The following is a 72,089-nucleotide window of genomic DNA, read 5'->3' as shown; positions in this document are numbered from 1 at the left end:
TGTTGTTATCACTGAGTAGAGAATGGTTTGGAATATCAGTTAAACTTTTATATTGCAGATAGCAATTACCTACTGAACCTTGCATCTGTTTAGAATTAGCAGATACTACCATAAAACCTACTTTGATTTATTGGTGTTATTGGCCATTCTTGTAAAAGGATAGTCTTTCTTTTTTTTTACATTACATCCATCCATACTTGTGATGACTGACGTATTGAATGGTGGGGGACAGCTACTACCGAAGGCTTGTGTATTGCCACATTATCATTAGATAGCCTGATACATTTTTGGTTTAAGAAATCTTTCATCAGCGTCATTAGACATTTTCTACTCATGCTCAAAACTGAAGCCACTTACTTAATAAGACAGAATTATATTATCGTATTGCCTCCTACCTCAGCAATATAAAAAGCATGGTAAGTAAATACTTATATAGGTGTATTATATACTATATGAATGCACTCACGAGTAAGACAGTAAGTTTATTTTCACTAAACGCTAGTGACAAATTATTAAAATGATCCCTTAAATCTAATGGGTCTGTAAATTATATAATATTTGCAAACACTATTTCCTTTTTCCATACGTATTTTTCCACCTAGTAAACTTCTTCATGTTTAATGTGTTTCTTGTTTGTCTTACTACACTTTAAGATATAAGGTGGATTGCACGGTAAGGAACTTTATATGTTTCCAATTAAGTACCCCTTTATCATGTTTTCATCACATGCCAATACAAAAAACATATTTTTTTTCTGAATGGATAAAGATAATCTCTGATGTAATAATTCAAAATCAAATTGAACTGTTGTGATGTTAACTGCCTGATTTGAGGATACTTTCTGCTTTTCCTATTCCCAGTGGGGTCATTAATCTATACATTTGTAATCAATAACATAACTCCAGACCTGGCTTTGCAAGAGTAACTGTATAACAGTGTATCTTCTGTGTCAGCGTAAATCCAAGAAGGGGATGGCATTCACCAAAAAAACCCAAGACTGTAAAAGGAACAATAGCAAAGCTATTCCTTTCTGATCGGAGTACAGTGCTGTTTACTTGTGAAACTGATATAAAGGATGTAATAGTAAAAACTTCATGGTGCTGCTTACCCTCGGAATGAGAGAACTTCCCAAGCATTCAATGCACTTTTAGCTGTCATGCTTTTGATTTTCTATTTAATGACTGTGTCTCCGTTTGATTCACATATGTGTACTATTTGGAAAATATTGGAAATTCCAGAACCTGCTTACATAACCCTGGAAATATTTAATTCAAGTTAATACCATGTTACTTACCATGATAGCTCCTCTATCCTAAAAGGTATTAATCAACAGGATTACGCTCCTTAAGCATTCTGCTTTATTAAATCTACAACAGATGTTTAATATTTAATAGCATATTGCTAATTACTCCCTTGTGTACAAAATACTGCCCTGTGACAGTGTATGTTATCAACCTGTCCAGTATTATTTAACAAATTTTACATTTTGTAATTTTGACAGCTTGAAAAGTAAAAAACAAAAAAAACCCATAATTCTATAGTGCTTCTAGAATCATACAAAAGCATGAATGTTAAACTATTCTTATACATTCTAGACCCTATCCACACACAACACTGAAACTATCCATCGTAAACACATTATGCACACACTGTAACTTGGCAATATTATGTTGCCTTAGCTTGGCTTCAAAGTGGGGAGGAGCAACCAATAAAATTGGTTCAAACTCCTCCTCTCACTCAATATGGAAGCTAGTCAGGACTTACATATCCAAATGCCTAATGTAAACAGAGGCACAAAGAAAAACCACAGGGCCCCAGAAAATTGCCCTTGAGCCCCAACTTCATCAAGCAACACGTCTCACAGTGCCACATTTGCCCCCAAACAGATTGCCTGTGCCATCTTTGCTCTAGCTTGTCGGTGCTCCCAAAAAGATTATCTGTGTCATCTTTGCCTGCAAAGAGGTTATCTGTGCCATCACTGTCCTTTGCCCCCCTTCAGTATACACCATAGCACACATATGTAAACACACACACGATAACACACACTTACTAATACTCACTAACACACATGCACAAACTCATTCTAACATACACTCTCCTCACACCAGTCAAGCTAACACATACTTCATCTCACACGACTTACACATCCATGCTTACACATCCACTTACCCATACAAATCCACATCTCTGCTTACACACATTTATACATACAGATCCACATCATGTTCATACACACTTATACATAGACATTCATGACCATATAAACTTATACACAGACATCCATGCCCACATATACTCATGCATAGACATCCATGCTCACATACACTTATACATAGACATTCATGCTTACACACTATTGCAAATCTTTGTGTCACCATCAAAAATACATATCCTACTATCAAGACCTTCTGCAATATCACTAATGAAAATATTAAAGAGAATGGGTCCAAGTACAGATCCGTGAGGTACCCCTACCTTGCTTTGAATATACTCCATTGACTACAGCCCTCTGTTGTCTGTCACCCAGCCACTGCCTAATTCATTCAACAACATTGGAATCTAAACTCAGATATTGCAGTTAACTTATAAATCTTCTATGTGGGATAGAGTCAAAAGCCTTACTAAACTCTAGATTTGCAATCTCTACTGCACAGCCTTGATCAATTATTTGAGTCACCCAAGTAAACAAGTCTATAAGATATTCCTGAACTTGTTTTTGATCTTGAAACCCATGTGACTTTAGATGCTCAACAATCCTAACATTTAACATAGTTTCTATTACTTTTCCCACTACTGACATGAGACTCAAACTCTCATTGTTTCAAACAATGACACTCAAACTCTCATTGTTTTAAACACATTAACCAAGGCACTTGATGGCAAGTGTTTGATTTTTGAAGTGCAGTGTTACCATGTCTGTCTGCATTTTAGGCAGTGTTAATAGGTTGGAGACAATGTGACTGTGACAGAACTACATTGCTGGGCCAGACACATCCCCTTCCTGAGAGTTGCAGTCTCTTCGACACTTGCCCACATTCAGCCTGGGCATTTGGGCCATGGTTCCTCCTGTGGGGGAAGTGTGGGGGGTCACCTAAAAATGCAGGTTGAAATGTACAAAGACCATCTGCTCACGCCATAGGAGGCCCCTTCCATAGTCATTGTTTCCATGCACCTTAAGTTAGTTAATTTTATAATTGTTCTGTTAAGTCTTAATCTTGTGTGGTGTAATTCAATTATGTACTGATGTGATTGAGCCATTTTGTTCTGTTGGATTTTGTTCTGTGGATAAATGTGCTATATTCTGTTCAAAACAATGTTCATTCTTGCTGTACTCAGTTCAAGGTAGTTGTGTCTACTTATTGGGTATACATGGCAGGGTTCCAAGGTGTGCATGCTGACTGGTGCTGGAAGTGATTTCGGGGACAACAAGAGGATACATCTGGGTGATCTCTGGGAGTTACTACAGCTCTCTTGGTGAACCTGTTACAATGAGAACATTTTGTGACAATGAGAAACTCCATGGTTAGCATAGAGGATATATTATTTATTTTGGGACATAAGTTGGACATCCTTTCAAAACCCTTCTACTTCAAAAAGTACAAATTGGAGAGGAAAGCAGAATGATTAATGACAGTGTGATATGACACCAATAGTAAGACACATAGAACTAGGAGTTCAAAGAATTACAATCCCTGCCTTAAACAGGCAAGGACATGAGACATAATTCAGGAGAGATGAAAGAGATATAGAAAGACCAAGAGAGTCATCTCTGCCAATGGCATGATATAAATGGTGACCGTTTTCCCCAGCATTACACTAAACCATCTCTGAAATGACAGCATACTGCACCCTAGTTGCAAATACATTGATAGCCTGGACCTGGAGAACGCAATGGATTAGAAAATGAAACACAAATTGACAGCATGGAAGATAAATCAAAAGCATATTTTTCACCTTTTGTAAAGTATATAAATATATTTAAAGTATAAGAAACTACTCATTTTCACTTGATAAATTATGTCTGTTGTAATATATTGCTTATTAAATTAACATATGATAACAATCATTTCATAATTTTTTTTTTAAGTACAAATACTGCAACTTTTTCTGAATTAATAGGTCAGCATTCAATAGGTCCAGTATCCAATATGACTTATTTTAGTCATCCCTAAATCATTCTGTAATCACAATAATGTGAATTTGATGGAATTTTTTTTTTTAAAAAAACAAGGAATTTATACTATTTCAATGAATCTGAAAAAATGTAGACACAAACTTATTTTGAGTTTTAATATATAAAATACACTCAGAATATGTTCACATATTTATATGTGAACACAAGACACTTGAAGATATGTTCAAATTTGGAAATAATTTAAAGTCTATAATTTAAAGTCTGAGATCATTTATAGTTTCATGCAGTTATGTGGGAACAAAAACTTGCTTTGCATGAATCCCTTAGCATTGTTTGGGCTTCCTGTCATGTTAAATATGACTCCTGAGCTTTCCCATCCTAGGCCCATTTGTGCTCTCGCTGTCTATAGGTAAATAAAAAGTTTCAGAATTGAAGGAAAGGAAAGCCTGTAAACATGGCTGTGGGTCATCTCCGCATATTAGACACAAAGCATAGATAATTAATAATACTTCATTATGACAGCGGACTTCTGCATGTGGGTTATTATGTTAATTCTAGCCATTAACAGTGCATTCCCAATCCCTGCACATTTTAGGATGGTGTCATGTGGATACATAGAAATGCAATGCTGCCTAAAAGAAGTCAGATAGCAGTCAACATGAAAGAAAATGAGCAGTTTGATATGTTGATTGTTTAATGGAAAAAAAGACAAATACAGTTTGCTTTACTAATCCTTAAAAAATAATCATAAATAAATGTTTTACTTTAACCAATGCCAGAAATGTGCACTCTGGCTTGAAATCCCTTTTAAACTGTGAATGGAAGACTATTTTATAGAAGAGACATCTTAAATCTTACTCTAATAGTAAAATGAAGCATTGAAGAATGCAGCACTTTCCTTTGGCTGTGATCCAAACATACCTTTGCTTAATTTTTCCACTAATAAAAATGTGTAATTAGATACATTTCCAAAAAGTCATGCTCTAGCACCTGGAAAATTACTGTTTATATTTTGATTTGTAACATTCCAGTACTTTTTCTTAGCTAAAATAAAATAAAGTAAATATCATAAGAAAATATCCGATGGGAACAGCACTGGATCAACGTGAAAAGCAAAGACAGCATCTTTAATTTATATATATATATATAAAATATATATATATATATATAGTTTCAATGTATTCTGAATTAAAACTAGAACCACACTGTGTCTTTTATGATTTCATAGGCAGATGGAATAGCAGTCAAAGATTTGAAAAAAAGTGAATATTATTTAATGGTTAATTTGTGGAGGTGTGGTGACACTTTTTGACTGAATTGGTATATACAGTATATATGTGTATTACACATACAATAGGTTGGAAAATCCTCGTGTTAGGGCCTTTGAGGCACGGAATCAGTTGAAATACCTTTTGGAATGATATCAAATGAGTTTAGTGAAGCAATTCAAAGATAAGTTGTTCTTTAAGTATTGAGAAACTTTGCCAGTACCAGACTGCAGCTGTTGAATATTTCTAAGTGGCAGTAAAATACACACTAAAGAGATTTTCTGCAAATCATTTCATCCAAAGCAAGACCAGGACATGACCAGTGCCACACCATCAGAAGTCTAGTATATCAAGCTAAAATCATCACAGAATAAAAAGCATGTATAACTTGTATATTGCAACCACATTACCTCTGTATATGTATATAATTTTGTCTACCTTTTCTTACTTGAAAATCTAATAAAAATTATGTTATAAAAAAAGAAAAAAAAGCATCTGTATCTACAATTTAAGCACAACTGAACCAGGAATGTTCAACCCCAGTAAGCAAAATCAGCCCCAATAAACTCTGTGTGACATTTCTAGACATTCTCTGGGATAATTGTGGATTAGCCCAGGGCAGTGCCATCAGTGATGCCCTCCATGCCTCAATCCTTACTGCTGAGCATTTTGTATCCTGACGCTCTACCTTTTAAGGACAGAAGGAAACTAAGCAGGACGGTGCTGACTTGGCGTTGCACTCCATCGTATTAAAGAACTCTTGGTTTATGTCTACCTTTCCATGCTAAAGCAATTAAAATTGTTAAGCAGAGCCAGTGACCCTTGTTTACCATGTAATAGTAAAGGCTTACATTGTTGTAGTGTGAGATAACTACAGAGTTTAGAAGTATATTGGACACACAGGATGCACAGTGAACGTAGGTAGATGCGAGAACAATGCCTTAATCATTCCTTTTATACAAAATTTCCCTACCTTACAGGTTTTTAGTGGAGTTAGGCTCTAATACTCATACCCTTCCACTGTAATGTTGTTGACATTGATATCAGTTAGTGTACTCTAATTCTTCTAAATTTGACAGCCTTTTCCCCCCAATAGGTAGTTTATTTAAATAAACCTTTTTGATTGTATTTAGTTTATTCCTGCCAAGATAGGTTAGCATATATTTTTAGGGTTACCCCTATAGGAAGAAATATTATTACATTTTCAGGGATCTCACAAATTGTAATTAATTTTGCTTAGTAACCTCTGCCTCCAAAACACTTTTCTGAGATGTTATATTGAAAAAACCTGTGCACATCTTTTTTATACGGTTCCATTAATGTGCACTTATTTTAATGCTTTTCAAACCACATACCTTGTACGTAAATTACTGGGACATGGCATCTCCATACGCTACTAGTACATCTCTCAATTTTTCTTAAGCTTCAAATGATATCACATTACCAATTTATCGAGCGCCATCAGGTTTTGTGGCACTGTTACAATAGAAAGTCAGTAAAAATTAACAATAATATCACTACTGACAATATACAATTTAAGAATTACATTAACAAATGTTAAGGAAGTAGGGGTTAGTTCTTGTGTATTGATTGTTAATTGAAATTGAATCACTGGTGTAACTACAGGGGTTTCAGTGGTCGCAACTGTGACAGGGCCCATGCCTCTAGGGGCCTGGTGCGACCCCTGCGACCCCTTGTTCCTGTCTCCTCATACAGACTCAAAATTGTTTAGAAAAAGCTTTCCCCAAACTGTTCCCACTGAGTTGAAAGCTTAGCATTGTCCAAAATGTATTAGTATGCTGAAGGATCAATGTGAAAAAGTAATTATGCCTCCTAAACCTAATAACAGGTAATAACAACTGCAATCAAACATATGCAATAACCGAGAATTAGTCTTTTACATCGCTATGGAAGAATTTTGACCAATTTTGCCTTTTTAAGGTCATGCCACAGCAACTGAATCGGATTCAAGTCAAGACCACTCCAAAACCTTTTTGTTTCTTTTCAGCCATTTAGAGGTGGACTTGCTTGTGTGGTTCGGATCATTGTATTGCTGCATAACTCAACTGCACTTGAGCTTTGGGTCGCAAAACTGATGGCCAGACATTCTCCTTCAGGATTTTCTGGGCGAGAGCAGAATCCATCAATTATGGCAAGTCATCCAGCAAAACAGCCCTAGACCATCACACCACAGCCACCGTATTTGACTGTTGGTATGATGTTCTTATTGTGAAATGCTGTGTTAGCTTTATGCCAGTAATATCAGGACCCATGTCTTCCAAAAAGCTCCACTTTTGACTCATCAGTCCATAGAATAGTATCCTAAAACTATTGTGTGCCATCAAGATGTTTTTTTGGCAAGTGTAAGACAAGACTTTGTGTTCTTTTGGGTTAGCAGTGGTGCCATTTGCAAGTCTCTTTCTTATTTTGGAATTGTGAACATTGACCTTAAGTAAGGCATGCATGTTAGTTTCACAGATCCCTTGGTCTAAACACATTTCAGTGTGATACCTAATGTTAATATTAAATTTAAATTATATCAGTATATTACATATTATATTGGTGTATAAGTAATGGAATGCAGTATAGGCGTATCTTTCCCCTACTAAAATATCCTATTTGTATTTCCTGCAGATTTTAGTCCTATAACACAGACAGTTATTTCTAGCCAAGTGAAACTGTATCATTTGCAGGCGTCAAAAAGAGGCAAAGGTAACAGTGGCACAGAAGTGTTTGGTGAAAGTAGGGAGAAATTTTGAGAGTGAGTAAGGCTGTGTGAGTAAGAGTGAGAGATCATAAGAGAATGTGTAAGAGAGAGCATGAGTGAGAGTATGTGAAAGAATGAAAGTGAGTGATTGAGAGAGTGTGAGTAAAAATGAGTGAGAGTGAAAAAGCAAATGCAAAAGAAAAAGTTGATGGTAGATAGGAGTTATGCTGTGCCACAATCAGTGCCTGGCTCAGTAAATAGTGAAGAATTATAATAAAGAAAAAGTGTGCAGCACTACAAAGTGACAAACACCACCGTGAAAATTTGAAAATTAATTATACCAACCCCTTTGGGAAAAACATGTATAAGTGTTATTGGGAGTTTTGGAAAGAACACCACCATTAGACTCTGGAACATAGGGTGACCACATTTTATTTCTGCCATTCAGTGACATACTATGAAGTGGATGAGATTACACATACAGGCATGTATATATTATATATCACATACATGTAAAATATATGTTATATTATATACATATATATATATATATATATCACATATCCACAGATCCACATTTACTATTTAAGAAGCCTTGGTAACCATGTTGATTTCAGATTTAATAATATACTTATAATATACATACAGTCATTACAGACATGGGCAGATTCAGAGTATTAACCCCTCTATTACCACACATGAGCAGATTCAAGGAATAAACTCCTCTATTACCAGACATTACACACAGTCACACAAACAGACAAACATAGTGACATATACACAATCAAACATGCATACCTGGTGCTGGCTGCAGCTTACACTGAGCTTGGTGTGAAAGTTGAGTAGTCTCTCCTGATTGGCTGAGACCTCGTTCCGTCAGACTTCTCATTCCAGGACAATGCATTGTCCCAGATTGAGGCTGCCCAGGACCTAGGCAGATATAATAAAATATTTACAAAAATGTGAGGGGTGTACTCACTTTTGTGAGATACTGTATATGTAAACGTTTTATAAATGCTTTAGAATTAGACTCAAAGCTATTTTTATTACCTTTTACTATATTTTCTGGCTCGATAATTTCTTGTTATTTCTTTCTGTTTGACAATAAAATTTTACTTTTTTAAATGAGTGGTATCTTTGGTTATTTTCCTGGTGGGAATCAGCCAAAACAGAATATCACATTCCTTGCTTAACAATGTCTTTTTTTGCGCTAGGACATCTTTTTCCCAGATGTCAAGCAAGAATTTGTACCAAGTGTGACCACATCTTTTCCCTAAGGGAAATCCAGATGAACGTAGGACTAAATGAAAATTCAGCATTCTGTTATTTTAGTTATTTACAGTATTTTGACATGGCTTGCTATGTATACGGCATAATTACTCATAGAAGTAACAGTACAATGAAGTATAAGTAAAAATGCAGCATGTCGACACCATATACATACAGTTATAATACTTGATGTTAGGTTGCTTACATCTCACCACATAGGCATTTTATCATAGATGACTACGTGTGTACGTATGTGTATATATACCCTTCCAATTAAACTTAAATAGACCTATATATACTATTTATAAGGTTACCCATTACACAAATTATCGGTTCTATCCTCAGGAGAGATGCATGGTACAAGTACTACATAAAAAATAGTGTATTCCTGATCGCTACATTTTGGAAGCATGAGTGAGATTTACTTTACTCAACCATCTGCTTTATTGTATGTCACACCCAGTAGAATGAAATGGAATGTACCCCTGGGCTCTGCTGTTCAGAGGTTTTAGAAGTTTAGGCATTTTTGACATGTGTGTGGAAAAAAAAAGTTTCATTTTGTCTTATTTATTAATTGCCATTTGTGTTACCGGTGTTATGCAGCCCTTATGTATACTTTTCAAAAAATGTTTATGTGCAGTAGACAAAAGGAAAGCAGAGGAGGCTAATTGATAGATGCTTAAGTAGTCAGAATTATAAAGCAATATCTGAGTGATATCTCACCACATGCCCAGAAAGGCTTTTGAGCACGGTACAACACATAGGATACATTGACATAGTTTTGGAATTAGGTTTGACCTGAGAATCCAGGTTAATTTCTTTGCCACTTCCGCTTAATTTCTACCTATTTCCTGCCCACTAAGATCTAGCTTTGGCTATAACGGTATCCTGTACAAGGCCATACCCCAGAAGAGGATGAGCTCTAGATGACCAACCCTGGGTCAACCCTGAGTCAAGGCATGTTTATCAGCTCCTGGCCTTAGAGTGCCAAGGCTGAGTTTTACATTTTCAACTGAGTACTGGATGACACAATGGTTGTAAAAGAATGTCCCAGAAAATTGCTGGCGTTGCATCTCAACAATACAATTCATTCTCTTCAACATTTGTATTAGCACTATTACAATATTTCTCAAATATAGCACATGACCGTTTGCTCCTAACATAAAGATTTGTATTTGAATTAGATGAACAAGCATGTATGTATCATTAGTGATAAATACTGAAGAGAAAAGAAAAATGTTGGTGCGCTAAGCTGGTACCAGGCTCATATTATACAAATGTGTAAAATACAGTGTATTGGCTGTACAGTGTATACAAAAAAACAAAAACTGTCTGTGCTTCTCATCCTAATAAAGCTCGCAACAAATATATAAACATAATAAAACATAATAAATTAGAGGTTTTGGTTATATGAATTGGCCAAAGCATAATTAAGCTCACCCACCACGTCAAGGCACACTCTCAATTGGGTGAGAACCTACTCTCACCTCCTACATAGTGGGCATACAAGTCAATTTATACTGCTACGAAAACCTTATTAATGTGTTGGGGGAGGTGCATTTAAACCTCCTTCCAATTAACCCCTGATAAATGCAAAATGACTCACTCAAATTAATACAATTTAAACTCAGTGTATAACTTAAAAATATTCTACTAATCACAACTAAAGATGAATGGGTATTTCATCTTCATTTACATTGTATGTAAATTAACTATGCCTTTTTGAGGTTGTTGTGTGAATCATATAATTAAAATATATTGTGTTTATAAAACAACATGTAGTTTAAATCTTACTAAGAAATGTTAGTTTTTAACTATGATGTAAGGGAAATGATGATTCACGGTATAAATATTCCCTTCACAGCATATGAACCACCAAAACATTTTGCTGCAGGCTGTAGGTTAGATAGAGCTCTAGGCCTTTTTCCACATGCCAGAAATATGTGTCATTGTTATCGACTGCACACTTTATACAACAAATATAAACATTAAGTAGTAAAAAGGAGCTTATTTCATACTATGGATATTGGTGTTTTACAATTAACAATTAATTGCAAAGATGCACTCTGAGGTAATTTTGGTCTTGTCCTGTACAAACTTACACAAAACCTATTATTATTACATTGTGTATATTAGTTCATTTTTAAAACAGCTAGTGGTTACTTAAAGCTTTCTGTTAGTATGGCCTACATAGACCTGTGGGGTGGGAAAACAATTTCTTCCATGGGGTCTGAGACAATTTCCATGCTTTTGAAGAAAGAAAATCCATGATACTTCCCCTTTAAGAAAAGTGAGGGAAAAGTCATGCAGTTACTAATATTTACATAAAGTAGTTTTTTTTGTAATACATATGTATTTCACCATTGCATAGGTATTAAGTGTACTGAATTGTAATGTGTAGGATTTGGGAAATGACAAATGGCTTTAATATTGTCTAGTAACCCAGCCTGCTATGGTATGCAGACTCCATTTAAAAAAAGTCCATTGCAGTAGAATTTTAAAATATATGTAAAGATATACTCACTACTGCATGATAAGGTGAGCAGTGGTCTAATAAATAGTTTAGATTTTTATATATATATATTAAACCTTTCTGCATTAACGATTATATCTTTTCAGGGAATTGTTCTTGTTTTCCTGTCTGAGAAAATTGCCAAAATAAAGCAAAGAGAACAAAGTAAAAACATATGTGATGGCATTTATATGACTGAGAAAGCATTAAATTGCATGTGAGCTGCTTTTACTTATCAGCTGAAGCCATATTAGTTCTACTTCCAGATTCCTATAGTGCCTTGAGTGGTCTTTTCATTGTAATACTGCAGAGTAACAGCTGACCTGCATTATTTGTTTTCTGACGAGACGTTCCCAGAAACAAAATTGGAATTTATTCACATAAAACTGAACAATCTACGAGCATGATACTTGAGAGAAACTTAAAATATCCACAAAATTGTTGCTGTGCTATAAATCAAACTTCTTTATTTTAAGTTACACAAAAAGCATTAAGTCCACCATAACCAAAGAACAAATATTTTTTGACAGCTGACTAGGAACAAAAAATTTATAATGTACAATGAGAACACACCTTTTCCCAAAATAAAATAAAAATAAATTGCTTTTGTATGGCCTCACAGTTTTAACGTGAGGAATGGTTGCATTAAAACAGTGGAAAGCTCAGAACATTACAAGTATACAATCCATTACAGGAATACATGGATAATAATTAAAAGTAGAAAACATGGCCCAATATGTATACCACAACCACCAAATAAGTAGAAACATTTAAATAAGTGCTACTACACAACCCAGACGAATTTAAAACATATATAGCATTTGATCCTATGCAGGAGGTCAATGTGGCCTTCTAGAGCATTTAAAAAACACGAAGGTCTTAATAGTAAAGAAGTTAGTCTATCTCACTCATTCAAAACATTTTGGGACTCAGGAATTATGCTAGAGATGCTTAATTTACTCGTGATTTAAAAATGCAAAAGCAAAATTCAGAATATTTTTATTAACTCTATTTATTTCAAAACAAATTACATCAAAAACAAATTATATCACTTTTCTACCTTCCTTTGTGATGCAATTTTCCCAACGTCGTACTAACTTTTTCCCAGAAGACAGTCAACATCAACTTTCCTGCCGACGGTTGTGTCTTGAATATCTTTGCTACAGGACATGATGGATGCTTCCATTACATACTCTGCCGCTAGTTTTCAGGCTCGTAATGGTGAATAGATGTCTCATGATCAGTGACTTCTGCAGAAAATCATCACCTTCTTCATGATAATGGGGCATGTGTTGGGAACAAACATCTAAGCACTTGCGCTTGCGCTCCTCTGTCAGCTGCTTAGGCACCCACCTGACACACACTTTACTGAACTTAAAGCTGTCATGAATCAGGGCTTTGGTAGATCCAACACTCACATTCAGCTTTCCTGCAACCTCTTCAACTGTTATTCTTCTGTTTTCGCGAATCAGTTCCAGGGTTCTTTCTTCAATCCTCATGGTCGTGGCTGTAGCTGGACGTCCGGAGCGCTATGCATCCGTCACACAAATATGGCCATTATCGAACTTTTCAATCCACTCATAGACGACTCTATGATAGAGAACTTTATCCCCATACTGAACACACATGCTCATATTGCTATAGCTCACCTTTCCTAGTCCCTCTCCTGCAATACTTTTACTAGTATGGCTGGTCCATCCCTAACAACGGCACTTTTACCTATTGTGTAATACACCCTAAATCCCTCTAAGCTCGTTTTAAGCAGGGCGTTTGAGCACCTGTTGTCTCTGTTAGTCAATTTGTTATGTTACATACTACTTGTTATGTCCTGTCTACCCATTGTACAGCGCTACGGAATTTGATGGCGCTATATAAAACAAAAAATAATAATACAATAATAACATGCGAAGATTAATTTGTGCTCCTGGCACACCTTCTGCCCACAAAAAGCATATGACAGAACGCTGTTCCTCTTTGGTGCAGTTTACATGTTTCACGTTTCATCTGTGTCTGTGTGGGAAGATCGGTGCATTTTTTTTATCTCGTCAAAGAGATGCCATTTTGTATCTTAGCCACTCACTGTTTCAAAGGACAAAGATGTGATGCAAACTTGTGTTAGTTATAAAACAAATTCAAGATGCTCCATAATCTTCATCGCATTTGGCAGCAAAACACACTCATATTTTACATTTTACTTGTACAAAATAATAACAAAGATTAGCAAGAAAATAGATATTTTGTAGTCTTTGCAGGAGTTCTCAGTGGTACTATATTATAGATGTATTCATATCAAGAGTTACTAGCTGACCAGTGAAAAAAAATAAAATGTATCTTGCATTTTTCCTGATTTAAAGTAATATTTTGTTTGTAGAATAAGAGGGATTTCGTTATATTTAATAGTAACACGCCGCAATGACATCTTTGCTTTTATTTCAAGGTTAAAAGTCAGATTAAAGCAGAGAGCAGCAAGAAGCTTTTATTTAGAGATGAAAGTCACAAATACCATGAGCGTCGGATATCAGTCAGCTAGGAAAAAATGAAAAGTTCTAAACAACTTTGACATCATCTGCTTTGAAGCTGACAACGTAATTGCTAACTAAAACAGTTGACAATGATATATTTATGTTGTTGTCAAAGTACCATTTAATATTAGAGGAATTTACAGCATTCAAGTCTTATTTCACTTATAAAACTTGGTAGGTTGAACTACCAAAATAACTAGTGAAGTCTTTAAATGAACTGCACAGCAATTAACCTGTCAAACAACAGTGCTGACCAGAACTCTTGAAACAGTTATTAAACAATCTTTCAAATTCATGATGTCAAGTTGTAGTTGACCCTAAACTGGCCTGAAATATGACTGATATGAGACAATGCAGAGGAAACTGCATTTGTAAAACATTCTAAAAATTCTAATATTCTTTGGGGAGTTATGTAAAAGTCACAGAAGAACTGAGTTGCTCATTTTCAGGCACTATAAAAATTGAATGCAAAGTAACCCCAGCCTTGGCTCATGAGAATCAGCATAGCTAAATGGACAAGGGGGATGTATGTGTGTGGGTGAGTGCGTGCGTGCTTTTTATAAGGGTATTTTGATTGGGTGTTTTGTATGTAAATGTGAGGGGCGGGAGTCCCTAGGGGATAAAGGGTGCCCTCTGGGTGACCCCGGTCAGTGCCACTTTTTTCAGAACGGCTGACAGACTTACCTGCTTCCCTCCCTATTTTTTATGTACTGACTTTCAGTGTGACCACTGGTACATTATGCCTGACGCATACCAAAAGGACTCAAGAGATGATTATACACCCAGTAGGGTCTATCCAGACCGTGCCAGACTCACTGATCACCACCTCCCACTGGCTGATCACAAGTACTGTGACCTGAATTCAAGGTGATCAGTATAAAAGAGATCAAATGGAAACAAACAAAAATAAATCTTATAGAGACCAATGTGATCCACCAAGATACAAGAGAGATCCCCAAGATGTTATTTTCCAACTGAGAACAGTGCAAAAAAATAACAACACATATATATAATTACATTTTTTAATTAAAAGTAGAAAACATGGCCCAATATGTGTACCACAACCACCAATAAGTAGAAAATTATATTCTAAAAAAGTACTACCCCATAACCCAGAAATATTTAAAACATATGTAGCATTGGATACTATGCGGGGGGGGGGGGGTGTCAACGTGGCCCTCTAGAACATTAAAAAAAACATGAAGGGCTTAGCAGTAAAGCAGTTAGTCTATCACACCCATTCAAAACACTTTGCTAGAGATGCTTGATTTACTATTGATTTAAAAATAACTTTCAAATATCTTGGTTAAATGGCTTTATTCCATTTGCTCCATTTAAAAAACACAGACAATGTCATGTTAAGCCTAGCCAGTATCAATACAAAATATATGAAAGTAACACATTTATTTAGCCATGCGAAGTAGATGTATTTTCCTTTGGTTTTTCCATCTACAGCAATATTGGTAAGTTATCACCACCTGCCAGAAAACAGTGTAATGTGTCAGTAGTAGTTTATCATAAGGAATAGATGGTTTACATAAAAGGTAATTGAAATAAAGACCTTTAAAGATGTTTTTACTGTTTGGCAAAACATGAATTGTTCTCTAGTATTTAAAAAAAACCAGAAGAATCATTTATTCTATGGTAACAAGTTATCAGTGCCATGTCAGATGATTATTATGTGTTTCCAATAAAAAATAACATTGTTTAATAATTATTTCAGGGGGAGGTTTGACATTCAACAGTTTCATGGATAATGCTGAATTTGGAGCCAAGAAGTAGTGCTAACGATTGAAATACAATAACACCTTAATCCTTATTCCTATTTCCATTGGCCAATAGGATGGCATCCTGTAAAGGACACTGTACAAAACATTAACAGCTATGTTTCATAGAAAACACATTTCATCATTTTTATTTGTGAATTGCAGCTTGTCCTTTATTCTTGAGAGAGGACGTCACCAGACGTGCTGCCACATTGCTCTCAGTTCACATTAGGACAAAATGACGGCACTTTAGGTAACGCCCTCACCCGCGATTGGAAGATTGGGGAGAGCAGTTCCATGGGTGCGCCGCCATATTACCTTCAGTTCAAGTGAGGTTCTGGGAGATTACATCACTGCAAGTGCCGCCATTTTGGTGGATGTTCCCACCAGATGATGTCCACAGAGATGCGGAAGAAGAAAGATGATAGCAGCTTGATGATTAAAGAAGAAGGTGCGGAGGAAGATGCGGAAGCAGTCAGCAGAAGCGGAAGTGGTCAGCAGAAAAGGTAGGGAAACATTTAGAGAGTGTGAGAGAGAGTAAACAAAAATGAGAGTGTGAGAAAGTGAGAGTAAATGGCCCACAAATTTCGGCCAAAAATTCTGAGCTTTTTGTTTTGTTTTTGTCCGATTCTTGGGGGGGTCTGGCCTTGTTTTTGGGGCTTTGTATGAATTGCTGATTTACCAAAATTCAGTACATTTGCAAATCGTACAAATTTGAATGACTAAGTCTAAAAAATAGTAAATGGACGTGAGGATAGCAGAATGAGCTTATTTTTTTTTTTTTTAAAAAAACAGTTGCAGAAATTTCTAAACATAATCTGTTATGTTTAGTTGGAAAATTATTTTCTTCATCTGGGAATTCATTTTATGTAGGTCATTACTAAAAGGTCTTGTGAGTGAAATCGTCCAACTACAATGTATGCGGTTTATACTTTTGAGGGTTATATAAGACATATATTTAAAATACATAGAGTGATCTTCTTACATTTCTAGGTAAACAGGTACAAAACCTCTTATTTTATGTTTACTCATCAATCTCATGAAAACATGGAAAATATGGGTCCATAAGGACCATAAAGGTTGCATAGCGCTGTAGCGCATGTAGAGACTGTCTGGTCACAGTGCATCACAATTGAGGCAGATGTATAAAGCCAATTTAAATTAATTCAATGCATTTCATTGCTATGATTGAAAATCAAAGTAAACATAAAATTCCGTATGTATGCATTAAATACATATATTTTAAATACTCTGCTACAGTTAAGGAAATCAAATAATGAAAGGTCCTAACTTCCTATGTGAACCTTATTTATGTGGCTATTGTGTTCTCTAGATCTAGATCATACAAATTGCACGTTTTCCTTTTTCTAACATGAAGCTTTTCTCTTGGCTAAAAAACAGAGTTTGTTTCTATTATTTTTACCTTATGTGACCTTTACTTTAAGTTAACCATATCCTAATGTCATTTGTAACCCTGGAAAGGTGCTCATACAAACAATTAAAGCTAATACAAAAATAAGACCACGTAACATTATTTTTTTGTTGGAAATTCCTGGGTTCTGAATAGGTCTCAGTGTAACGGGCATGGAAATGTACACAAAATCTTCATCCTATGTATTGAGATTAGCCACATTTAAATCCATTTGTCTATACCACCTTTAAAGAAATCTACAGTGCTTTATCCAATACATTACAACAGTGTTAGTCTTTTAGTTAACCTTGCTTATCTGCATCATTAATAGACCATATCAATCTCTACATTATTAGATTCTTGCAATTATACCCTTAATCTCATGTACAGTTTTGATGAATGATTATGGGCATGTGGTGGCGTGCCTTGGTTGCACAGACAGTCTTAACAGTATTGTGAATTGAGGTTGTTGGACTGACATTACAGGGCAGTAATATCCTCCACTCACTGGAAACACATGGCTGCTAATTGCTTTTTAGTTCCAAGAGTACATAGCAAGAGAAAGTACATAGCAAGAGAACGGACAGAGACCAGGCCTGCAACATTGGAGACTATTCTGATTAGTCACTCTCTTTAGTCACTTTGCCAGTGTCTTTTTATTACAATTTATAAGGCAGACTTACTTTTGCTCCAGCTTCGTTTTATAGCAGTACACTGACATTTTTAATATGGCATTAGCTATTATTCAAAAGTCATTGTGTATTGTTTTGTTTTTGTCTGCTTTGATTTTTGTATTTTACAATTGGAGAAAAAGGACATCCACATAAGTACATAGTATAGTACATAGTATAGTTCATCGCTACTGTCAATACCTTTACTACAAATGGACACAAAAAATTATGGACAGTGACATATTTGGAAGATTTACTAGTGTGAAAAATGTGGATATATTTCCAGTAACAAACTTGATCACATTTTATTGAGCATTAATAAAAAATATTAAATTAATACTTTTGTTTATCAAATCAAATCAAATTAAGGTGAGGGAAAGAGGCATCTTAGGGATAATGTTAATTTAGATAGAAAAGAGGGGGTCATAGATGGCTTTGAACCAACCAATGATATTTTTTTATTTTGCTACCCCCTTATCCCACTGACCACAGGAAATGGGGTGAGGGTCCCTATACCCCTGAAGAAAGGCATTTGTCACCTCCATCTAAGTTATTACCACCTCCACTTTTTCCGATATCAATGTAATTTTCAGAATATTATTGTGTGCAGGATTTTAAACACTAAAACAGATGAGGATATGCAGGTTGTCATGCCCTCATTTAAAATTTAAAGTCACAACTGAATGCTGTTGCATTTGTCTCTGAACCAACTTCAAAGGTGATAAAAAAAATATTTTAAAGACATAATTTGTCTATAGCAGTTTTTTAAGGATGGTTGGCAAAATCGGAGATTACACAAATGATTCTACAAATTTACCTTCTCTCATGGTTCATCGCCTGCTAGAACATGTGACATTATGTGCAATGTGTCATACCATGGAAAGCTCTTTCTTTGGCCCAATTAGACTTGTTTATTTTTTTTCTTGTTTCTTTCATTTTACCCATCTTCATTTTCCCTTTTAACTCAACCTCTCTTCATTCACAATTATTCTGCACTCTAACCTTCCCTCTGTTTGCAACTTTTCACCTTTGCATCTCTTACCTTTTTTAAATGCTCACCACTTAATTCATAAGTCTATAGGTCATTCAAAAAGCAATGAAAACAATTTAGATCTGGAAAAATATTCACAACTAATATAATGGGGTGCAATGGCAGAATGACATAATACTTGTGTACCCTCAATCTGAACATAATCATGCATTTACAAAATACACAGAAAATTGTATTTCAGCGTGATGGCATGCTGCAAAGAAGTGCACATTTTCCAATATAGTAAACTATGAACCAATGCTTTGATCTTAAGAATAAAAGAAAACTAAGAAATATAAAAAAGCAGACATAAGTACACAGCTGATTTAGATGAAACACACATTTTAAATTAATTTGTTTTATATTCGCTAAATACATTAGTAGTGCTTAAGAAATAAAGAAAACCTCATCACAAAATCACCAGTTTAGCAATATTTGTTGGATGCATTTACAGTACAACCCAAAAATGATGTATAGTTTTTATTCGTAGATAAATATATAAATCTTGACACAGGCGTATTAAACCCCTTAACGACAATCCACGTACATGGACGGGGTTGCTATGTAACAAGATAACGACAATGCCCGTACATGTACGGGCTGCCGTTAAATAGATGCGATCAGCGGCTTTGCAGCATCCACGGAAGCCTCACAAGTGAGGAAAGCCCTCCCCGGAAGAAAAATGGCCGCCGCCGCACCGATCATCATAAACGTTGTTGCTGACATGCCTCGATACCGACCGCTTCCTTCGCACACTCCCTCTACTCTGATTTGAGGGACGGGTAGAGGCTGTCCCCGTGGTGCACATCGTGGCTCCACCGTTTTGGGGAAGTACTCCAAGAAACAAGAATAATGCAGACGGATCAGAGGAGAAAGAAATACAACGTAATAACAAATAGTTTTACTTCTATGATTGCTTACATAGCAAAATGGGCTGGAGGACCCTTGGAAGACAGTAGATACTGGCCAGGATGTTTGGTCTTTAATGGCTTTGGAGTGTAAACTCTTTTGTAACCTTTACTCTTTTTAAGATTGTATTTCATTGTAAAAATAAACAAGTGATGAATTTTGGAATACTTTCTCACTCTGTATTTATAGATACACAGTTGCTAAATCAACACAGGCGATTGTATGACTGAAAGGATCTGATAAAATATTGCAGATATTAAGGGTTTCGTAAACAATGAAATAGCAAAAATCAGTTCGTATCTAACCCTTTCGTCACCACAGGCTTTTATTTCAATAATTGAAATTATTGTACCCATACAAATTACATATTGTTTTTTCAAGAATAGATTGTTCTTTCTTTTGATACCACTTGTTTTGTATAGTCTGTCATTTATTATAAATATTATGTCAAAAACAGTATGAATATCCCACATATTTTTATTATTTATTTCATTTTTACTTTTGTTTTTAATATTTACTTTGATCATGAGTGATCAGCAAACAGGGCTCCATCAGAGTTCTCAGAAGGGCACGGATAGACCCTCTAGGAACTTTTCGGACATTGTCTGCTATTCTAATGCAGTCAGCACTTGCGTGGAGGGATGTTACTTCAGGTAAACAGTTAAATAAAAGTGACAGCTTTTACAATGGGATTGTAAAACACACATTATATCTGCATTGCATTTAATTTTTTTTAGATCGCCAGCAGATTCCATAGCACTATTACAATAACATTAAATGAGATATAGAGAATTAATAACACCATTCATAAACTTTATGGTACAGAAGGAGAAGTGTTTTCTCTTGAGAGTTTCAGACTATTAGCACTGACACTTTACATATTCTGCATTGGTGTATCGATTGTGTGCTCAGCACTCACAAAGAAGGTAGGGTTAGTAGCTCTGCAGAGTGTTTCACATAGGAGCACTCTGCACTGTGCATTGAGAAATATGGGATTTTATTTTTTCATAAAATAAATTATAGGGTGAAGTTTACTACCCATTTAAAAACATTATGTGACAAAGCTATATCCATCCTAGACACCATTTTATGATAATCCTAACACATCACACATAATCATTCCTAAAAATGTTAACAGTAGATAAATTACCATTTGAATTGTAAAGATATGAAAAGTGTGTCTTTGCATATTCTTTCACATTTCAAATGTAACAAAAAATAATAATTTAAGGAGACAAAATAACCATTTTGATTCACTGAGACCTTTTTAAAAGCCAACCAAGTCTCAGAAACTAAGAGTCTGAATTAATGTTGAAATTGTTTAGACTATTAAGACATTTATAAAGTGCTTGTTTATCTTAAACAATATGTTGCTTATAGGTTGTTTATGCCAAAGCTTCTATTTTTTTACTTGCTAAACAAAAAGGTGATTAAAGTATACATGTTCCAAAAAAAACTTTTGAAGGCAAGATCTAAATGTAGCAAATTCCTCAATTAAAGTGGAAAAACAGTTCACGAAAGCATTATGCTGTTTTTTTTGTTTGTTTTTTTTTTTTTTTTTTTTTTTGCAATGTTATAGATGCATGTATACTAGGCTCAAGACTATATGAGAATGGGCAAAAATAACATTCCTAAAGGTTTGCACTTGGGAGGAATGCATTGTGGACTTCTCATTTAAATTGGTTTTATGTAAAATAGTGATGGTTTTGATATGCAGAGTTGTAGACATCGTCATAGGTTTCGAATTTGTTTAACACGCTACATGTTTTGTCTTTATGAGCTGAATTATCCCCCTTTACTGACAAATAACAATTTGTTATGCAATGTATGGTATAACATAAGCATGATTTTCTAAAACAGTGATTGTGCCCAAAGCCAAAGTTACATTGTAAGTAGGAAAAGTAAAAAAATAGTCCTGGTGTTTACACTGTTTCAAATCTCTTATAAAATAGAATTAATAGGTAGAGCATAAACTGAAATGTTAAGCCCAATTTGATTTTGTGCTCCCCAAACACGTTTCACTCTAGGCAGATGTCTGTGAGTTTCAGTAGATCTGTGAATACTGTGAAATAACAAAACAGGACCCTAAAATAAAAAATAATATACAAATAAGAAATATTTGCAAATGATTACCAAAAACAAAACAAAATAACTAATTATCACTTATACTAAGTAGCATGTTTTATATAGCATCCCAATATTTATCAATTGATATACAAAATATAATAAACCATATTGGAACTAACTAAAGACTTAGGTTTTTTGCAAAGAACCTATACCATTTTTTAAAACCCATTTAGTGAACCAAACGGGTACTCAGGTGTCTGGTGGGTTATCTGCTCTGTCCTGTTTGACCTGCATTTTGTTTTGTTTGTGAGACTTGGATTATACATCTAAATTATTTTACTTAGACTTTGTTGATATGTGGCTCTGACATGGCGCCTGCCATTATTTTCTGCCTCTTGGATATCCCATTCCTTGGATTAGACTGACCCCCATCTAACCTGTTCCTTGATTTCTGGCTTTCATTTCTGCTTTGTCCTTTGGCCTGGTGTTTTGGATTGTACTGATATCTGGCTTTGACCCTGCTTATTTCTGATCCTGTCTGCTCTGGCCTCAAATTTCTGAGCTAACATCAGGACAGATGTGCATTATTTTTTCCTGGTTTAATTTCCTTATATACTGACCAGAACCTAGAAGCCAAGGCTGGCACTTTGCCCTGCGAGTTTCAGTTACTGTCTTCCACACCCACTAGCATTGATATTTGCCAAACAAACTAGACCGTGGGACAATATGTGTATTTATTTATCAACGAGGAACACAATAATTGGTCTACTCTGATTCCTTTGGCTGAACTTCTACAGCAATTATTTCCACTGTTCTTATATGTTTCATCCCTTTTTTCACAGCGGGTACAAACCTCAAACTATTTCTAAGTCTTATAGTGCATTGACTGTAACCACTACATACCCCCCTTAAGATCTCTGTCTCAATGTGAAAAAAAGTAAAGCTGCTTTGCGCTGCTAATGCTCATAAAAGATCTGCAGATAAACAGTGATCTCCTCCTTCATATCCTTCAACTCTGCTGTCCAGAGATATAATATGGTTCTCCACATGGAATCTTCTTTTACACTGTCCTTTCAACAAATGTGGTCCTATATATTTAGGTTCCTTTAGGACCTCCACACAGATAAATCATGAATGTTTTCTCATGATTTACCCAGAATTTCTTATGTTTCCATACATTTTCTCACATTGTCAACGTCCACCTCCTGTGATATATTTTTATATTACTGTATATAATATCCCATTAGAAAAAAAAGAGTGGATCCACGTGGGCTTTATAACAGTATTGAGACATATTGTAGCAGTATGAGATACTTGAATTTTTGAGTCAAGACATTTAAGTTCTTTGCCTGACTATTCTGTTGACACTTCAGTAACCTTAGGTTGTTAACCTTAAGATTTACAGACTAATGCATGAAATTACACTGAATATGATGAATGGCTGTAATGTAATAACTTGTAATAACTTGTTGTTTATACATGAAACCTTTGAGCTCCCAAATGTATCCCAAATGACAACTAATTAATGTTAACCAATTACTCAAGAACATCAGTATCTCAGTGATTTTGTCCCTACAGTCATCTTCAGCAGTAGTGTAAAAAGACCCTGCATCACTACTACTAAGAACTACTAAACAATATGTTGGCGATCTCAATTTGAAGCTTATGTCAAATTTAGGTTATTATATTTAGCATTAATTTCAACTTCTGCTGCATAAAGCATAAACATGAAAATATAATGCAAAAGACAAGAAGAAACGTTTCATCATAAACTGATGTTCATCATAATGTATTGGAGAAGGGCATAACAACAGTCAGATAGTGATGTGGACTATACCAAAATGTTGATACATTTAATATACTCCTAAACCCACAGATACTTTACATTTTACACTACAGTTAGTAAGTAAAGTAATGTAAAAATAAAATCTACATGTTCCCAAGTATGACACTTTAAAAAAAAATAATTGCATGTATGTATATGTATTTATTTTTTTATTATGTTTAGGGGATAGCACCAGTGATGTAACAACCTTTACCAGTACCTTACAATAGAATAACTGGCAGCATGCTTGAACTTTACCACCCTCCTCCCCTTAATAATGTAAGTTGCCATGTTACCAACCAACCATATTATGCTGCCTGCTCCATGGACTGATCGCTGCCTAAATTATCTGGCATTGTCTTGCAACTCTGTTGAGAAATGAATCAGCAGACTTACGGTAGTTGTTCATATGAGCTGTATAAAAACAAATGACCTTTTATTGTAACTAGGATCATGAAATCTAACAATAGTTGCACCAATAATAAAGTGCATGTATTTAATAATATTGTCTGATGTATTTAAGTTTTTCACTATAACATGTTAGGTTAAATAATTTTTTCATGTTTAAATATAGCATTTAATGGTACTTTATAGTTTCTTTTTTGTACATTTTCCAACCTTCAGCACGGTGTTCCCCAATTATGGTGAGACCATAGATAAATAATTTGTTTCTGATATTGTTAAAAAAGGCGCAAACGTAGGTTATTTAAAAAAGTCATCGTTCATTCTTTCAAAAAGGTTCACTACAAGCTAAGATTACATCTGCTTTAAAGGCGCATTTGTTAAGTTCCATAAATTATGTTGCCATGGTTGTAACATGCTAAATATCTCCTATGAAGGTCTCAGTGGTCTCTTTACGTCTACTTTAATTCCAATGAACGAAAGTACAGATGCTAGACCATCCCTAGTTCTGATTCCATTTATTGTTTTCATTGCATGTGTGCTAGAGTGTAACCATAGATGTGAAATGTTCCAGTAACACCTGTCATGAGGTCAGCCAGTAAAAAGTATCCATTAAATAGATCACAGTAGAAATCCCTTGTCATACGTAATACACCAAAACAACAATGTTACACAATTTTTTTACGCATGCAAAAAAAAAACTGATATGGAAACCATGGCAAGATGTTTATATGCACAGTAAAAGCTCTTCAAATAACTCTGAGGCAAATCATAGCTACAATCAAGCCAGATTAAGGAGCTTCTGGCCCTGGAGCTCTTATACAAAAATGTTTCCATGTTTCTTATCTCTATCTATTTTTCCACATCACCAAATAAAACTTGCAGTTATGCCATGTGCCCCTTGGTTAAACCTTAATCTGGCTACAATGTTCATTGCCAACTGTAAAGTGGGAGGTGATTACAGTGTTAATGATTTCATACTTGCTTGCATTAATTTAATTGTGTCAGATTGTTCAGTAACTCTAGGTGCATTCACTTATTTACTAATATTATTTAGTTGTGGAGATATAGGGCCCCATTATATTTTGCCGTTCTACACAATAGGTAAATATGAAATAGCAAGTATTACCGTATTTGCTCAATTACAAGACGACCCTGATTATAAGACGACCCCCCGAAATCTGAATATTAATTTAGGAAAAAAGAAGAAAAAAACTGAATATAAGACGACCCTATAGGAAAATGTTTTACCAGTAAAAGTATGGGTCATGGTTCTGGACATTCTAAGATGTTTTAGACTGGAACAGGATGAAAATATCAGCCCTTTAAAGGCAGGGCGTGACAGATCACAAACATGTAGCCACCTGCTGAATACACTCTACACATTTACATCAGACAGCTTTAACGAAGGTAATCCATGTGCATCCTTTTATATCCAGCTGACAGTCCAGACGGCCTGAAGTGTCTGATGTCAGGCCAGAAGTGTTGTCCAGCACCAGCCAATCAAGCATTTTCCCATTGTGCCTAATGAACAGTTCGATCCTTGTGTTAGAATCAGAGACAGAAACAGAGTCCATTGCTATATACAACACAATAGAAACCGTGCCTTTAGCCAGCCACTTAATTGGAAATTGATATTGAAATTATTGATAACTGTTGCTAAGGTGGCAAAATATTGGCTAGAGAATAAAGACCAACCAATCATGGACAATGCTTGTTGCACAGATTGGTTGCTCAGCAGGTTCAGCTGAAACCATTATTAACAGATTTGTTAATTCGGATTTGTACGGATTTAATTTTAACGCAATTTGCAAATTCTGTCAACCTTCAACAAATCAAGCAAAAATTAAGCTCTGAATTTGTGTTAGAATTTCATTGTTTTTTCATTCTCACTCACTTGCAATCTCTCACACTCTCTTATGCTCTATCTCAAGGTCCCTATGACCCTGCTCTTTTGTGGAAGCTCAGCGAGAGGCCAGAATAATACAGATAGATTTGTGAAGAAACAGAGGTGCAGAAACCGAATGCACTTCGAAGACCGGCTTAGCCTCTGGGCACATCCTCTCCCCTGATTACCCATTTGTGGACAAATAAAGATGACACGGTGAGAAGCAGACAAAGAAAGAAGACAGAAGAAAGAACAGAGAAGACAGGAGAACAAGAAGAGGCAAGAGGAAGAGGCAGAGCTCTTGGAAAAGCGATAGGGACATGGAAGCAGTCTGCAATAAAGATAGTAAGACATTGAGAGAGAGTGTGAGAAAGTGTGAATGAAAGTGTGAATGACAGTGCAAGGCAGCATGAGAAAATGAATGAAGGTGACAACAAATTTTGTTTCCGAATGGCAGAGCCCTCCGTCTAGTTGGTAAGGATCTGCAGCTGCATCCACCTCAAGGAGGATGGTATTGCCGAAAGACAAAAAACAAGTAAGTGTGTTACAATAAATTTGAATAATATTCATAACATTATGCATGGTCTCTTTTCATATGAGTAAGCCATGAGTAACATGAGTGAGCTCTACTTAATTCCACTTAAATAGGTGAGGATGCCATTCAGTTTTTATCTGAACAAACCACAAATGACCTTATCATAAGGAAGTAACCCAGTCCAGATAACTACACACAGATAGTTTTGGTGTAGCAATAATAATAGCAGTAACCTCAAATCTTAATGAGGCAATTGATACTGATTGGTTCTGTACAACTAAATTCAAGCTGAGATTACTATTATTAGCTACATAAAACGATTTAGTTATCACTACTCCAGCTATGAGCAACAGGCTTAACTTTGCCACACCCACAGAGTTACATTCAATGTCCTCAATGTCCATTTGGTTATTCATTCATGTTGACTAATGCATTCCAACCATTTTAAGGAACATGTATTGCTATGAGGAAAATTAACAAATACATTTTTGTATATATATATATATATATATATATATATATATATATATATATATATATAATCACGTCACTATAAATCATTTTCATACTTAGCCCAATCACAAAATGGTGATGTGTAAGCAGAGGCAGACATAACATACATTCTAATTAGTCAGTCAGAAATTATAGGTAGGGACAAATCCTGTAATTATTGGTTAATACACCGTATGACATAATCATATGGTGAATCAAGCAGAGTTATTTATAGATGTTACTAATTGTTTTAAAGCAAATATCATTCAAAATATAACTAGATGGCATTTACTGGACATATAAAACACATGCTGACATGCTCAAAATATCTAACAAAGGTGATTTGGCCAACAAAACATTTTAATATGAAAGCACACAACAAAGCTGAATCATTTAAACCAGTAAAAAAAAGACCAAAAATAAGTAGCTATGAAGCTCATGCCCAGAACTGAAAGCTAGCAAATATCACATTTTTCCCTTCCAGGAGTTAGGGTACATTTTCCCTGCTAGCTGACAATCTTATAAATAGCTTACATTTTATGAAGGGGGAAACTATATACTTTTTTCAGGGTAAGTTAAGCTATTCATAGTTTAGTGCAAACTGTGCATCACATATCAAGATAGTGTGGTAAACAGACACAAAACAGTAAGTAAGTAAGTAAAAATATTTTTCTTAAAATTGCTCACTTAGTACATTTAGTCAATAAATATGGTTGCCCATGCATGTTAATTGCACTGTACAAAAGTAACAAAATATAGGTAGAAAAACAAGCCTACAAGTATGCTAACCTTTTGATATCTCTGTTACACCTGCTTTTGGGGGCTACAACTTCCATCACCCTTGTAATCATTCTTACTCAGGGTGATGGAATTTGTAGTCTACAAAAGCTCTTCATCTCATTTTTCTATGTAAGAGAAAAAAAAACATGTAGATATATAAATGTCTCATGGTGTGTCCATGGCAGCAGGCATTAGGTTTTTTTTACCAGCATGCCAGGCAGCTCATGTCATAACTGATCAGCTGGCAGCATGTTGGCCCTTTTTATTTATGTTTTCCTAATGTTTGTTACTATGATAGCAAGTAGACATATTGAGCCAGATATTTACTGCGGTACAGCACAACTCCAATCTCTATACACTGAAGCAGACATTGACGGTGGTACAACATAACTCATATCACTCTATACTGAGGCTTTGATGTGGTAGAGGCCTACCATGTCAATCTCAGTAAATGTTGTTCAGTTAAGATTATTTAATTTATTTATAAGTTAATAATTTTTTTTACATTTCTATTTTTTTCCGGTTGGCATACAGTTCACAAATGGGGGTTGCCACCCCGAGTGCCAAATACTCTAGGTATACCCCTGCTTAAACTGTAAATGTTTAGTTATCAGTCTAACCTGGCCTTATATTTCATATCATTTTGGATAAAATAGTGTGTCTCATAGTCTGATAGCATTATTGCTTCATCTTTTGGGGAGGGAGAATTGCATGACATTTCAAATAGTGCATGCCAAATATGAGGTTGTCACTATAGAAATATGACTTAGAGCTGTGATGCTATTAAACAAATTGTGAATATTGAATAGTTCAAGAAATATCTTCAGAACCAGAAAAATCATCTGCCCTACTTAATGAATATGGCACTGGTGAATTATCTGATTCAATATAAAAGGAATCCCTTGGGTGGGTACAAAAATAAGTAATAAGAATGACAATGAGGTAATGTCTGCTTCAACTGAGCAGTTTGAGAGTCATTTGCAAATATTTCTGGATGTGCTAAAAAAGCAACATTATACTACCAACTTCATTGAATTTTGTTCCGATTCAAGTAGCCATTTATATTACCACAGACTGTACTTTACAGGTGTCCTCTAAAGGTCTATTACATTTAAAAAAGAGAGAGGGAGGGAGAGACAAAGTGTGTGTGTATATATACTGTACATATGAATATGCATATATATAAATATATATATATATATATATATATATATATATATATAATGTGTTTAAAATGTTTCATGTGCCCTGTAGCCTCATCTTTCGTTTAACAAAATCATGATGTGTACAGTGTAAATATGGTAATTGAACAAAAAGTGTGTGTGCAAGATAAAATGAGTTGGATATGGACTACAGGCAGCAAGAGGACAAATCATGTACAAAATCTGTTGAATTTTCAACTAATGGGGGAACTTTAATTAAACCTCATAAGTAAAGTACCAGTATTAGCAATTTCTTATATTATTTCAGTGGTTTAGAAACTTGGCCCTTTTTAACCAATGACATATTTTGTATAGCATTCAGTAATGATTTATGGTAATAAATATCATTGATGACATAAAGAAAATAAAAAATGATAGCAATGTATTATCACAAAACAAATTCAGTCACAATCTGTAAAGTAAAAGTAAAGATGCACATACAATTAAATAAGTTCCAATGCTTCATAATGTTCTTTGGTAAATAACACAGCTTAAGTGTATAGTTGTAGTTCATACATGAGTACTGAAAAACCCTGAAAAAACTACTGGGACAAAAAATGCTGGGCGGACTGGATTAACATGGATTAAAATGCACTTGTTCAAAGTCATGTGAATGTATAGTATGGCTCTTAGCACTGATACTGAGATATAGAGGAACATTCAGGAAACTCAGTTTTACTGTGTATGAATAGCCCAAACACTTTGACATCTTGAGAACAATAGCCCCAGTGGTGCAACATTTTTTTCATATATGTGTGTTATGTACATCTGTTTATTAAGTGTATTGGATTTGATTTAAGAAATGTGTATTGTTTTAAAAATTCTATACTACGGCCTGCCCTGCTTTATTTGGGTCCACACTGTGAGTACCCTATTCTTTTCAAGTGTGTAGCCTGTTGATGGCCAGTATTAAATTTGTCTGTCTCCATAATTACCGCTGTTGATCATATCTAGGAAACCATATACATCACCTATTTTGTAGAGAGAACTACATGTCAAAGAGTGAATGATAAAGTTTTAGCATTTTTCTACATACCTAATGTATAGCTGCCTGGGAACTGTTGAATGATATTGTTGTCTCATTGTGTAATCCTTATTCACTGTCAATTACATTTTATTGAGCATATCTTTCTTTATCATCGCCATCACTCATCACCTCAGAATAGTATCACCATTAACTGTGAGAAATACAGGAAATAATAAAGAAAAAATTATAACCATTTGTATTACTAGGCAGAAAGTATATTTAAAGTGTAAACATATTGTATAGCAATGAAAAAGTGGTTACAAGCTCATTGTATCTCTTCATGCACAGCAAAGCCAAAATCAAAAAGATGACTCCATTGCTGGAGTTATAATGGGAACTTTTTACATTTCCCTCCCCCAAAGAACAAGGGATAGGGGGCAGGTTTATTGACAATTTTTTCCTCCCTCCAATAGGCTGGTTCTTGGGGTCACAGAGGGATACAATGCATCTCGTGTGACCAGACAACATCTGCTGTCATCAGATTCTTTTTTTTGTTTGGTTCACGAAAATGAGGACCTGATGTCTTTGGTACTGCAGACTCACCTCATACTGCAACTAACATTTTTTACTTAACTTTTGGTAAATACACCCAAGAGTACGACCTTGGATCAAATAAAACACAAAATATATTCTTCTAAATAACAATCTTTATAGGTTCTGCAGCTACTGACGAATGCATTGGTATATATAGTTGCATCTATTGGGATATATCACAGACATCAACAATCCATATAAGTAGCATAATGCATGTAGTACCATTGTGCAAACCCCTCCCATCATGTCAGATGCCCAACAAACAATGAGTTAGTATCCAATATCCAACTAAGGGAACACAGAAACAGTGATCACAACATAGTCTGAGGATTGCCTATACATTCCCTACTGGATGTTATTCTATGGAATATCACTACTACAAGTCAACATGGTTTTATGATTAAACAAACTAACTAGCCTGCTTTTTATCAAACTCTAAGCCAGAATGTAGGCCACGGAGACTTTTGATACAGTACCACTCAATTGGATACTTTATAAATTAAAGTATATATGATTGATAGTATTTGTACTTGGATAGATAAATGGTTGAAATACAGAATATAAAGGGTTCCTGATGATATTTCCATGTTTTCGGTGGAGTGCCCTGAGTACCCTAAATAGGTCCTCTGTCTCATTAACTTGCACTTATTTATCAATGATCTGGAGCAGGGCACCAAAATCAATATCTCTGTTTTTGCAGACCACACATTTGCAAATTACATAAGGTAATTCAATCTAAGATAAATGCTAACTCCCTAGAGAGGTATTTGAAGAAAACAGGAGATGCATTTCCACATAGAAAAATGTGAAAAACTGCATCAGCGGAAGAAAAACAAGCATGCAAATTATAAATTGATTGGCTGCTTATTGAAGAAGTGCAATATGCAGAAGATCTGGGAGTACTTTTTGATACTAATACTATAATATTGAGATATCAGTGGTAAGATCACACCTTGAATATGCCTTATTATTAATGTGCTTGATACATTTCCTCGTTGGAATGGCTAGTGATGATAGCATCTTTCCTATTTGGGATGGTCAGAGAATATATAAATGTTTGATTATATCTATTTGCAAATAACTATATATCTCTAAAATTATCTCCACATAAAATTTTAGGCACACAATAAGAACATTTTTTATGTAACATGGTACACTAATATTGTCTAATTATGATGAGTATTAATTAATTGCAAGTAAAATTAATTGGAACTGTAGACAGTAGTATTGTACTATATTGTTGGTTGCAGTTTATGAGAAATATATAAAATGAATATTTTTTAATCTGGGAGTGTGTACGTTATTATTTTTATTAATGCTGACCAACAAGTGCAAACATCTAGCTTAAAGGTGTACGTTATAGCGTACGTTACGGAACATTTTCAAAGATGGAATGTAGTTAATTTGCATTAACTCAAACTCTGACCTGCCACTATGTAAAGGAATGGTTCTCAAGTTCCATTGCATGATGAACACAATCCTCATATGGAGGAGATTAATTCTGTCCTACGGAGGATGACTAACTGAGGCCCCTCAGTATGAAGGGCCAGGGATAAGGTCTAACAGACACTCCACAGGGACCTGTGAGTTATATTCCCTTCAAGTTCTTGTAAACATAACTCAAATAATATATTTTATTAGATTGAATAGTTTCATCATGGCAAAATGGAAACAACATACCTTTCTAATTGTCTTTTACAAATTTAATAACAGTTTCCAAAAATGAAAATATGCCAGTTGTAGAGGGTTAACAAGTAACACACCAGGCAGGGTGTGTTAGAAATGTTTGAAACCTGACAGATGTCTTCTACAGGTCTGAAAGTTGTAATAACATTTCCAGTCAGGAATGCTGTTAACTGCCTTTAGGATATTTATCAAGAGGAAGGATTTTATAGACACTTGCTAATCTTGCTTACTAGCACAGCATAGGAAATCTGGCTAGAAGTCTAGACTGATATGGGATTTTGGACTAGTATTATGATACCTTCCATTTGTATGTAATTTCCATTCAAATGTAGCATTAATGGTCTTAGTTTGTAAGTTTTGTTAGTTTATTCTTCTTTCCTTGAATCGTCTTTGAAAAATAAAACACTCAAAAAGCATAGAAATCTCTATTCAACACAGTACTGGAAATTATTACTTGCTGCCATAGAACCTGGCAGTAAACAGATAGGAACAGAGTCTTTAGCTATTCCCAGACATTTTTTATGGCTGAGACTCAGAAGGAACACAGCCAGCTCTTGAAGTTATGTGTACCATTTATCTCCAAATCTAGATTTTTTTTCCACTCGCTTTTGTTTTGGACACTTTTCAGAGAGCACAAGAATAAGAATTTAGGCTCTGAAGAAGAGAAAATGTCTGCTTTCACAAGAAAAGCTGTTGTCAAAGCAAAAACCTTCCGCTCACTTGACAGTTCCGTAGCTAGCACGTATACAGGATAAACAGCTTTCATTTCCTCAGTATGGGCTGCCCTTTCAGGGTAATGAATATTTAGTTGCAACATGTGCACTGGCATAGAAAAGCTTTGGCAAAATAGTCCTGGATTTAGTCTGGAAAGAAAATGAATGCATGCAGAAATCAACTGTTTACATATTTATAGGTCCATTTATAATAAGTATAAATAATTTCAATAAAATGATGACTCATAATAAATGTTAATATATCAGATTTTTCTGGAAGTAAAGCATAACATGGTGAGGGGTTCCAAATATCAACTACAAGTAGAAATTCTTCAGTTGCTTAGTAATTTCATATTGTAATTTAATTATTGTTATTATTATTATTGTCAGTTTATGAAATTATGCTAAAATGTGAAATCACCCTTCCGCATTATCAAGGTTAGGCACATAAGTATACCATCCCCATAGACAAACATAGGCAGCGCAGCAGGGGATCTGAATTTTAGTCTTATAGCCAGACCTCTATTTGAGGTCCGATTATAAGCCGACCTCAAAAGTAAGACGAGTGGTATTTTTCGGAGTATTTTCTCATAAAACACACAAAAAATACCACCACAAATTTTGACAAAAGCTGGTAGTAGAATTAGTGTGTCTGAAGAGGGTTAAACTACCAGTATATGAAATACCCCGGGGTGTCTAATTTTCAAACATGCATGGTTGCATGAGGTGAATTGAATTGGTCGGCTTGGTCCCAAATAGGACATGGGGCAGAATTTTCAACATGTCAAAATTCCAAGTTGAAAAACTGAATTGCGCATGCCCCTAATGTGGTCTATTACCCCTCAAACAATCTGACAAACAAATATTGGGGGGTTGTTTGGCAGTGACATATATATGAAGCTGTACGTTCATACCTGAAGTAAAATGTAAGTGAAAAAAAAAACAATAAAAATAGTACCCCGAGGTTTGACAAAGACTGGTGGTAGAATTAGTGAATTGAAAGAGTTTGTAAATTGCATTGGCCGGCTCAAAGATTTTCCAAATAGCACATGGGGGCAGGATTACCAGATTGGTTTTGAAATAGCAAAATGCTACTTGTACTTATTGCCCTATAACTTGAAAAAAAAAGCCACAAAAACATAAAAACACTGGGTATTTCTAACCCTTTTTTTCTAAATTTTTCACCGTACTTTATACTTTTTTAAAGTAAATTATATGATGCAATCACAATATAAAAACAAACTAGTAAATGAAGAAAATTACAACTAAACATGAACACTACAGAAATGTTAAAACAGCCATTGTCACAAAGGGTACAAAAAATAAAATCAGCCATTGTCACTGGGGGATTAAAATTATTTATTTTATAACTAACCTTCTGGAATCTTTTGTAAATTGTAACTAAGATACAACTTTCAACTGAATTTATTTGCACATTACTTGTTTTTTTTTAATTTGCAGAAACTCATTACTTCTGCATGCAAATGTATGTGAGTTTAGATTTTTTTGAGTTCATAAGCAAGATGGCTTTAGAGAATTAGTGAGTTGGACTTTTGTCTAACTCAGGCATGTTTACATCTGCAAACTATATTTTTTTTGCTAACTGGAAAGTACTTACAATTTAGTAAATAGAAGCTTTCTGTGTTCCATGACATTTTCGTTGAATGAGACAATATAATAAGGTCAGTTAGTAATTAAATTACTTAGAAAGTGATACAAATATTGTTTTAATAAATAAGAAAATCTTTAACTGCAAGTTTATAGCCTGTTAACACATGGCACGGGCAGATTTCCTATTAGATTAAATAAGTGCATGCTTCCAAACCTCAGAGAGGTAAATGATTTCCACTACAGGTAGAAACACTGCCTAGAGTTATAACAAGGCTTCATGACAAGTGCCAGAAGATGCAGGGCTTATAGAGGTAACATTATGTATCTGGGTTTTATTGTGTGAGGGGCTAAGTTGGTCAGACTTTCTCTGAGATCCATACATTTTCAGATTTATTTTAAACAATATATAAAAAATGTACTGTTTATAGGGAGCCTGAAAAAAACTTATGGAAATAAGGATTCTATTTCTTTACAACTGGTTTGAAACTTTTAATTATTGTGCCCCATCTATTATTTATTATTATACTTCATTTAGAAAGTGCTGACAGATACCGCAGCGCTGTACAAGATGAACATTTTACAGATAATGACAAATACAATACAGCAATTGACATACAGATACAACAGGAATGAAGGGTCCTGTTCCCACAGAAACTTACAATCTAGGTGGATAAGGGGTGAGAAACAGGAGGTGAGGACTGGGTGGTAGTGAATGATGTTAATGTAGGGCGAGATAAGAGTTGCAAGTGGGTGAGAGAGAAGTTTTGACGTTTAAGTCAGTGGTAGGCTTCCCTGAAGAGAATAGTTTTGAGGGAGCGTTTGAAGGAGGGTAGAGTTGGTGAGAGTAGGACAGAGCACAAGAGAGGTCCTGTAGGTGGGCATGGGAGGAGGTGATAAGTGAAGATGCAAAGAGCAGGTCATTGTTGGATCTTAGAGGGTGGCCTGGAGTATATTTGCTGATGGGGGAGGATAAGTAAAAGGGAGTGGCGTTAGTGAGAGCTTTTTAGGATAGAGTTAGTATTTTGGATCTAATTCTGCTATGGATGGGGAGCCAGTGGAGGGACTCGCAGAGAGGTGCGGCAGATGCAGAGCGTCGGATTGGAAAGATTAGTCTGGCAGAGGCATTGAGGACAGACTGGAGGGGGGATAGTTGGGAGAGAGGGAGGCCGGTAAGTAGGTTTTTGCAGTAGTCTAGACGGGAGATTACGTGGAAGTGGATTAGTTGTTTTGCGGTGCTGGCAGTCAGGAATGGACACATTTTGGAAATGTTGCGTAGTTGGTTGTGGCAGGATTTAGAGAATGATTTGATGTGAGGGATAAAAGATAAGTTTGAGTCTAGAGTCACTCCGAGGCAGCGGACTTGTGGTGAAGGAGACATATTGGTACCGTCAACAGTGATAGAAAGGTCAGAAAGGGGAATAGAGTTAGAGGGAGGGATTAGAAGGAGCTCAGTCTTAGACATATTTATCTTGAGGTGGTGAGAGGCCCTCCAGGAAGAGATGCCAGATAGGCAGCTGCTGATCTGAGAGAGGACAGATGCAGAGAGATTGGGGTGGAGAGACAGATTTCTATGTAATCTGCATAGAGGTGGTATTTGAAGCCAAAGCTGTCGATAAGTTTTCCAAGTGAGGAAGTATAGATGGAGAACAGAACCCTGAGGTACTCCAACAGACAGAAGCATTGAAGAGGAGGAGTCGACAGCAAAAGACACAAAGAAGGATCTGTTGGAAAGATAATCCAGGAGAGAGCAGTGTCACAGAGACCAAGAGAGCTGAAAGTCTGTAGGAGGAGGGGGTGGTCGACTGTGTCGAAGGCAGCAGAGAGGTCAAGTCAGATTAGGATAGAGTAGTGGCCATTGTTTCTAGCAGATAGAAGCAGTTTCAGTTGAGTGCTGTGGGTGGAAACCAGATTGCAGGGGGTCAAGCAGGGAGTTTGAGAAAGTGGGTTAGACGGTCATAGATTAGTTTTTATTGGAAGTAGTAATAGTGATTTGGATCAAGGCAGGGTTTCTTGAGGATGGGAATATGCCAGTTGAGAGTGAGGAGTTGAAGATGTGAATGAGGGCAGGAGTAAGGCTAGAGGAGAGTGATGGAATTAGGTATGAAAGGATGGGGTCAAGAGGTCATGTAGTTAGGTGTGAGGAAGACAGTAGAGCGTTAATTTCGTTCACTGTGGTTGAGGGGGAAGAAGTTTAGAAAGGCAGAGGGGTTGATTGCGGAAGGAAGAGGAATGTGTAGACCATGCACTGGAATGTTGTTGTGGATGGATTGTGGGGAAATAGGAAATAGTCTGCAAGATCTTGGGCACAAAAGGAAGATGAGGGAGGTAGTGTGGGTGGGGTGAGGAGAGAGTTGAAGGTGGAGAAAAATCGTTTGGGGATTGAAGATGAAATGAGGGAAGAAAAGTATGTTTGTTTAGGTAGCTGAAGGGCAGATGTGTAAGCGTGGAGGATGAACTTGTAGTGGTTGTAGTCCGCTTCGGAACGAGATTTCCTCCAGACGCGCTCAGCAGTACGGGAGCATTTTTGTAAATAGCGCTTCTGCCTTGAGTGCCAGGGCTGAAGCTGACGACGTGGAGCTTTGCGAAGTTGAGGGGGGGCAAGTGAGTCAAATGTAGTTGATAGAGTGTTGTTAAAGTGTGCTGTGGCAAGGTCAGGGCAGGTTATAGTAGAGGTCTGGGAAATGCCAAATTGACTTAGATTAGAAAATTGGAGAGGATTAACACTGCACAGATTTCTACAGGTGCAGAGGCGAGGAGGAGGGGAAGTAGGTTTAGGTGTTAGTGTGAGATTGTAGATGAGGAGATGGTGATCGGCAATGGGGAAGAGGCGACAGGTGAACTCTGATATGGCGCAGAGGTTAGAAAATACCAGGTCAATACAGTGTCCCTCACGGTGAGTAGGGGAAAGAGAAGATTGTTGGAGACCAAAGGAGGATGTGAGAGAAAGAAGTTTAGAGGCAGCAGGGAAGGGTGGGTTATCGATGGGGATATTGAAATCACAGAGGATTATGGTTGGGAAAACAGGTGCATGGAGTGAACTTTGAAGGAGAAGAATGAAAGAGAGGGGAGGGGAGGCAGGTGTTGATAGAAGCAGGAGGGGAAGTGCAGGATTCCAACACCGCCCCCATGTATCTTGCCTGGCCTAGGAGTGTGGCTAAAGTGGAGGCCACCATATGTGAGAGCAGCAATGGAAGCGGTGACAGAAGAGGAAAGCCAGGTTTTAGTATTGGCTAGGAGGTTGAAAGTGTTTGCGACAAATAGGTCATGCACGGCTGTGAGTTTGTTACAGACCGACCAAGCGTCTCAGAGGCCACAGGGAAAGAATAGGGACGAGAGCTGTGGTTTAATGGTGGTGAGATACTTGGTAGTGCGGAAACTGTGGTGTTTTCTGTGGGAAGGTGAGTAAGAAAGGATGGGGATTGTTAGGGGACCGGGGTTCGGATTGATGTCACAGACAGCAAGCAGTAGTAGGAGTGAGAGAATGTGGGAGTAGGACTTAAAAGAGCAGGTGGATTTGGTAGCGGCAGAAGTAAAAGGAGAAAGGTTTCTAAGGAAACATAGCAGATCATGCAAAGCAAGCATAGGTGATGGGAGGGTGAGGGGGCTCGGTGCAATAGGATATGGTGATTAGCTTCATGTCTAGCGATGCTGGAGGTCGCACTGGCTATCACTATAGCAACAGTATAGCAACTGTGAGACTATAAGCTTTCCAGACCCACCCAATTCCGGTTTCTTTTCTCAAAACTATTTCAGTAAATTAAAATCTGTTCTCTCCTTATCCCATCACAATCCCATCTGTCTTTCCCTTTGTCTTTCTTGGGCACATGGGCAAGTCCTGTGGGTCCTTTCGAATGATTGGGCAATGCAGTAGTTTTAATACAGTGGCAATAAAAAGTTACTGAACCCTTTTGAATGAACTGGTTTTCTGCATTAATTGTTCATAAAATGTGATCTAATCTTCATCTAAGTCACATGGAAAACAAATGCAAGGTGCTTAAACTAATAACACACAAATAGTGAGAATCTTTCATATTGAGCATACCTATTAAACATTCACAGTGCTGGCGGAATAAATAAGTAAACCCTTGTATTTAATAACTGTTTAAAACTCTTTTGGTAACAACAACCTCAAACAAGCACTTTCGGTACCTGTGTGTCATACCTGCACAATGCCCAGATTTTAGACCATTCTTCCTTACAGAACTGATTAAGCTCAGCCACAGCATCTCTAATGAGTTTGGGTCTGATCTATGACTAGGCGGGCGACTCCAAAAGGTGGAGTTTGGAAACCATTCTGTAGTAGATTTACTTTGATGTTTAGGGTCATAGTCCCGCTGCATTACACAACTTCTAATGTTTCCTTCAAGCCTTTAGCTGTTACTCTAGGGTTCTATTTTACCTCACTAAGCATTCTGCATTGCGCCCTTGCAGCCATCTTGGCTGGACTCCCACTTTTAGGGAGAATAGCCACAGTACTAAATTGTGTCCACTCATAAACAATTTGTAAACAAGTGTGGACTGATGAATATGTAAACTATTTGAGATTACTTTGTAACATTTCCAGCTTCATGCAAATCAACAATTCATGATTGTAGGTTTTTTAAGATGTTCTTTTTTTGTAAGGCATGGTTCACAACAGCACATGCTTCTTGAGAATGACAAACGCAAAATGTTTTCTATATAAAAGTAGCTCTAAAACACACCTCCTATTCCGCTTCATTGATTGGACTCCAGGTTTGCTGGACTTTTGACTCCAATTATTTTTTTGTTAAAGTGGTTAGTCTAGGTTCACATACTTTTTCCCACACTGTGAATTTTTGAATGATGTATTCAATATGGAAAAGAGTAATACAATGTAGTATTGTTAGTTAACCCCTTAATGACAAAGCCCGTACATGTACGGGCTCAAAATGCATTGTTTTCAATGGGTTTAGGGACCGCCCATTGTCCTTAAGGGGTTAAAAAAGATTGTGTCTGTTCATTATTGTAAATTAGATGGAGATCATATTATATTTTAAGATAAATGTATACATAAATGCTGGTAATTGCAAATGGTCCCCTTTACTTTTTCTTCCCACTGTATGTAATCTGCACTTTTGACATCTGAAGTAGGATGCAAAAATGGTGGGTATTTAGGTTTGAATATAAAAACATTTTACCCAAGTAAAGCCCTGTGCTCTCTCTCTCTAACATTTGGTTCTGCAGTATTAGTCATCATTTTTATTGTTTTACTCTAACTCTACTCCAAATTATATTTCCACACATTTGGAAGGAATTATTAGTGTCCATGACTTAAAATATGTTGTCCTAGCTCAGAACTAGACTGGCTGTTAAAATGTACATTAACTCAGAGTTTCCTTCATAGATACTGAAGTTATACAACAAACATTGCTAAGTACACAATAGAAAATTGGACTTTGTGAGCATTGTGGTACAGAAATACAAAGAAATAAGCAAAATGACATGTAGTTTCATTATCCACTTGTATTTCATTAATTTACAGTTATATTTAAGCTACAAGAAACCAATAAATTAGTGCGCCTTGCATTTGCTAAAAGACATTTAAGATTACTCCGCATTTATGGTTTATCTGTTGACCTCTTGACCGCGGGTTTAATTTTCATTTTATGTACCTCCTTATTGTCTAGGCTAACCCCACCACTGAAAAAATAGTTACCTGCGTACTATCCCAAATCCCTCTGCTTATTTAGACAAATGGAGGTCTTCAGTTTCACTCCAATGGCCATTTAAAGTGGAAGCTCGCCTGCCACGTCACGGCAAACCTCTTAGGCGAGACCTACACTGAACAATTCACCTAGCTGCTGTGAGCTAAAGGTAAAAATCTCTAATGAGACAGAAAGGGGTGTTCTCTGAACCCCTACACACCTATTAGCCCTTAATAAAGACCACATAGGATGGGCGGCAGCACTCGTAACCTGGCTGTGAAATACAAAATTGAAATACAAACACAGAAGAAAGCCCTGTGCTCAAACTCCCATCACTCTTGGCCGGCAGCAACGGCTCAAAGCAGCAAGGTGAATTGTTACTGCAGCTCCCTTGTCATCCCTCCTGTAGAATCTGTAGGTGACTGCACAATCGTCCCAGTGCTCCAACCCCCCCCCGAAACACAAGCACATTCATGCTTACCCTTACACATAAACATCCTGACTTACACTTGCCCTTGCATTCATACACTTGTTTGCCATTATACATTCAAAACACACACTCTCTCCCTTCTTTCTCATAATTTCTCATTATCTTTCCGCTTTTCTTTGAATTTACCCTTTCTCATGATCTTTCCTATTTCTCTTTATCTCAACCCTCCATTTTCTCTTTATCCCTCATATTTCTCTGTATCTCTCCTTGCTATATTTACTATTTTCTCCCTACCTCTTCTCTTCTTATTATCTATCTCCTTCTCTTTGATTCTCCTCTTTCTATTTCTGTTTATCCTTTTTTCCTCATCTCTTCCCTTTCTCTTTATCTCGTCACCTTATCGTTATCTATCTTTCTCTTTCCTCTTTCTCTTTACCTAACCTTTACCCTATCTTCCTGTATACCCCATCCTTTTTATCTCCTCTTTAGATTTCTGTTTATCCTTCTTTTTCCTTATCTTTCCCTTTCTTTTTATCTCGTCACCTTATCGTTATCTATCTTTTTCTTTATCTCTCCTCTTTCTCTTTATCTAAACTTTTACCCTATCTTCCTGTATACCCCATCCTTTGTATCTCTTCTTTTTCTCTTTTTATCTCTTTCTTTTCTCACAATCTGCCCCTTTTCTCTCCCACTTCTCATTATCCCTCCCGTTTTTTCAGGTGCTCAGATCAATAACTGACACGCTTTGTTCAATTATTTTGGACTGATTAGACAGAGATCTATGATTTCCCCAACTGGCCCTGGTTCTCCAGCCATTTGCAGTGGCCAATAGTGTTTTAGTTGAGGGGCACAATATTATGTGGGGGTCATGGTGCACTCTGCCCCCCCCAGGATGCCACTAAAGGGTAGGCACATTAACATATACAATCACACTTGCAAACACATACACACTCACTCTAAAACACATACTAAAACATACCTACACCATTACACCTCGCACATTACTCAAGGTATATCATACCTTGCTATTCACACACCGCACACTTACCTTACCTTGCCTGGAGCTCTAACATAAAGCTGTTTGCACACTAAACAAGCAGTTGCTCTGTAACCATAGAGTCATGTAAGTTTGTGTTAATTGACCTCACTGATCTCCTGCCAGTGGGTCGCCCCTGCTTCCAAACCATTCATGTGCTTCAATCTCTAAAGTTTCTAAATGTCTTGTTGCATTTTTTGGTGATACAAACACAATGAAAGAAGAAATTAAGCTATCCTAAATCAAGTAATGAGAGCTTAACCACATCCCTCAAGGGGAGATATATTTTTATAACTGCAGTTTTAGGAACCACATCTTAATCAAGGATACTTTACTAGTTGGGTGGAACAAGGAGGATGTTAAATAAAGTTTAAAAAACCCCGATGTTTTAATCTCAACCCTGTGCGGCCGCAGACCCGTAAGGCCGGCCTTGATGGGGACTTTCCGGCCCCTTAGAGCAGGGCCGACCTTTGGGGTGTGCGACCGCACAGGGCGCCACACTCCAGGGGGCGGCGGCGGGGGGCGGTCCGCACCGGGTGCCGCTCATCAGAGGGTGCCAACTTGCGGCACCCGACCGGGTCGGTCGCAGTTGCGGCGGGCTTAAGGGGCAGGTGCCCCTTATGCCCTGCGTTAACGCGGCCGTAGGTAGGGTAGGGGCCTGGAGCTGCAGCTCCATCAGCCCCTAAGTCAATGCGGCCCTGCCGTGGCCCGGCCCACCGGGCAAATGCCCGGTGTGCCCGATGGCCAGTCCGGGCCTGCTGACATAAGATTACAAAATTGGACAGGTTCATAAATAAATAAAGCCAACGGGCTCAATTCAATGACATATTCAAAGTTTAAACCATAGAATGTGACATCGTATAAAAGCTATGCTGAAATTAATTAGAAAACAATATCTACTAAGCAATCCAATGCACACAGCAGCAATGCAAGTTAAATTGTTACACTTTTACACATACATTCAAGACCATACAACTTTGTATTTAGACATGTTAATAGAGACACAATAAAAAGTTGAAATAAACATCATCCATGTGCACAAAGTGGCAAACACACAGTGTATCAGTGTAACAATTTCATTGTCACCACATCAACTGTAACAAAGCCACTCCTGAATTGTCATTAAAAAATGCCACTGCTTCTTACGATTCCAATTTTCTGAAAATATATTTTGCTTTCAAAAATCAAAAACAAAAAAGGTAACATATTTATTATAAGTGTGACTATTAGTGTACTTACAAATCTAATAAAATCTGAGCATGTAATACTATATCCAAATCAAATAAGGTAACCTTTTAGATTCCAGAAAGGCCTGATAGCATAAAACCAACTTTGGTATTTTAGATGCCAATATTTGACAAATAATATAATTATGTTTTTTTAAGTGGTGTTTACATATTTTTAGCTGCAAAAGCAAAGCAACTACTAATTTAACACAGAAACAGTAATAAAAACAAGCATCAGTACTCCCACTACTTGTTGTACGACACTGGGTGTAATGAGCTTCTGTGGTGGTTTAAACATTGAATCAGAACACACACTGATCTTTGATTTTCAGATATGCTTGCTAAATGTGTTGGTCTATTTGTGTAGTTGTCAACCATTGTTTCAATTTGTGGCCCAGGATTTGATTCACTTATTTGTAAGTATGATTTTAGCATGCTATCTTTAATTTCACCAAAAGTCAAGAACAAAAAGATTTAAATGTGCCATACAGCTAGGGGTATATCATTTGCGCTGCACTAGGTCTGACCATCTCTTCTATGCTATAGTGAGTTCAGAGAGGGGCTACTAAAATGGTGAATGGTCTGCAGGATAAAATTTATGAGGAAAGACTAAAGGATGACAACATATCTAGATTAGCATAGAAAATACAGGTTATGTAATAAAAACATTTAAATGCATAAAGGGATTCAACAAAGTAGCCAAGATCAGGATTGGAGGCTTAATGCAATAGATGGAACATAATTCCAACAGGAGAGGTATATGTTTATACAGTAAAGGGATTAAATGATGCATGCGGTAGGTATAAGGCTATCCTGAATATATTATAAGACCAAGGACTGGAAAAGGTTTAGGGTCTTTTCTTGTTTTCCATAAGATAAATAAGTATACACTACATACAAATGTATGCTTTATTTTAGTCTTATAAACAACTGACACAGGGGTATCTTACATCGAACATAAACTACAGATAAACATACATACATTGTAGAAAATGGAAATCAAAATATTAGAACAACTATTCCCTTTTACCAAAAATATACCCTCTGTTGCGTTGAAATATTTGGATATTATAATCATATCCAGTTACTCTTAGGGTAGCTGTAAATACAAACACAGCTGGAATATGATATATGTATGTCTATAAAGAATGCATGAAGAAATGATATGATTTATTCACAGGCCTGCAGATGTTCATATGCTGTTGCATTTAGGATTCCAGGGTCCAAAGAAGATGTGTTTTAGGGAACATCTCAAAACAATCCATGATTTTGATAAAGCACAACATGATGGATATTTCTACACTATAAATACATTTATAGTGACACATAGGTTAGCCTGCATCATACTTTTCTAGCCCTTCTTATTGGAGTGCTAATTTTATTTCTGCGGTAGTACTACGTACAGTATGTGTGTATTGGGACACCATGATGAAGTGGTTATAAAAATGATATATTGATGAAAGTGTTACATACCTTTAAGTGTATTGTGTTCAATGCAGCCCTGCCAATGAAGAATGCATATTAAGGTACTTTAAAATGCATTTTGAAACTGTAGCATGCACTCTCCCTTTCTGATTTTACAGCCAGGGCCAATGAGTTGTCTACTCTTGTGAATCCTATGTCCTTTCCACACCCAAATCGTAAAACCACCCATCATACTCTTAACTGATTGTTCTGATAACAACCCAAAGGAACTGAGTGACCTAAGGACGTATTATTATTACGTACTATAAAACAGGCCTTAGATGACGTAATAGTGCTTCCTATGTTCCGACCAATGCATAGGATATCAGTGTGTCATTCGACAGCCTGGGGTCTCTTCAGCAGGTGCACCTAATGTGTAGAAGAAATTCTTAGCAAATTGCTTTTTGATATACTAGCACAGTTAGAAATGTTTGAATGTTTCTATAGTTTCAATTGAAAGCCCTATTTGTTCTGAAAAAAAAGAATGTACAATTTATCCGGGTACATCAAACATGGAAAAGGGGTCTTAGACTCTTAAGTAATGGCATAAAATGCTATTTGGGGTACTAAAAACCCCAGGCAGTGAAGGGGTTAAGCATCAGAGCTACTCCTATCCAATTCATATGGAAATCTGAAAAAAATATGCACACATAAGATATAAGAGGTAAAAAAAATGCCATTCTTCATCATTGCCGTTATGAAATGCCAACCCAGGTAAGTTTCTCTTGCAAGAGGGACACAGTAAACTCTTTAAATGTTTACATTTTTAAATGTATAGTTAATGCAGTGAAATCATGTTTTTGACTAAAACTCATTGTTTAGAAAAAGAAACTCCACTGCCTAATATTAAATTAATAAATATGCATGGTGCCTTTTTAACCATGCATGTACATTTATCAAACTCAGGACTGATTTAACCAAGGAGTACATGAAGCAATTATTTTAGGGCCACGCTTATACTTGACTTGTCGGTGTACCACTGTTACCATAACAAGCACGCAAGAATGAAGAGTGGGAGGGCTTTAAGGTACAGAGTGTGCTTTGATTGGCTGTTCAGCCTTCTTCTTCCCTTGCTTCACTGCCATTAATTTCATTTCCCTCCATTTCCCTCCATTTCCCTCCATTTCCCTCCATTTCCCTTCGGCTTGTGCTCCCAGTCACAGGCTGTGTATGAACTGGTACCTTGCTGGTGAGAGGACTGCAGCCCCCCCGACCACAAGGAAGTGTCTTCAAGTGTAATGGCTAATAGCCAGCTCTATGGTGGTTTAGAGAAGCTTAAGTGCCTAGTTTTGCCCACCCCTGTGTTTTTTGGTATATGTAATATTATGCTGCTACCCCACATTATACTTTTGTCAATTGTCCTTATACGAATGGCATAGACTTAACCAGGAGTTATATGTCACTTGCCAGCAGCCCTGTCCAATTTCACAGATTACCACTTCGTTAGCTGCACATGTGCAGTGCATAGTTTAGAGTGAAACATGGTTTGCATCTGTGCATTGGCCAGGGCATAAATTAGGTGGGAAATAATGTGATGCCAATGCTTAATATGGACAGGGTGGGGCATCCCAAAAGAATGTAGAGGAATCTGCGATAAACTTTTTTTTTTCTTAATGTAATTATGTTTTATTTGTTTTGACATGGAAAAGTAGTTGGACACAACATGTATAAGTGCTCCAGACCCACACGTGGCCTTGATCCAGCTGGTATTTTAAGTGCCAATTGTACCACTTTGCAAGTCTTTCCTTTGGGTATACTACCAAGCGTTTGGAGTAATCGTTTGTGTCTAAAATGAAGTGATATTCCTTCACTAGTATTTATCACATATAACTACAATTTAAGAATGAATAATTAAGAAAAAATAATTTTATCAGTGTAGTAATATAAATTAATAACACTACTATAAGGAGAAATGAATGATGCATTGTGTCACATATACGACACAAAAACTACAGTATAAAAACTTACTTAATTGAAATGCAAAATTATAGCTCCCAGTTAGTGGAAGCATTTTTAGAGGGTATGGTAAATATATTGTTACAGGATTATGTTAATACATTGATAATAAATTCTTCTTGATTGATTCTATATTGTATATATATATTAATATTCGGTGTACTCACACTTTCATTCATATACTAATACATATTATACAACTATATAAGTACAATGCAAGTACAAGTATTTGCTCGTTGTGCTTAGGTTTTTTTTTTTTTTACATAAGCTATATGACAGGGGGAGAACCAAGTCCGGCATCCTCCTAATGCTTAATAAAAACACACAAAATTGGAATTAACAAGGCCGATGTGTTTATTAAAAATGCAATGACAAATATTTTTCTTTATTGTAATTATTACTATTCATCTAGAATAACGTCTAGATGACCATAAAGCATATTGTAATAGCATTACACCAAATGCGAAAAAGTACCGTACATAAAACCTAGTACAACATTGTGTAACATTAGGTAAAACATTGGAATAATGTTCTCCTTCTGGGACCTCTCCCCAGGGCAGAAAATCTTCTGCTCCTTGTATCCTCATATGCCAGCGTGCCCGCACAGCAGTGTCGGACCAGAATAACCGTAGGGACGCCACCAACTAGGTTACCCCTTAGCACCAAGCCCCCAATATGGGCTGGTGCAGCCCAGGCTGATTGACCACCTACAAGCAGCCCCCGCAAAAGAGCAGAGCAACCTGGGACTCAGCAGTTGAAAAGAGAACAACATACATGCAGGCAGGAAAAGGTGTGACGCTGTAAAAGCTGACATATTAAAACCTAAACCCTGCACAACCTGCCTTACAAAGGCTCCAATTGGCCCAGCTCTGACTCCACCTAAAACCCCACAAACCCATATCCCCCAGAAACAGCTCAACCTATCAAACCAAGATGGGGTATGCTCTGGTCCCCCTTTCATGTTGGCCTATGTCACTAAAGCTGTTGGCCATTACAGTACGTGTCTTCAAGACAAGATTTGTAGTAAACAACTTTGACATGTTCAAGGTCTTGCAGATGTCCATTTGTAGTAAACAACTTTGAGTGATGTAGTCAAGAGGTCATCACATGTGACGATGCCAACTTTTACCCAAGACAATGGATAAATAAGATAGCGAAATAGTGAGTTGGGGGGAGGGGACACCACACTTACTAAGAGACTGTATGCCACAGGTATGTTGCAAATTATTATCTTTATTGGCAAGTATTATACAGATTTTTATGTACTCTGTTTTATAGATAAACTTTGGATTTAATTTAATTATTGTTATATCATAAATACTCAATAAATGTATTAAGTTTGGCTTACAATTCTTAAGTCCCTTTTTTATTATACCCTCAATTATTCGTTATATTAAGTGCCTGTATGATAAGCTCTGCTAAACCCTGAGAAATAAGATGTTAAAAACGGGAATAAAGGTATGGACCGCATAATAATATTATGGTATGAAAGTACAATATTACATAACCGACATTCCCAGCATTCTTTGCAAATGGCATCAAGTGTTACCATGATATCAGAGATTCATGCCACATGAACATAGAGTAGGTTTGCACCAAAAGTATTAAAAGTGGTTTGTTAACTTTACATAGTGCGTAACAGATGTGTCTCAGATGTGTTCACATACTTTTTCCAATTATTCGTCGACAGTATAGCTTTTTTTAAAAAATTTATTTCATTTGAATTTTAACTTTATTTTGCAAAATAAAAATGATGTAGTCCAAGATGTCTAGCCGAATTTGCTGGAGAGCGTATAAACTTAGCTCTAACTATCCAAATAAATTCACTCATTAGTATCTGATTTAAGTAACTGTTTATAGTTTCAAATTATATCTGTATCTTATTAGGTTCTCAAGCTTAATTTGAGTCTGTCTGGGTTGCAGCCAAGGGAAACATTTTTTTCACCAGACCTCTCTGTAGACAAAGCTTTTAGGAATAGCATGTGTTGTAGAACTGTTTCCTGAGAATTTCTAAAAACTCTATTAAGACCATGGAGACCAGGGATTTATTTTTAGACATATGCTGGATTCTTGTAATTATTTACCATGATAATAACAAATTATTCACTTTGACTCATAGTTCAGATTTGTTTTCTAATATATAGGTCAGCCACTGATGTTGATTGAGAAGGCCTAGCCCAAACTCTGAAAAACAGTCCCAGGCCATTATCCATCACTACATTTTAGCCACTGTGCATTTTGGTAGATAGCTCACTGGTAACCATGTATGTACAAGCCTAGATATCATTGTCAAATCTCCTTAGCTGTGTCTGGTGAGGTGCCTGCCCTCTGCCTATAAAAGCCACTTCCAAGCCTGCTACTGTTTTCTAGACTTTGCTGCCCTCTTGTATTTACTGACCTCAGCTTGCCTGAGTATGCTTACTACCTTTCTATTCCACTCTGCTCTGATGTCATACCTAAGACGGGACATCCATGCTCAACCCCCTGGGTAACCAGTGGCTACTTCTGGCAGAAGATCTTTCTTGTTTAAATGTTGCTGATTATGAAGTAGCCTCTCAGACTCCAGCTACAGTGCTTTTACACATTTATTAACAGAACATCTTATGTCCATGTGACTGCGTTACTCTGCAACTAGCTATATCCTCTGGAACTGCGGTATAACATGCAGTATATTAAACTACCCCTAGAACCAAACATTCTCTTTTTTGGTTCTATACAGATTGATACATTCTTGATTCGACTGCTTGATTGGACATGAAAACCCATTTGTCACACTGAGGCTGGTGTGACAAGGCACACAGCAGGGTTGAGTAATGTGCATTACGTGACCCTTTGTTAGTAGAGGGGTAACTGTGCAATAGCTTGCGCAGGGGTTTTTCTGGCTGCTGGCGGCGTGCTGAGGCTGGTGTGACAAGGCACACATCAGGGTCATATAACATGCATTAAATGAACCTTTGGTAGTAGAGAGGCAACTGTGTGATAGCACACAAGCTGCCATGGAGACAGGTCTTTGTGAGGTTATGGGAGTGGGTAGTGTACATAAGTTAATGTGTGTATATTAGTATGTAAATGTGTGTATTTTTAAGTATTTGTGTTAATAACATTGAAAATAATTAACCCCTTAATGACACTGAAAAACTTAATGACCAATGATGTGCGAGGCAGATTATGGCATTAAATAAGCTTAGAAAGCAATTTACATGTTTTTTTCATTAGCTTTTGTAGATGAGTAAAAGATGTTTCAAATAAAAGTCAGAAAGGGTGCTTTTGTTTGAATTTTTCATCATATTTTATTTTATTTTTTTATATGAAAATTACAGCTAAACACGAACACTGCAAAAGTGTTAAAACAGCCTTTGTCACGAAGGGTACAAAAAATATAAAACAGCCTGGTCCTTAAGGGGTTAATGTCAACCCCTGCTCTAAGGCATAATCTGCAGAGGCATTGCCACCAGCCGCATATCAGTAAATGTACTGTGCAGGCTACTTTAGCAAGAAGGTGGGCACTAAATGTAACAATATGTGAACAAGTGTGCCATCTCTCATCGGATCAGGGCAGAAGAGGCACCATGATGTACGTAGTTTTATGTAGAATATTTGTTCACTTATAAATGGCTAATATGGCAACCTAAAATCTGCTGGACAATATGTCTATTGTTTTAAAGTCTTTAGTTTTCTTTAGGCGACGGTTACAGTTTAGAATAGATGACAAGCGGCTGTCTTTCACACTTAAACAAGTCAGGCAAAATATATTTTTTAATAGCCAAAGGCAAGTTATATTTTCAAAGGAGTATTCATTCGGTTTCTTAGCCAGAAAAAAAATCATCTGTGCTCCAGCTGCACTTTTAAATAGTTATTTTAAAATGTACAGTAAATCATGTTCCTCTTTTATAACTGGTTATAGTCTGGAATTCAATAACATCAAACAGATTATTCATAACAATCTCTCAATACTAAAGGAAGATAAGAAATTTAGGGAGATTCTGAATTAAATGTATTTCACATAAAACTAAGTTGTTAGGTAACATTTTATCACCCATTATGCTCCCTTGTCTGAGGAGACAGGAACATTCTGATGTAAATGCTGCTCCCATGTAAGTGTATCTTACACTGTGCATTCTATTTCCAAAGGCACCTACGTAAATTGTAATACCAAGAATGCGGTTTATTTAGTTCCATGCTGTGTTATATGCAATATGTGGACTGCACTAATAGACACTTTAAGGATAGAATAAGAGAACATTTGTTAGGCATCCTTAACACTAAAAAAACAAACCCTACTGGAATGGTTTTTAATGTCAAGAAACCACATAGTAATTCCCATATAGGGAAACACTTCCCAATAATAGAGGCACAGCATGTTTCTCGTGGATGGGTGTAGAATGTTGTTTCCTGGGAGCCAGAGGGGGTGATATGAAAGCTTTATTAAAAAGGAGATAAGTGCTTTGGATCCAGAGCCGGCCTTAGGTGTTCCGGCGCCCTGTGCGAACTACTCCTCTGGCACCCCCCCTCACTACCCCCCTCTGCCCCTTCAAACTACCCCCCTGCCCCTTCAAACTACTCCCCTCTGCCCCTTCAAACTACTCCCCTCTGCCCCTTCAAACTACCCCCCCCTCTGCCCCTTCAAACTACCCCCCCTCTGCCCCTTCAAACTACACCCCCTCTGCCCCTTCAAACTACACCCCCTCTGCCCCTTCAAACTACACCCCCTCTGCCCCTTCAAACTACCCCCCCCTCTGCCCCTTCAAACTACCCCCCCCTCTGCCCCTTCAAACTACCCCCCTCTGCCTCTTCCTTCAAACTATCCCCCCGCTCTCCCTACTTCTCCTTATCCTAACTTACCTTGAGGAGTCCTGCCAGCATTTCATGTTGAGCGCCGGCACCGCGACGGAGTCACGGAGAGTAAGGGGCGTCGATCGGTTGCTGAGAACTTCACGAGCAACCGCTCGGCGCCCCTGCCCGGGACATAAATGAAAACATTGTTGTTTTTTTTGTTGTTGGTTTTTTTTAACTTTATTTAACATCCTCCATGTTAAATAAAGTTAAAAAAACTTTATTTAACATGGAGGTTGTTAAATAAAGTTAAAAAAACCAACAACAAAAAAAACCAACAATGTTTTCATTTAGGTGCAGGGGGGGCGGCGGCGGAGGAGGACCCCGCGGCGGCAGTGGAGCAGGACCCCGCGGCGGCGGCGGAGGAGGACCCCGTGTCGGCGGCGGCAGCGGGGGAGGACCCGGCGGCGGCGCCCCCTGGAGTGTGGCGCCCTGTGCGGTCGCACAGGTCGCACACCCCAAAGGCCGGCCCTGTTTGGATCTACAGACTGGTTACACGTTTACCATTGGGCATAAATAGAGAATGGGAGCTCAATTGTTAAACTGAATAATTGTGTTTATAGTGTAATGTAGATAGGAACACCATTAATACTGTGATTTACCAATATTATGTACATATATGTATGAATTAGCTAACAGTTTTTCTATTATTTGTGTTAACGTTTATTTTTATTTTTTTTACCAATGTAGCATGCGTTCTCTCTATATGTGGTATACATGTTAGGGCTGGGATCTCAAATGTCATTCAGAATTAAATTGATTAATTATTTAGGAAAACAACATTATAAATGTTTTTATATAATTTACTGAGTTACTTAGAGTTATTTATAGGGGTTCCTCTAGCTGACAATATTCTATTATTGTCACGCTACCGGCAGGGAGATCCGCTGGGTCCCCCGGCCGGCAACGGCAACCGCCGCGAGGTAGGGGGAGACCCCCCGCTTCGGTCCGGCAGCCGCAGCTGCCGCGAAGAAGAGGGAGACCTCCCGCTTCTGAACGGCAGCAGCAGCCGCCGCGAGGTAGGGGAACACCCCCTGCTCCCGCACGGCAACCTCAGTCCCCGCGCAGAAGGGGGAGACCCCCCGCTTCTGCACAGCAGACGCGGCCGTCGCGGAGAAGGGGGAGACCCCCCGCTTCTGCACGACAGACGCAGCCACCGCGGAGAAGGGGGAGACCCCCCCGCTTCTGCACAGCGGAGGCAGCCGCTGCAGCTTGAGGGAGGACTTACCTCATCCACGTCGTGTTCCCAGCAGCTTCAGCCGGAGCACAGGTCCAGCTCTGGTGTCTGGACGCGTTCTTCTTCACGCCACCTAGTGGCGCCCGCGGAAACTACATCAACTTAAATGGGAAGACTACGTAATCGCCAACCACAAGATGGCCGCGCAGGAAGTGATGTAACGGCACTTTGAATTTTGGCGGGAAATCTCCAATTAGTGCCTAACTTCCTGTGCCTACTTAAGAGACTTCAGAACTCTGAGACCTTGCCTTCTGATGGTCGTGCCTATCTCGGTAGTGCCTTCCCAGTACGCGTATTTCCTGCTTGTTCCTGTTATTGACCTCGGCTAGTTCCTTGACCATCCTGATCTCCGGTATCCTGACCTCAGTTTGTTCCTTGACTATCCTGATCTCCGGTATCCTGACCTCGGCTTGTTCCACGATTATCCTGCTCTCCGGTATCCTGACCTCGGCTCTCTGGACCATCCTTTGCCAGTCCTACCTGACCTCGGTGTCTCCTCTGTACGCTGTGTCGTGACAGAATCAGAAGGCCATCATGAGACCCGCTTCGGTAGGACAAGGGTCCACTGAGGCTCGACTTGACGAGATGGATCACCGTCTGGATCAATTTGCTCAAGCTCTTCAGACCTTGCTTCAGCGTACTGATCCTGCGCAGCAAGCACCTCAACCTGTGGCGGCTCCTACTCCACCACCGTTACCAGTAGCCACGGTTCCTGCTCACTTGCCTCCACCCCAACGCTACAATGGTGATCCTGCAACCTGTCGAGGTTTTTTGAATCAGTGTGAGATACACTTCGAACTGTCTCCTTATGCCTTTCCCACTGAGCGTGCCAAGGTGGGATACATTATTTCACTCCTTACGGATAAAGCCTTGGCATGGGCTTCACCGCTTTGGGAAAGGAACGTCTCTACGGTGCGCTCCTATGCTGAATTTGTTTCCAGTCTACGTGCCGCATTTGATACTCCGGGTAGAAGGGCCACTGCTTCTAATTCGCTCTTCACCATTCGTCAGGGTTCCCGTCCGCTTCTGGAGTACGCTATAGAGTTCCGGACCCTGATGGGAGAGGTAAACTGGACCAATGAGGCATTAGTGGCTGCCTTCCTGAATGGACTTTCTGAGACCCTCAAGGACGAGACTGCTGCCAGAGACTTGCCCACGGACCTAGACTCCGTGATTTCGTATATTTCCCAGATTGATCTGCGTCTCCGCCAGAGGCAAGCCCAACGTGAGAGTTTGAAGTTACATGACAAGGGTGGGAGATCTACTACACGCTTCTTGCCACAGTTTTCTTCTGCCGATCCCTCGAACGAACCATCTGAGGAACCCATGCAGTTGGGAGCCACTCGGGTCTCCGAACGTGAGAGGAACAGGCGGAGACGAGAGGGATTATGCTTTTACTGCGGACTCTCGGGTCACTTCATCGGACACTGTCCTAGTAGGCCGGGAAACGCCCGCACCTAGGTAGGCCAGGGGAACCTACCATAGGTGTGGTGAACTATTCCCCGGACACGTTCACTACCCGCATGACTGTTCCGGTCCGTCTGGTCTGGGATTCTGGATCCGTTGACACTGAGGCTTTCCTGGATTCCGGCGCTGCCGGTAACTTCATTGATTCAGTGTTTTGTGAGCAGCAACACATTCCCACCCTATCCCTGCCCGTACCGTTAGCTGTTGAGGCTATTGATGGCAGACCGCTTCGTCCTGATCAAATTTCTCGCTCTACAGCACCACTCAACCTCGCCGTCGGGATTGTACACAATGAACGTTTACAACTACTCGTCATCCGCTCACCCTCCATTCCCGTTATATTGGGATTTCCGTGGTTACAGGTACATAATCCTGCTATTGATTGGACTACGACTCAGATCACGGCCTGGAGTGCGTCCTGTAAGACACATTGCCTCACCCCTCTAAAGCATGCCGCGGTTACAGCTTCTTCAAGGGAGACCTCTTCTCTGCCTGAACAGTACCAGGACTTCGCGGACGTATTCGATAAGAAGGAGGCTGAGAAGCTACCACCACACAGGCCGTACGATTGCCCGATTGACTTGCTTCCTGGGACCATGCCACCCCGGGGGCGGGTTTACCCACTCTCCATCCCGGAGACCCAAGCTATGGAATCTTATATAGAGGAGAATCTTCGCCGAGGATTTATCCGCCGGTCTGTATCACCCGCTGGCGCAGGCTTCTTCTTCGTGAAAAAGAAGAACGGGGAGCTTCGTCCTTGCATTGATTATCGTGGTCTGAACAAGATTACCAGGCGCAACACATACCCCATTCCTCTAATCTCTGAACTTTTCGATAGGCTACATGGGGCCACTATTTACACCAAGCTGGATCTCCGGGGTGCGTACAATCTCGTCCGGATCCGTGCGGACGACGAATGGAAGACTGCCTTCAATACTCGTTCGGGACATTACGAATATACCGTTATGCCGTTTGGGCTGTGCAACGCCCCGGCAGTCTTTCAAGAATTCATTAATGATTGCCTTCGGGACTTTCTCCAACAGTTTGTAGTGGTGTACCTGGATGATATTCTGATATACTCTTCCGATTTGCAGTCACACCGCACCCATGTTACGCGCGTTTTGTCCCGATTACGGCTCCATGGACTATACGCAAAACTCGAGAAATGCGAATTTGAGATCCAGAGGGTGACATTTCTAGGATACGTTATTACGCCCTCAGGCTTTGAGATGGACCCATCCAAAGTACAGGCCATCAGAGACTGGCCTCAACCACTGGGCCTAAAACCCCTGCAGCGTTTTTTGGGGTTTGCTAATTATTATAGACGTTTCATCCGTGACTACTCCAAGGTCGCTGCTCCCCTGACGGCCCTTACTAAAAAAGGGGCCAATACCCTGGAGTGGTCTCCTGAAGCCATTTCCGCTTTTTCCCGACTCAAGACCAAGTTCACCACCGCTCCTGTGTTACGTCATCCTGATCCTCGGTTACCGTTTGTTCTGGAGGTCGATGCGTCTGAGTCTGGAGTCGGGGCTGTTCTTTCACAGAGGGCTTCCTATAGTGGTCCTCTCCATCCTTGCGGGTACTTCTCCAGGAGATTCTCCCCGGCGGAGAGGAACTATGATGTCGGAAACAAGGAACTTCTGGCTGTCATCCTTGCGCTGGAGGAGTGGCGTCATCTTCTGGAGGGTGTTCCTATTCCCACGCTGATTCTGACAGATCATAAGAATCTACAGTATATAGAGACTGCCAAGTGCCTGAATCCCCGGCAGGCCAGATGGGCCTTGTTTCTTTCCCGCTTCTCGTTTGTACTGACTTATCGTCCAGGCTCCAAGAACGTCAAGGCGGACGCTCTCTCCCGTATGCATGTGCCCCCCGAGGAGGAGGGTCGTGCGCCTGAGCCCATCATACCTGCTACCAAGGCCCTGGCTGCTCTACATACTTGTTGCCGAACTCCCTTGCTTGACCGGATCGCTGGTTTTCAAGCCCGAGCTCCAGCCTCCTTGCCAGCTGTGAGACTGTTTGTTCCCGCGCACCTCCGTACCCGCGTGCTTCGCCTGTCCCATGGGTCCAGAACTGCCGGCCACCCTGGGCTAGCACGTACCAAGGACCTTGTTTCGAGGACATTTTGGTGGCCAGAATGGACTAAGGATACTGCCCTGTTCGTCCGCTCCTGTCTCAAGTGCGCCGCCAATAAGTCCTCCAGGAGACACCCTGCCGGGTTGCTTCACCCATTTCCCCGTCCTTCAAGGCCCTGGACTCACCTTGCCATGGACTTTATAGTGGACCTGCCCAACTCTAAGGGGCATACCGTGATTCTGATGATCATTGATCGTTTTTCTAAGATGGCGCACATGATACCTTTGAGGAAAGTTCCCACGGCATCAGTATTGGCGGACATATTCTTGCGGGAGATAGTCTGTCTTCATGGAGTACCCACCGAGATCGTCTCCGACCGCGGCACCCAATTTATTGCACGTTTTTGGTGCGAGTTCACGAGGGCATTGGGTGTTACACTAGCGTTTTCTTCGGCCTATCACCCACAGTCTAACGGCGCTGCAGAGAGGGCTAACCAGCACCTTGAACAATATCTGCGCATTTTCATCAACCAACATCAGGATGATTGGGTTGACCTGCTTCCTTTGGCGGAGTTTGCTCGGAACAATGCGGTCTACGGGAGAGTCCGCCTTCTATTGTCTTTACGGTCTTCATCCGCAACCCTTCCCTGGAGCCTTTCCGAATTCTACTGATCCTGCTTTGGAGGAACGACTGACTAATATCCAATCCACCTGGGCTTCGGTGCAGAGGGCTCTGGAACTGGCTGGTAGACGACAGGAACTCCAAGCCAACAGGAGACGTTCCGGTACTCCTGCGTATTCTCCTGGGGACCGCGTTTGGTTGTCTACGAGATACCTGCGACTCCGCGTGCCCAGCATGAAGCTGGCACCGCGTTTCATCGGCCCCTTTTCGATCGTCCGTCGGGTAAATCCTGTTGCCTATGAACTTTCTCTGCCTAGGACACTCCGTATCCCTCGAGTCTTTCATGTCTCCCTATTGAAGCCACTGGTCTGCAACCGTTTTTCTACTGTCGCGGGGACTTCAGGGCGTATTCCTCAAGCCATCCTGGACTGTCGCAGACAACAAGGGAGTCTTCAGTAACTTGTTCATTGGAGAGGACTTGGCCCAGAGGATCGTTCCTGGGTTCCTGAAGCTCGTTTCCACGCCCCTCATCTCGTGCGTGCATTCCATGCTAAAAGGCAGCGTGGTTCGGGCAGGGGTCGCCCTGAGGTCGCCCCTTTGAGGAGGGGTACTGTCACGCTACCGGCAGGGAGATCCGCTGGGTCCCCCGGCCGGCAACGGCAACCGCCGCGAGGTAGGGGGAGAGCCCCCGCTTCGGTCCGGCAGCCGCAGCTGCCGCGAAGAAGAGGGAGACCCCCCGCTTCTGAACGGCAGCAGCAGCCGCCGCGAGGTAGGGGAAGACCCCCTGCTCCCGCACGGCAACCTCAGTCCCCGCGCAGAAGGGGGAGACCCCCCGCTTCTGCACAGCAGACGCGGCCGTCGCGGAGAAGGGGGAGACCCCCCGCTTCTGCACGACAGACGCAGCCACCGCGGAGAAGGGGGAGACCCCCCGCTTCTGCACAGAGGAGGCAGCCGCTGCAGCTTGAGGGAGGACTTACCTCATCCACGTCGCGTTCCCAGCAGCTTCAGCCGGAGCACAGGTCCAGCTCTGGTGTCCGGACGCGTTCTTCTTCACGCCACCTAATGGCGCCCGCGGAAACTACATCAACTTATATGGGAAGACTACGTAATCGCCAACCACAAGATGGCCGCGCAGGAAGTGACGTAACGGCACTTTGAATTTTGGCGGGAAATCTCCAATTAGTGCCTAACTTCCTGTGCCTACTTAAGAGACTTCAGAACTCTGAGACCTTGCCTTCTGATGGTCGTGCCTATCTCGGTAGTGCCTTCCCAGTACGCGTATTTCCTGCTTGTTCCTGTTATTGACCTCGGCTAGTTCCTTGACCATCCTGATATCCGGTATTCTGACCTCGGTTTGTTCCTTGACTATCCTGATCTCCGGTATCCTGACCTCGGCTTGTTCCACGATTATCCTGCTCTCCGGTATCCTGACCTCGGCTCTCTGGACCATCCTTTGCCAGTCCTACCTGACCTCGGTGTCTCCTCTGTACGCTGTGTTGTGACAATTATTGTTTTATTTATTTTTTACTTTTTATTGGGGAGCGGTTATTATTGCTTTTTTGAGGCAAAAACTTTTAATGATTTTGTTATCTTCTGAACGGTCATTCATGACTTCTTTATATGGCATTTTCATAAAACCTTTTGGAATTTGTTTTTTAAGATAGGTTTGATACAATGTTGGTGCATTTGAATATACTGCATTTTATACACTTTTCTTATGGGGTAGTGAGTGTTCTAATTGGTCACATGTGGGAAACGCCTACTTAATGCAGTTGGTGTTTCCATTTCAGTATCTATGATTAAGATGTATATACGTGATATACGTGCTTGTTATGTCTGTTATTTTGGGACCCGCATAAACACTGAAGTTTTAAATCACTATCCAGAGTTATTTGAACTTTGTTGTGCCCAGATCGTGATGTGCACTGAATTATAAGCACCACTTTGTTTGTTTCTATAATATCTTGGATTATTAGGTATCATTTACATATTTTTTTTATAAATGAATTGCAGAAGTTGGTGAAACAGTACATGGAAAAAAACTTGATTTTTGCCTGTTAACTACTACTATACTACTATTACTATTAATGAAGAAAAGGGAATCATGGTTGAATGAGCACCTGGTAACAATGCTAAAAAGGCTAAAATGCTAAAAGTTTAGGGAACACTATACCTCTAGTAAAATGGGTTAAAAAAGCTCAGCATGGTTTTACAATTTCTTCCTGTCCTCTGGAAGATTTATGGTTTGCAGGGCAACCGCAAATTGGATAGTTTGCCTGTAAATGTTTTATTTGCATTGTCAGACTTCTCTAACTTATTTTTTTATTGTTTTGTTATTGGGCTGTCGTCGGAATATTCTGAATAATTGATTTTGATTTACTTCACCTGGCTCTTCACTTTTAAGTCTATTAAAGCACATGGCATTCCATTCTGTAACTCCTCCCCCTCATACATTTTTCTCTGAGAGGCTGTGCCTCAAAGGTCTGTGAACAAGGTCTTCCAATTTCCTTAAGCCTTTTCTCTGTAATCAATCTTAATGCATTCTTCAGCTTCAAAAATCACCTTCAGGCAGCAATACAAAAAACTGCCCCAGATCCTTATATTACATCGAAAGTTGTAACCAAAATGTAGCATGACAAAATATGGTTAATGTACACGTTTAAGGCTAGTGGTATTTTAGATCTCAAGTAGAGGCCTGTTTTTGAGAGGCACACAAACTATTTCCATTATTTGAAATCGTTCTATTCTTTTCTGCCAGCCATGTCTAATCATTCAAACTATGTGTACATGTACGTTAAAACGCCTTACTGCAATGCAATCACTCTCAACATGTGCAGTCCGATAGATGGGGTAGAATTACCACATTAAGAAGATTACTTGATGCATTGCAATAATAGAGAACAGTGTCCCTTTCTAAAACATCCTGTTTTAACTCAAAGCCAAAATACATGTCTGAATGTCGGTCGAGTAAAACTAAATTTTTATTTCCACCTTTAGAGGTTGTCTAACAAAAGAACAGACGCGTTAGCCCTAATTACTGCTACGTAGATATAAAAAGTGTACACACCCCTGTTAAAATGCCAGGTTCTTGTGATGTTAAAGAATGAGACAAAGATAAATCATGTCACAACCTTTTCCACCTTTAATGTGACCTATGATGTGAACAATTCAATTGCAAAACAAGCTGAAATCTTTGGGGGGGGGGGCTCACATTAACCTGGTTGCATAAGTGTGCACATCCTCTTATAACTGGGGCTGTGGCTGTGTTCAGAATTAACAAATCACATTCAAACTCATGTTAAATAGAAGTCATTACACACCTGCCATCATTTAAATTGATGATTAATCACAAATAAAGTTCAGCTGTTCTAGTAGATTTTACCTGACATTTGCTTAGTTGCATCTCAGAACAAAAGCCATGGTCCACAGAGAGCTTCCAAAGCATCAGAGGGATCTCATTGTTGAAAGATATCAATCAGGGGAAGGGTACAAAAGAATTTCCAAAGCATTAGATATACCATGGAACACAGTGAAGACAGTCATCATCAAGTGGAGATAAAATGTAGACATGTGAATGGGCTATGGGATAGGGTGGCAAAATGGAAGCCTTTTCTTACAAAAAAAAAACATCCAAGCCTGGCTGAAGTTTGCAAAAACAAACATCAAGTCCCCCAAAAGCATGTGGGAAAATGTGTTATGGTCTGATGAAACCAAGGTTGAACGTTTTGGCCATAGTTCCAAAAAGTATGTTTGGCGCAAGAACACCACTGCACATCACCCAAAGAACACCATACCCACAGTGAAGCATGGTGATGGCAGCATCATGCTTTGGGGCTATTTTTCTTCAGCCTTAGTCAGGGTGGAGGGAATTATGAACAGTTCCAAATACCAGGCCATTTTGGCGTCCGTTATGAAGCTGAAAATGAAGAGGAAGTTCACCTTTCAGCACGACAAAAACCCAAAGCACACATCCCCAAAAGCATGGCTTCACCAGAAGAAGATTAACATTTTGGAATGGCCCAGCGAGAGCCCAGACCTGAATCCCATTGAACATCTGTGGGGCTGAAGAGGGCTGTGCACAGGAGATGTTCTCCCAATCTGACAGATTTGGAGCACTTTTACAAAGAAGAGTGGGCATATATTGCCACGTCAAGATGTGCCATGCTAAAAGATTCCTACCCAAAAAGACTGATTGCTGTAATAAAATGGAAATGTGCTTCAACAAAGTATTAGGTGTGCACATTTATGCAACCAGGTTATTGTGAGGTTTTTTTTTTCCCCCTCAAAGATATCAGCTTGTTTTGCAATTGAATTGTTCAAGTTATAGGTCTTATTAAAGGTTCTGACATGATTTATCTCTGTCTCATTCTTTAAAATCACAAGAACCTGGCATTTTAACAGGGGTGTGTAGACTTTTTATATCCACTGTACATGAGTTCTACTATTCCATTTTTCACTCCTCCCTTTGTTTCAATTACCCATAATATAGATTGTAAGCTCACGAGCGGGGCCCTCAAAAGCCCACCATTCCTGCTAGGAACTTTGTAAAAATGTACCATAGAGTTAAATGACAAGGGCGGGGTTCTCATCTCCTGATGTGTCTGTGTGTATTAATGTATATTTGTTATGTGTGTTAACTACCCCATTTTAATTTTCTAGTGCTGTGTAATTTGATGACACTTAATAAATAAAAGGTAGAAATAATAATACATACCCAGACACACACAAGCAACTCACGTACGAGCTGCCACCCTACTCCCACTGGGTCACACAACGTTATGTGACGTTACATGACACAGCTCAATCCTGCCTTGAAATAAGGGAGAAAAAAAAAAGGCATACATGTTGCTCTCAGGACTTCCCTCTTTATCCCTACTTCCAAAGCATGCTGCTGTGGATATTGCAAGGGTGGACAATTGCCCACATTGTCCCCCCTGGATCCGCCAATAGCCTATATGAGTTTGTTGGACATCTTGTTTCAATTCAGCTATAACTGCCTTCACTCTTCTGAGAAGGCTTTCCATAAGATTTTGGCGTAAGTATCTGGGAATTCGTGCCTGCTCAGCCATAAGAGCATTTGTGAGGTCAGGCATTGATGTTGGACAAGAAAGGATTGGCTCAAAAAAAGCACCCAAATTCATTCCAAAGTTGTTCAGTGGGGTTAAGGTCAGGGCTTTGTGCAGGACACTCCAGTTCCCACGCAAACCGTCTATTTATGCACGTTGCTTTGTACACAGTGGCATAGTCATGCTGGGACAGGAAAAGGCCTACCCCAAATTTGTGCCACAAAGCTGGAGGCCTTGTATATGTATGTTGTAGCATTAACACTGGAACTAAGGGGCCTAGTCCAAACCCTGCAAAACATCCCCCAGGGAGAGGTCCATGGTCAGGTCCCTGTGTGGGGCAAACAGTTTCAGGCATCTCTGGTTCAGCTTTAGACTTCTTCTTAGGCTCCGTCTACAGGCACAGAGCTGACAGGAGATGGAGTCTAAAAAAAGTTTGGTGAACTGGCAAACGGCACAGAGTCTGGGGAACTTGCAGGTGGCATGGAGTCTATGGAACTGGCAGACAACACAGTGTCTGGGAAACTGGCAGCAGAATAGGGAACTGGCAGACGGCAGCAGACTGAGGAACTGGCAGATGTACTAGACCAACACAGAGCCCTGACCTTAACTCCACTGAACACCTTTGAGATTAATTGGAATGCTCTAGACTTGCCCCCCAGGCCTTAGGCTGCCAGCCCTCCCCAGGTCTCAGACCGAGTCTTCAATAACACCCTATATACAAATCAAATGTAAAAAGTTTAAACCAAGACAAGGATAAAATTGGTGCATACTAAACAAATAAGCCAGCAAAACAGGAAAATCGAGTATCTTTAGATGCAGACTATTATTATTGAGTATCATATTGTCAGAATAAATATCACATTATTATCATAAAATATGGTTTCAGAAAAAAAAATATTTTTTCCTTATGTATCAGGACAAACCAGAAATGCAGGTATAAATGATATATAAATATAAATACATGTAAAAGCAAAGTTAGGCAAGAAGGGATTGTACTGAAGAATTAACTCAGTGTTAGTAAACTGATAGTTATCCAATCATCTGTCAGCTTATCCTCATTAGTACTGGCATTGTCATCTTCCATCATGAAGATGTCTCTCCCCTTCCCCCCGCATGCTGTCAAGATAATCTCCCTCATGCATGGAGAGTGTGCCATGCTAATCCTACTTTACTATCAAAGTTACTGGGAAGGACATCGCAATTAACAGCTGCCATTCAAAACATGTTTGCTAGTACTAAACAATACAGGTGAAAATGTTAATACTTCATAATGACAGAACTATTTAACTCAAGTACTCCTTGTGATTTTAGCAGATTTCCAAAAGTATTTCTTGGTTACATGTTTACTGCGTATTAGCATTTTACACTTTGTGTGTCAGTAGAGAATGCAGTGCATAGAACATTACATCTAAAAATTTTATACATTTTCTTTTTTTTATACAAGCGTAAAGAGCCAACATGTAGCTAATATTCTCAAAGCTAACAGTGGTCTTCATAGTTGCATACATTTTTGGACAACAAAAAAGTATATCTGATTAATTACTATATACTATAGTGTTACAATAATTACCAGTTTATTTTTCCTAAATTGGTGCACGCAGTTAAAAGAAGGAAATACTGTCCTGTTATATGCGTAACTCTATTTAAAATAACATAACTGAAAATCTAATACAAACTAACTAAAGTAATTGAACAGGGAACAGAATTTTAAAAGAAACACACAGAATCTATCAAAAATCTACAATTACTGATGTGAGTCATCATTGTTGACCTCATTTGCATGCACCTACCCAGAATCCTTGTGGTTGTGGCAGCACCATGAGATTTTTGAGGGAAAAACAAGCCTTCTGGCTTGTCTGGTGTCTGTAGATGAGTGTTTAATAATGCTTCTACTACCCCCTTAATTTTAAGTGGAAGGGTTTTCCATCACCTTTACCCACCATAACGTTTGTTATTAGTCAGCATTCAGCCAGTGTCAGATGTACACATACATTTTAGGTGGGGATCAATTCAAGGAATTAGAACTTTCAAAAAACTAACAAAAATGAACAAGCGAGTCAACTCCCAGTGTGCATGTCCAAGTCACAAGCAATACCTAGTCAAACTCACTTAGAAAATGATACTCTGAGTATCCTGATAGAAAATGCTATTTTGACAATCTATGCTTGTTTAAGCAGATCAACCCAACCCTCTGGGCAACCATTTAAGATTAAAGATCAAGTATTGGAAACTGATTTTTTAATAAGACAAACTAGCTATTAGTTTACGTCTCGATCCCCAGGGGATGTCATCATTAATAAAGTTCACTTATCTAGGCTTCATGCCAGAAGGCTGTCAATCTTCATCGTGAAAAAATACTTTATTGAGGTTTGTTACAAAGTAGCAAGGTGTGTAAGACAGATGGTTAGTTCAATTGATTTATGTTATATTTTCTGGCAAAATTCCTAGAAACCTTTTATAACACTGTTTAAACATATGAAAGGGAAAAAAAGTAAAACGGTGTAAGACTAACCCTTTCAATCAGACTAGAAAGGTTTACATTTTAAGACTTTTGACTCTTATATGTGTTGAATCCCTTTCCTGGTACCTTTTATAGTGGATATGATTAGTTTAGATCTGTCTAGATATTTCTAGACCTACTCTTTACCATTTCGAAAATCTAAAAAGTATCAATTTAAAACATGTTACATTTTCCAAAACGTTTTAAATAATTGAGATGGTGTTGTTTCCTAATTATCCCCATATAGCCTTTATTTGCGCTGAAAGTCTAAATTCAAATGTAAGCGTAAATTTGATTTTAGACAGGTAGTCTCAAACTATGCACAATTTTACCACTGTGAACACAGATTAATGTTGTAGGATTCTTTCATGCTGCGCAGTAGTGTGTGTCCAGTTCTCTGTGTATTTGTGTTTTATTTTGTATTTCTCTGTTCTTTGTACTTAACCTGCCCTACCCTGTTCCTTTTTTTCTGACCTGCTACAGGTAAGCACCGTGGTTCTGTTTTCTGTTTTAACTTAGATTTGTTTTGGCTTAGGGTTACTGTTAGGGTGCTAATTGTAAAACTATATATATAGCTGTCTGCGTTTTAGTTGGGGGGCACAATATTTTTTATGGGAGATTGTCCCCCCAACGACACCACTGCAGTTAAGTCATTATGATCATATGATAAACTAAATAGTACATGTTTGTATTAGTGTCAGGTCCGTTGGTTAGCCTTTATGTTTCATATATATCCTTGTTTTATGTTTGTCTGTTCCCCTATCCCCTCCTCCTGTTTGCTATGCTTGCTTGTTATCTGCATCTGGCTACAAACCTTTTCACACCATGCCTGTACCAGGGACGTTGCTAGATCTCCAAAAGATCCAGGTCTAGAGCCAGCAGCAGATTTGATAGCAGTGAAGTCTGCTTTGGGAATGGTCACTGCGCACAGTGCAGTTATATGAAAAAGAAAAGTATACCTGCTTCTAATTTTTATGGTATTACATATTAGGACATAATAACAAGCATCTGTTCTTTAGCAGGTCTAAAAATTAGGTAAATACAACACATGACTTATTACAACGTGTCATGATTTATTTCCCAAAATGGTTGTAGAACAACATGTAGCAGCAATAACTTAAAGAAATTGTTTTCTGTAAGACTTTATCACATCTCAAACATTGTTGAGGTCTGGACTTTGACTGGGCTATTGTAACACCTTGATTCTTTTCTTTTTCAGCCATTCTGTTTTAGATTTGCTGGTGTGCTTGGGGTCATTGTGATGTTGCATCATTTAATTTCGGCAAAGCTTTAGCTGTCAGACAGGTGGCCTCACATTTGACTCTAGAATACTGTGGTATTGTTGACTCAATGACTGTAAGGTTCCCAGGTCCTGTGGCTGCAAAACAATCCCAAATAATCACCCCTCCACCACCACTTGTGCACATCTGAACTATTTTTTCATATTTACTAAACACTATAATTAAGAAAAATTATTTTTTTGTTTTTATTTCCTTTTATTTGCCACTCTGTCCCCAGTTATGTTCATCTGCCCCCCAGAAATGCCTTATACTGTGCTACAGACTCCTGGTGTCTAGTGGGGGCAGTCGGTGGAGGTCTGTGGGATGCGCTCAGACAACCTCCGCTGCTGCTGGATGGTACTTCCGCAGGGGCTTCTATGACTGAGCACTGGAAGGTCGTGTGATGCTGGTGCTCCGTCATAGAAGCCCCGGCAGAAGTGGAGGTTGTCTGGGCACTTCGCACAGACGTCCACCAGCTGCCAGAGAGGAGGACCCGGGTCCCCTGCAGCTCTGCGGGGGATCTGGATCTTAGTCTTGTAGTCAGACCACTATAAGCATTTGCTCTGACAAAAACCTTGTCTTATAAACAAGCAAATACCGTAGTTTTTCCAACATGGCTTCTCCATTTGGGCTTTATTTTTTGTTGTATAAATCATGATAGGACATACGCAGATTACACCCACAGTGGTCTAACACCTCTAAGTCTAAGGTGTCCTCTTGATTCTTCCCTTTCTCGTACCTCCTTATCTTTTTCTCAGCTCTTCCTTTGCACTTTATCTCTTCTCTTCTTTCCCTTTATCTCTCCATTTTCTCCCTATCGCAACCATTTCTGTTTATCACTTGCTTTTTTTTATCTCTCACCTGTCTCATTATTTCTCATCCTCTTTATCTCTCCTTTCTATCTCTTGCTTTTCATTTTTATCTCTCTTTTTTCATCCCATTTTTCTCTTTTTTCTCTCATCCTATTTATCTCTCCTTTCTATCTCTTGCTTTTCATTTTTATCTCTCTTTTATCATCCCATCTTTCTCTTTTTTTCTCTCATCCTATTTCTCTCTCCCCTTTCTCTTTATATCTTTACTTCATGCTTTTTCCTCTCGCCCCCTTTCTGTATACCTTTTCCTACTCTTTATCTATCTTCAAACTTTCACCCTCTCTTCTTTGTCTTTACTTTTGCTCCCTACATCTCCCCCTTCCAACATATACTCTGGCACACATATGTAAACACACTTACACAAATTACACACACTTACTCATACTCACTAACCTATGTACACATTCATCCTAACACATGCACTCCATCTCACCCCACTTACACATCCATGCTCACACACACAATTGCATATCCATAAAGAAGTGACTTTAGGTGAAGTGCTAAAGAAACTAATAAGTGCTGCTGAATCACTGGGGGTAAAACTTACTGTAGTGAGAAGTTTAACATCTTATCTCTTGGCACTAGCCTGAATCCTGAAGAGTAATCTCTGTGGTAGTCCACAAAAAATATCTCCTGCATGAATTTACAAGTCTGCCAGTGCATAGTGAGTGGTTCACTATGTAAGTGTTAGTGCTATAAGAAGTGAGAGATGTTCCTGCTCTCTTTCAAAGTGGAAAAAAGGATATATTTAGACAACATTCACAACAGTGAATATACTCAGTCTAGTTTCACAGCACATAATGAAAGCAATGCTTTTTACATTGATATAAAACCACCATGTCAATGCCCCTTCTCACCCCTAATTACAAACCACAGTCATGAACTGGCAATCCTGAAATAGACACAACTGGCTGCAACAGAGAACTAAATACTTAATAAAGCAGAATGCAGTGTAATGTGATTTGCCTCTTTCAAACTTGTACCAATACTTGTGTATATTTTGATATATCTGTATCCACATTCATGTCTGGGTGAATGCAGCTGAAAATTTTATTTGTTGGGGGTTTGATTTTAATGCTGTTCTGAAATAAAAAATAGCATTTTCCAATTTCTTAATTACTTACACAGAGAATCCCAATATTCTCGATATATATATATATATATATATATATATATATATATACAGTATACATACACTATATGGACAAAATTATTGGGACACCAATAATATCCTATATGGATATAGAGGCAAAAGGTGATCGTTGTTGACCTTATTTGCATGCACCTACCCAGAATCCCTTGTGGTTGTGGCAGCACCATGAGATTTCTGAGGGAAAAACAAGCCTTCTGGCTTTTCTGGTGTCTGTAGATGAGTGTTTAATAATACTTCTACTACCCCCTTAATTTTAGTGGAAGGGTTTTTCATCACCTTTACCCACCATAACTTGTAATGTTAGATATATAGAGAGATATAGATAGATATATAGATATATATTCCACATACCTAGCCTGATTTTAAACCCAGTAAAATTATGATACAAAATTTCTTTCTGGAGCCATCAACCATGGCACCTATTTTCAATCTTAATACATCTATCAGCATTAATGTAACATTATATAAATTACATTCTTGCGGCAGGGAAGAATACACAAATCCCATGGTATCCCAGTGAATCCAATATCTCACTGGTTCTCCTATATATTTAATTAACCAAAAAAAACAGTTTTTTCGTGGACTAGTTAGATCCTGTGTAAAGCTCTTCTTCAATAAATAGATTAAGCATTTGTATGAAAAAAACAAAAAAAACTATTTTTCATGAACTAGTTAGATCCTGTGTAATGCTCATCTTCAAGAAATAGATTAAGAGTTTGTATGAAAAAAAGAGAAGGAAAACTAACAGTTAAAATCCAGTGCTGGATAAATATACATTTCAGTACATACTGTACCTTTTGGTAGGGAATTCACAAAAAAGACATTTAAACCAATGTGGTTAACCAAGGAGCAGCTTGGGAAATGCTAAGGAAGACAGCATTTAGATTATTTATGTCAGGGGAGATAATTAATTTTGACTAATGCAATACATCTTAGGAACATACAAGCAGGTTATTTAAAGTAGCCAGTGAAACTCCTATTGTGAATCAGAATAAAATAGCTGAAGATGGTGAGATTTAATAAGCATTTCTATGGAAATAGAAAAAACTAAAGACGATGCAACAACCTGGTTTTGAGTATCCAAACACACCAGTTTATGACTCTGATTACCATGAGTCATGCAGGTTGATGTTAGAGCATGTGAGTGGTTGTTACATGATCTAGAAAGGGTGCATATGGAACCAACTGGCAGCCATGAGCACTGGAGCTACTTACCCATGATGTTCCATACTGCCAAAGTAAACATTAAAGCCCACTGCTTTGGTGACCACATTGAACATCATGATGGAGTGAATCAGGAGTATAACTAGAAACCACGGGACCCTGGTGCGAAAAATAACCCCAAATCACACACTAACACACAGTACACCTCACCCCACTTACACATCCAATTACACATCCATGCTCACACACTCACACATACACAATTACATATCCATGCTCATACAAACACACAATTACACATACATGCTCAAACACAACTACACATACATGCTCAAACACACACACAACTACACATCCGTATATATTATAGACAGACACATATATACACAGACACATATACAGTGAAGGAAAAAAGAATTTGATCCCCTGCTGATTTTGTATGTTTGCCCACTGTCAAAGACATGATCAGTCTATAATTTTAATGGTAGGTTTATTTGAACAGTGAGAGAAAGAATAACAACAACAAAATCCAGAACAATGCATTTCAAAGAAGTTTTGAATTGATTTGCATTTTACCCTATCAATCAGCAAGATGTCTGGCTGAGATTAGGAGCAGTCTGTTAAAGGGAGTGATCCTAATCTCAGCTTGTTACCTGTATAAAAGACACCCGTCCACAGAAGCAATCAATAAATTAGATTCCCCACCATCAAACATGGAGGTGGAAGCATTATGCTGTACATATATCCAACCTCCCGCCCCTGCTTACCTTTCCGTCGAACTACTCTCGCACACTGTGTGAGTAACCTTGGTTTGACTGTGGGGTCACCTGACAAGTTCCTGTCTCCCCATGCCGGTTCAAAATAGTTTAGAAAGGGCCCTTCTCACCTTCGGCCACTGCAACCTCTGTAGTTACGCCAGTGGAGCGAATACAAAAAAAACACTAATTAGACAATTACCAAAATATGACCACACAATCGAGGTACAGTTAATCTAACTATAATACTGTATTTGCTCAAATACAAGAGAAGGTTTCTTCAGAGCAAATGCTCTGAAAAATACCCCTTGTCTTATATTCAAGGTCGTTTGATAATCGGAACTCAAATAGAGGTCTGCCTATAAGACTAAGATCGAGATCCAATGCAGTGCTGCAGGGTACCTGGATCCTCCTCTCTAGCAACCTCCGCTGCTGCCGGCACTTTCTCTGGGGCTTCTATGGCCAGCATCACATGTCCTTCCAATGCTCCACCATAGAAGAAGCCCCAGCAGAAGTGCCAGGCAGAAGCAGAGGTTGAGCGCAGACGTTTGCCGGCTGCCAGAGAGGAGGATCACTCGCAGCGCTGCAGGGGACCTGGATCATCCTCTCTGCCAGCCGATTCTGCCCGGCACTTCCGCTGTGGCTTCTATGACAGATCGCCGGTGTGACATGATCTTCCGTTGCTCAGTCATAAAAAGCCCCGGAGTAGCAAGTCTCAGGGCAGATGTGCGTAATTGGGGGGAGATGTGCATAACATGAGGGCAGGTTGGCAAATAAAAACAAAAAAATGCATTTTTCTCAATTATAGTTTTATTGACTTAATATTTACTAGTAAATATTTTTTTTTCCTATAGTGTAGCCTTATATTCAGGCTTTTTCTTTTTTTCCTAAATTAATATTCAAATTTTGGGGGGTTGTCTTATAATCGAGAAAAAATGGTATTTTACTCTTTTTTGGGTCATAAAATCATATTTATTAATGTAATGGTCTTGTAGGTCATTTTCATGATATCAACATAACGTGGTTAAAGGTTTACATTTATATCTATTGCAAATAACTCCATATAATATGTTAGTATGAAAACAGTCATCGTAACTTTCTGTTCTCTGGAACTGCATAATTATTATTAGATTTTCAGTTATATCGCCCCTGTTGTTAAATTGATGTGTTTTGGGGTGGGATGAATAGAAATATCGTAAAATTTTAAGACGGCTTCATTGAGGTAAACACCTACATAGATTGAAAAATCACAAGCTACAGGTAGTTTAAATAAGCAATTTATGGCAATTATGTAATAATTCCCCTTCAGTTTGGTTCGTTCCAGAACATCTTATTGGTGGTACAAGGAAAAAGGGTGTTATCTTAAATAACGATATTATAAAAAACATTTTTTATAATCATAAGGAGCTATATTAGGTTATTTACAGCAAATGTTTTACAATATTAAATGTATTTTTCTCATTATAAAATGGGAAGTTACATTGGGGGTACAATTACTAAATGGAAACATATTCATTATCATTTAACCTGACCATTTATTTCAAGTCAGATACACAATAAGCAAGGTCTTCTTTAGAGATTAGTGGAGAGGAAGGCTTCAACTGCAACAAAATGAAATTTAAGAATCCTAAATGTATGGACCTCATTAACCAAGGAAGTTGTACTGGCAGATGTGGCCGATCTTATCAAGCCAATATAGATAGCTCCGTAGCTCACAAAATGGAGAGAATCATTGGCACAATTATAATAATTAATGTAAAACAGGTAGGATGTATTTGCAATTGCAAATGTGATTACATTTTAAAGCCATGGATTATTTTTGCCTTCCAGTAGATTTTCCAGTCAATTAAGTTAATTAACTGGACTTTAGTTATTGACGTTGCAATATTTTTTTTGCATGAATAGAAATGTAGTTTTACAAATATTCAACATATAAAGAAAATGTCACCTAGTTAGTTATAAATATAGTTTTAATAAAGGATTTGCAGTGCCTGATCCAAATGCATAGTATGATCATACTCACGGCTTCTTATACAAAACTGAGACAGTTATTTAATATCACCTTAAATACTGTACTTCTGGTGCAGAAATCATGAAAAGGTTAGGGTTTTTTTTTCTATGAATAGCTAAAAGTATATATAGAAATATTTCAGAAATTAGCATAAAATTGACTTGGAATCCCATTACCTATTTGCAATATGCACTCTTTTCCACCAAGGCTGCACCTAAGTTAGATAGTTCCTCCTCTACTTAAACAGAAGAAGAAAGCAGATATGTCTAAATATATGCTACCTCTGATTTGATTAGGTGAAATTGGTATAAAAA

This window comes from Spea bombifrons, chromosome 3, assembly GCF_027358695.1.
Source record: "Spea bombifrons isolate aSpeBom1 chromosome 3, aSpeBom1.2.pri, whole genome shotgun sequence".
NCBI lineage: Eukaryota > Metazoa > Chordata > Amphibia > Anura > Pelobatidae > Spea > Spea bombifrons.
This window is presented reverse-complemented; position numbering follows the sequence as displayed.